The sequence below is a fragment of the Haliotis rufescens genome, unplaced genomic scaffold, assembly GCF_023055435.1.
Source record: "Haliotis rufescens isolate VD_foot unplaced genomic scaffold, xgHalRufe1.0.p SCAF_48, whole genome shotgun sequence".
Lineage (NCBI taxonomy): Eukaryota > Metazoa > Mollusca > Gastropoda > Lepetellida > Haliotidae > Haliotis > Haliotis rufescens.
This window is the reverse complement of record NW_025964201.1, coordinates 796,370-868,458: the sequence shown is the minus strand read 5'-3', so window position 1 is coordinate 868,458 and position 72,089 is coordinate 796,370. Positions and strand designations below refer to the sequence as shown.

General features: G+C 39.4%; 2 protein-coding genes across 2 annotated transcripts in view; both read left to right on the top strand.

Annotated features, from left to right (window-relative positions):
• Positions 1-2,345, top strand: part of LOC124117239 (protein mono-ADP-ribosyltransferase PARP15-like) — a 15,676-nt gene extending 13,331 nt beyond the window's left edge. The window contains exon 13 of the mRNA XM_046479021.2: positions 1,414-2,345. Within this exon, the coding sequence (XP_046334977.2) occupies positions 1,414-1,668 (255 nt within the window). The 3' untranslated portion in view covers positions 1,669-2,345. The remainder of the gene's footprint in view (positions 1-1,413) is intronic.
• A 26,233-nt stretch (positions 2,346-28,578) lies between these two features.
• On the top strand, positions 28,579-71,693 carry LOC124117241 (gamma-aminobutyric acid type B receptor subunit 1-like). Its single transcript, XM_048383418.1, has 18 exons — positions 28,579-28,685; positions 28,993-29,058; positions 31,699-31,991; positions 49,247-49,384; positions 50,068-50,238; positions 51,703-51,801; positions 52,358-52,423; positions 54,643-54,991; positions 56,102-56,263; positions 57,063-57,152; positions 58,403-58,579; positions 58,684-58,834; positions 59,468-59,579; positions 66,836-66,958; positions 67,742-67,864; positions 68,923-69,066; positions 69,813-70,001; positions 71,178-71,693. The coding sequence occupies exons 3-18, from the start codon at positions 31,782-31,784 to the stop codon at positions 71,391-71,393; spliced, it is 2,520 nt and encodes an 839-aa protein (XP_048239375.1). The 5' UTR covers positions 28,579-28,685; positions 28,993-29,058; positions 31,699-31,781; the 3' UTR covers positions 71,394-71,693.
• Positions 71,694-72,089: the final 396 nt, after the last annotated feature.

The window sequence follows — 72,089 nt, the reverse complement described above, 5'->3', positions numbered from 1 at the left end:
GTGGCGAAAAAACCCAGCACAAATTCGAACCTTAGAAATAATACAAAATGTCCTCCAGAAGGAAAATCACAACAATCATGTGTGTTGATATAAGACACAGCTAGAAGTTAACAATTGTTTCATTGCTTGACAAAGCTGCCTTTGTAAATTTTATAATTTCATGCATGTAAAATGACACGAAATTTCAAAATATTGCGTAGAAGATCAAACAGAGATCAAAATCATCGTCAAAGTTGACATTAATTCGAAACTGTTAATTAAGGTGAACCAAAGCATCACATTAATCCGTTAACAAGTGATGATCCAAGAATTACTTGGGCTAAATTTCGGTCTAGACCATGTTCACCTGGGTCATTATCCTCCGCCAAGGAGTGGAGAATATAGGAATGGAGTTCGTCTTTCGTCCGTCCGTCCGCTTCTAAAAGGAAACATATATTCTCAAAAAACTATTTAAGTTAGTGAAATTTTACACGCTTATATTACTGGTCATGATCTTAAATGAGTTCGAAAATTGATACCTTAAATTCATTTCTACAGAGTTATGGCCCTTGCTCCGTGCTTTTCAACTTAGTGCATATTGTATGCAATGGGGACAAGGCTTTCTCAGAAACTATTGAAGTTACATGAATGAAAGTTGCATACTTATCTAAGAGATACTTGTCAAGACAGAGTTCGAAAATTGTTGCCGTAAAGTATTGTGTTACAGAGTTAAAGCCCTTTCTCCATGCTTTTCAACTAAGTGCATAATGTCTGCGAGGGGACAAGTTTTCTCAGAAACTATTCACGTTACATGTTTGAAACTTTGCAGGCTTATCTATGAGGTACTTGTCATGACTGTGTTCGAAAATTGGTCAAGTAAATTATATTTTTCCAGAGTTACTTCCCTTGCTACAAGTTTTAGATTTTGAGCATACACAGTTACAGCCCTTGATCCATGTTATTTAACCAAGTGCATAGTGTCTGCAGTTGGTATAAATTTTCCAAGAAACTAATGAAGTTAGCTTAACTAAGAGATACTTATCAAGATTGAGTTCGAGAATTGGTGCCATAAATTATTTTTTTCCAGATAAGGGGCCTTTTGTGTGTATAAGTTTCACATTTAATCATTTTTTTCTGATGAAATAAAGACCCTAGTGTCTTCTTAATGCTGTATATGACTATTTGTATAGTTTATATCCACTACTCTATTTACAAATAAAATTCTAATGTGCCGCATGGTGGGAGATAGTGATAACGCTGTTTTCTGGCTACCCTCAGACTAATCTTAATATCAGCAACCATGGCAGGTATGTGTTGTTCAAATACATGGGTTTCTATTATGTGCATAAACCAGTCCCACATTCAAGCCACTGTAAAGGAAACGTACTGAGCAAGCATTGTTACATATTCTATTCAACATGCATGGTGTTCCAGATCTTCAAATGTGAGGAAATGAATTTGGGCGCGCCTAAGGAGCCAGGATACGACTCCCACGTTGACCCGTTTGGCAAAGAAATTGTCATCTATGAGGATGACTGCATCCTCCCCTGCTACATTGTGCACTTCGACATCTCAGGGAGGTTTAAGCACTCAGAAGATAGGGCATCGCCACAGGATGATGATCACACTCTTAGTCAGTATATGAAAGAAATGGGCATGCATAAAGGAGAAAAGTTTCCAGGATCCTGAATGCGTATCCATCATATCGATGGAGACTTCCGTGAAGTTGACCACAACCTTGCAAAAGAAGGATAGCATAGCATACTCGTGTCCTCCTTATTTCAAGCTATTCCCATGCGCATTTTGTGGCACATGTTACATACTTATCATAACTCGTTAAAGAATCGAGCTTTCTGATTGGCCAGATGACCATCTCGTTAAAATCCCATACAAGTCAGCTGGCCGGCCTTTACGGACATCATGACGTCATGAGGTTTGATGTGACCACACTCGCTTGTCAATTCACAATTTGATCTTATTTGTTCTTCGAAATTTCATGTTGAGAGTCCTCAGGCGGTATCAAGATAGATTTTATTGTCACTCCAAAAAGATTAATCAAACCTTACCCTTTGGAATGTGTTCGCCATGATAAGCGACGAATTGTCACTGCACTGTATCATTATCATGTGTTTCTGAATCATTATCAGATAGTGATGATATATATATATAGCAAGTGTTCGCGGTTGCTTATACACTGAGTTATGTTTGAGAATGGCTTGTTTATTGTACATGAAATCCCCTTCGATAAATATGGCGTCTGTGGAGGTCAGAGGTCAAAGTTGACCTTGATTACGTCTTACTAGAACATTACGAGGCATTGTTTTATATCTAGGGATTAAGATTACCTTGTGTATTTTCTCGGTATAATAACGGTGAGTTGTGCGATTTTCCGATCGCTTCACACACGATTTCGCCGAAATTAATAAAAACATTATTTTAAGGAATTTTGTCATGAGTTGCATAATTGAAGGGAAGTAACTTTTCCAGTAAGAAGCTGGTTTCAGTTATACGGAAATTCGTTTATACGGACGAATTGTGAAATGTCTCAAGTGTCCGTATAAACGAGGCACGACTGTACACTAAATAATGGTCCGAACTCTCAACTGATTGTGTGGCCTGCCTCCTTTCTCCTTTCTATGAGTACAAATATGAGATTGCGTGTAATACAAACGAAGATGTACATGTGGCAATCCGTTGTTTATTAAACTCATCACCACGTACATTATATACACTTTTTTGTATATTAAACAGAATAGATGATATGTATAAAGATTTCTGAGTCATGAAAAATGAAAAAATATCAAGAAGTATGCTAATGCCTACCACTATATCCCTCTATAGATCAATGGAGTGCATATTATTATAACAGTTACTGTTTACATCGCAATGTTAACTCAACCAAACATCACGAGATATTACATTTGCAATACATAACATTCATTTGTAATAGAAATCATATTTAGCTGAAATAGCTGCTAATTGTTTGGCATGAAGGCAACACAATGTACACTGTTTGATCAGTGCTAAAATTCAATCTACACTTGGTACATTTTAAACAAAAATAACTGTCTCACGAATTATGTTTTATTGTTAAACATCCTTTGTATTTAGAAATGTCAAATGCTAAGCATCAATCTTCATTTGGAACAGTTAACACAAACACTACTGTCTCACGAATTATGTTTTTTATTGTTAAACATCCTTTTAATTTAGAAATGTCAAATGCTAAGTATCAATCTACACCTGGCACATTTTACACAAGAATGACTGTCTCACGATTTATGTTTCATTGTTAAACATCCTTTTTATTTAGAAATGTCAAATGCTAAGTATCAATCTTCATTTGGTATATTTTACACAAGAATGACTGTCTCACGAATTATGTTTTATTGTTAAACATCCTTTTTATTTAGAAATGTCAGGATAGCGTTTAACCAAGATTGTGTTTCCTGGTCTTTTCGTGTTGACATCAGACTGATCTGTATATGTAGATCTTTCTCGCTTTCGTCGCTGTCAAGACTGTTTTGACTAACCACTGGTTCGTATAGATATGGATGGATATGTGTAACATTCAACGTTTTCATCGACGGCATACCGAACGCTAGTAATCTATCAAACTCAATACAGAAACTGCACGTCATCTCTCTTCTATGACGTCATGTCACGTGATGACAACTCTGCTCTTTAACTCTCTGTTGTTTCCGGAATACGAGTAGGTTTCAACGTTTTTTTGTCACAAATATTGCCTTGAGAATTATTTCCTTCAAGGCACTTCTTTTAATAAGCTTAATAAATTATTTAATTCCATATTTATAGTTTACTGTAAATGTCCTTTAAGGTGTAGTTATGTGATAACCATAAATAATTGCGCTTCTGTTCAAGTCAATTCTCAAGGTTTATCAATTCACTACAAACATAAACACATGTGTTTGAACACAAATTATCGGAAATACCCATTGCATGTATGTTCTAATCTATTCAGTAATTTAAAGTAACACTCATGTTGATAAATATGTATATGTATGTCTTTAATCTAGTTAATCTTTTTGTTTGATTAAATGTAAGTGCAAATGCCTTAACTGTTTTTTGGGCTAGCACACTAACTGTCAAAAGTTGTGTTTGTTCTGAAGTCTTTAATGATTCAATTCCAATGACTTTACTTCGATTTCTTTATTATTAATTATTGTGAGAATATATAGTTGTATTACAATGACTGGTGGTGCACTTCTTTTACTATGTACATTATATCTGCCGTAAATAAACATCTAGAAATCTGTCTTTGCCTTGTGTTAATGTCATGATAACTCATCGGCAGTCTTTCCTTATCCAGCTTTTACTTAAACTTGAACATTATGGAAGTGTAACATTATCACCCCCCCACCCCCCCACCCCCCCAAAGCAAGGTCTGGCATCAGTGTGTGTATCACCTTAGTATACACAATTTTGATGATGGTTGTTTGTAATTGCTTTAGAAGAAAATTCAGAAGAAATTTCATTACCTTTGCACTCGACTGCTTTCCTGATTAAAGCAGTTACAGATTCCGTATCAATGGTGCGGCTACTTTCAACAACATTAAAAAGCAATACATGAAACGGACAATTGGGTTCAGCTGGCCTGTAAACTTGCTGCTCCAGGTTGGTTATACACACGAGTAACAACACAACAATGTTGTATTTTCAATACACTGTAGATCAAACTGACGTGATGAACGGTCACACGTAAGCAGATACATTACCATTTAACGTTTATTTTTGTTATGCTAATTTGGGCATTGTGTAGATGGTAGAAGTGGCTATTCCATTTGGATACTTCTCCTGCTTCATTTAAGCAAACTACTAACTGACAATCACACGACTTTGGTATATCAGTATTACGTAGCTACATGTCCGAAAGACAAAATACTTACTGGATATCATAACTGGTGACACTGGAATAATCGATAAAAACATAACAATGTCACACGTTCTCACTGCAAATGAAGAAAATGAGTTATACAAATCAATACAAACATCTACGCTCTTAGGAGATTAATATGCAAAAACGTCATGAAATAGGCCAAAAAATGTTAATTACCATACTTTATCGCTGAAAGGTTTACTTTGACGAGGCATCTGGGAACTTGACAAGGGTAAGTGACACGGACACAAGTCTGTAATATTACAATGTGTTTTTGGAGGTAAAACAATGCAATCATGCTGACAAGTATTGATTTCAAAATATGAAATATGTACCTAGTAGATATTAGAAGTAACGACTCAGTGCTAAATACTACGATAAATAGGAAATAGTTACACCAAATACATAATCATTTTCCAGCTTAAATTTTGTATCATTCATATTTCCTGGAATTCGTTCTTTTGAGGATAGTTTTACGCTCAGTATTAGAGGGTATTGCACTCATTTATGTATTGAAGTACAAAAATATTCTATATATAACACAACCTTTTAGTGAAGCTTTCTGAAGTTAATGTAAGTATATAATATATTATAATGATCACATTTTCCCGTTATAACACTGAAAAAAAAGAATAAAGTCTTAAGTAATTCTTAGTATGAAAGAATTGTGTAACTCAAGACAGATTCTTACAATATCTGTATTTACACCAAAACAACATTTCCATATTCGAACCAGATACACAACTCAGACCTGTGTTTTTTAACATTTACAGACCAGCCGCTATCAAGATAGCATACAGTCATGAAGATAGTGATCGAATTCATGTTTGTCGTTGTTTCCATGGCAATACGTGTTCATTGCACGATCGACATCCATCTTTTCGGACTGTTCCTAATGGAAGTCAGTACACAGGTGGGTTTGCATAGTTGCTGTGAGCCACGATGGCCGTGGACTACATCTACAAACTCCAGGACATTCTACCCGGTAACAGGCTGCATATGAAGTGGAATAACTCCACAGTGGTTAAAGAAACATAAATTAAACACGTTAAATACTCATACAGAGTACATATTTACACCCAAAAAATCCTATTAAGTTTCGTTGTTGTTTAAAAGGCAACAAACAAGTGTCCTGATCCCACGGCTAACGCTCATGCATATTGCAATCCAAGCTCGAGGACTTCGACGTCATAGTGGAGAGACGTCCGCCATTTTGTTTAGTTTACAGACACATGCATGATAAATTTATAGTCGAAATCGTACACTAGACTCTTCTTTCGGCAAATATTTCTTTTGAATATGGAAACGGCTTTGTCGCTTACATTTCCAATTGTTTACGTCACACTTGTTTCAGAACTGTTTGTCAGAACGATGACCGGAGATCTGATGCAGCTTGTGGTAAAACTTCAGCAAGTTCATCCCCAAGTAAAGTGTTCAGCGTATAACTGTTGTCAATTTGTATTGTCATATGCCATACGTTTTATTATATTACTCTATTTTACCCTCAAATTCAAATCTTACACAATTTCTCAAACTATTACAATTCTATTTTCGTAATAATCTTAATACTGTGTATCAGATTTCTCTTGTTGCACCGATTTTTCAAACAAAATAATGTATCTGGTTCAATGTATGTTCAAGCCGAATATTGTTTATTTTAATAACCAAGTAAGAATTTGTAAGTACTTAAGCATATGAAATCAACGAAAGAAGGTCCAAATGAGAATGTTTTTCAACGCCATAACATTCACTAAATGATTAGATAGTGTACATGTGTCAATGAAACATGCCTGCAAATCATATGATACTATATGATACATGTTTCGGTTCGCTCAGGCTTTGTATTCCAACTAAGTCACCATCGTGAATAACATTATGTCTTAAACTTCGATTATTTTACGAATAACATTACATGATAAAAAGATTATTACCTTCGTCTGTTTCTGTTTTGTTAATATAACAATAGAAATTGCCAAAGGCTCGCTTGATACATTTCTTAATATATTTCTTAAATATGATTGTATCAAAATTAGCTCTTCCTGACTATGATCCTTGATTTTATCTGCATCAAGGCCTGAGACCAGCCGCACTCACACTTGTTCTATGCACCAGGTATTAACATGTACAAACTTTGTTCTCACCTTTCTAAATATATTGTTTGATGGATGGAGGACAACTGTGATTGACGTAAACGTAAAAGAAGAAGCAGTTTTACAGAAAACTTTAGCTGCTGTAATCATAATGTCAGCCGACCGACTTCCAGGGAATCTGTGAAAGCCGGGGCGAAGAGCCGGGAAGGCAATGTTCTTGAAGCCTTCCTCAGACGATATTTGCAGACACTTGGTGCCTATATTCTCCAGGATCTTATGAAAAGAGTGATAAGTTCTGTAATGATGAATGAACATGTGGTGCTAAAACTATTGCTCCAACATAAAAGTTTCGTTTTACGCTAGACATAGAGTGCACCTCCTACTCCTTCTCGACATAGAGTTCCCCCTCCTTTCTCCCCCCCCCCCCCCCAAACACACACAGATATCTCTCCTGCTACTCCTCCCTGATACAGTGAGCGTCCCTCCTACCACCCCTCCTCCCCCCCCCCCCCCCCCCCCCGACATAGAGAGCCCCCTCTTAATAGTTAATAGTTGAATAACAGATTATCTGTTTTATAGATCTTTGTACAGTATGTGTAACATATTCCTGAATGCTATCTTATTTATCTCAACAGTTGACACATGACTTGTGGATATGTGGGATATGGTTCAAACCAAACGATATTGTCTAAGCTAGGTTGAAAAATCAGATATATTGGTGATTTTATTAATGTAAAAAAGTAATAACAACCCAACCCCCTCACACACATACCCACACCTTCACCACCACTCCAATCTCCCTCCACTCAAACCCCAACATTCAATGTACTTCAGTGTATTTCCGTGAGGGAGCCGTGTCAGCTATTAGACGTGCAGTAAAAAGAGACATAATAGTTGCCACGTGGTTTCAAACACACAAGTGAAAGACGTTTTATTGTGCACAATTTGGCTGTTTCCGAATTTCGCTTAATGACGCGATCTGTGGTGTATGTGTGTATGTGTGTGTGGTGTTTGTGTATGTGGTGTGTATGTGGTGTATATAAACATAATCGATTCCAACAATCTTCCTATGCTGTATCGATAATCTTTAAGTACGGCACGTACGATTCACTCCTGTGGTGAGTTTGTAATTAATATTTTGAATAACAATAAGGACCTTGTTCCTGAGACTTAACCTCATTGTAGGCCGGTACCCATTCCAGGAAATTTCTTGTCTGGATATCGAAACGAATCCATAGGAATACGTGGTCATATAAGGTACATTCGAAAAAGAAATGGAATGAATTTTCACAAGAGGGTCCGCATTTACAGGAAATAGTATCAGAAAAGTTAACACGAAACAGGTCGGAATTTAGTGTGCTACAATTGTGTCTCAATGTAGTGGGCAATATGTTTGTAGATCTCTTACCGCAAGAATCGTGCAGTACTGTAGGCTGCTCAGATGCGACAGTCTTAAAAGAAGATATTGACGGACTATCCCTTACTTATGATCGTAGAGTATTCCATTGGCATAATGTATGTTTAACATAAGACCTTTTAAACGAAGTTGTTCTTGCAAATGGTACTACAAAATCACGGGAGATTATAATCGACGTTGTGTGACACAGATGGTGGTATAAGATCAGTTACATGTGAAGGACATTATGTATTTATTGTTGTATACATACATGTAGTTACAAGTAGTGGTTGCCGTCCAGTTTCGTGATGTCGTTGGCTGCGACGGGAGGAAAGTTTAGTCAATCCTGGTACTATTCTAGCTTCCTCAAGTTCTAATTTATAAGCATTATAGGACAAACAACTGTCCGAGACAAATGAGGCATATTCTGAAGTCGGTCTGATAAATACTAAATATATTTTAGTCACGTTTGATCTACTTAACCGATATTTAAGTTTTCTCATCGATGAAACCATTATTGAAGCACCTGACAGAATATTATTGATAAGATCGTTACATGTTGCGCCTTGTGATAATGTAACACCAAGGTGCTTGTGACAGTCTACCCTTTCTATACATGTGTCATTGAAAACTATTGATGGTATTTCATCTGGGTTTTTTGCGCGAAGAACATATACTTGGTTTTGCTAAGATTGAATTGTACTAACCACGGTTGTGCCCAGTTATGTAATTTGCATAGATCTTTATTTATGGAATTTCAATATGCTTAATATCTGGAGACGATATGCCAATGCTGGTATTATCTGCGAACAAACGTGTAAAATTTCTCATTTCATAACATATGTCATTAATATAGATCAAACATAAAAATGGACCAAGGACTGACCCCTAGGGGTCTTTTGATAATTATGACAATGTTACAATATAGCAGAAGGAGAGTGCTACGGTGTTTACTGACAAACCTGTTGTTGAATGACTATTAATGGTTACAGATTGAAGGTATTGAATATTTAGTTGACTTAATGACTGCCATACATGTTTACAAATAAAACAATTGAAACGTGCCGTGACTGACTCATCCAAGGTGACAGTGATTATAAAATGTACTGTCGTGGCCTATTCACCCGAGGAGCATTCCGCAAGGGAGAGGTTGGTTCGATTGACTAACACACACCAGTGAGAACACAACAATTTCGTATTTACAACACACTCCAGATAAAACTGATTTTGATTAACGGTCCCAAGTCGTCAAAGACATTATTATTGAACGGGCTTTGTTGATAATATTGAGCTGGTCATTTTGTCTGTGGTAGAAGTGGCGATACTATTTGGATACTACACATACTGCGCTACTCCCTACTTACGAGCAAAATGCTGACTGACAATCACACGACATTGACATATCGGTATCACGTGGATGTATACCCGAAAGACAAAATACTTGTAGCCACGGGAATAATAGATAAAAACAGAACAAATGTCACGATTTCCAACTGCGAATGAAGGATAATGAGATATGCAAATCAATGCAAATATCTACGCTTTAGGCGATGCTTAAGCAAACAATATACAAACAGGTTTTGAAATGGGTTGTCACACACTATCGCTCAGAGGCTGGTGGTGTGACTTTGACAATGGGAACTTGAAAATTGTAAGTGACAGGGCCTCAAATCTGTAATATTACAATGTGTTTCGGAAGGTTAAACAATACGATCATGTACGACTAACAAGACTTGGCATCATATACACTGACACCTGAAGTGAGATATACTTATCACAAACATCATATAATGACAGCTGAAGGGAGATATAATTATCACAAACATCATACACTGACACCTGAAGTGAGATATAATTTCTATCACCATTAGCCACTGGAACTTTGAAGTGAAAAATATAGATGTAAGACGAACAGGGCCAAGCCCTGCAAGAAAAATAACTCCCTCAAATTGTCATGGGGAGATTAAATAGGAGTAGGCTACCATTACAGATCGAGTCATTTCAAACAGGCTACACGTAGGGGCCTGAACCATTACAGATCGAGTCATTTCAAACAGGCTACTCGTAGGGGCCTGACCCATTACAGATCGAGTCATTTCAAACAGGCTACACGTAGGGGCCTGATCCATTACAGATCGAGTCATTTCAAACAGGCTACTCGTAGGGGCCTGACCCATTACAGATCGAGTCATTTCAAACAGGCTACGCGTAGGGGCCTGACCCATTACAGATCGAGTCATTTCAAACAGGCTACGCGTAGGGGCCTGACCCATTACAGATCGAGTCATTTCAAACAGGCAACTCGTAGGGGCCTGACCCATTACAGATCGAGTCATTTCAAACAGGCTACGCGTAGGGGCCTGACCCATTACAGATCGAGTCATTTCAAACAGGCTACTCGTAGGGGCCTGACCCATTACAGATCAAGTCATTTCAAACAGGCTACGCGTAGGGGCCTGACCCATTACAGATCGAGTCATTTCAAACAGGCTACTCGTAGGGGCCTGACCCATTACAGATCGAGTCATTTCAAACAGGCTACGCGTAGGGGCCTGACCCATTACAGATCGAGTCATTTCAAACAGGCTACACGTAGGGGCCTGACCCATTACAGATCTAGTCATTTCAAACGTTCATGTTTTTACTTAGCACTCCTGTCGTTTTTCTTTGTTGTCTGCACCCTTATAATACACCGTTCTCTCGAGTGTCATGTTACGACCAAACCCTTTTTACTTTCACTCGATACCTCTTTGTACTCATCTGTTATATTCCAATACTCTCTACTTCTTTTGAGGAGTAAATGTTACACCATCATGTTGGCTCTACTACACGGGGTGACACTCCTTCCGGGCAGTAACAGATGCTGATGTCCTCATCCAGCCCGTGGTACACCAGTGTAGCTCACCGAACAGCAAGTACTACCTTGGACCCATATTCGGTGTGCTGGGGACGCAGCTGCTGTATGGAGTCTTCCTAGCCTGGGAAACCAGGAAGGTTGTGTGTCTATTAAATTCGAACAAATTTTATTGTCACGAAAGAAAACGGTTAGGCACATGTTCGCTACATACTGGGACCTTATTTTAGATTTGATTCATTTCAAAGAAAAGAGTTTATTTGCATTTGTTGTCGCGAACACCTGGTGTCATCATAGATTTTCAGTAATCCATTCATATAATTTTCACAGCTATTTTGCCGATGACGCCCAAAGGAATATATTTCGTTGGACGATGGCGTTTGAGTTTTATTTTATACCATGGACAGTATTGATTTCCCAACCTATTCTAAAATCTGCTTTTGTATTAAAGAACATGAACTGTTGTTACGTAAACGTAGGTATGCTCTCTGATCCGATTGGTTATAATGTGTTATTGGATGAGTATAATATCACCAACAGTGTTTTCTCATCACCGTGTATGCATACATCCATAAGTGAAACTATGTTTTAAATCATCCACATAGAGGAACAGATGGAATTTCCCCCGACGTCGATGACATATTTAGCATTGGGACGATTCATGTAGGTAAATGAAAAAATTACTTTTGCCATTAATTAAACAATCATAAACATGAATGAAGTAACTTGCTTGGGCTTGACGAAAGCATGAATATCCGCAGAGAATTTTGTTTTTGTTCAAACCTTTACTTTGTCTATAATAGTTACGATTTTCATACACCCAACTAATGTTTTTATTTTTATTACTCGCAACTGCTGCTGAAGCTGAAAAGTGTTCCGAGGCGCCCTCTGAACACGGAAGTGCAGCCAGCACCCGATGTCAAAGCGCCAAATAATGGCTTCCCTCCCTTGAAGCTGTGCAGGATATTGTGGATCGGAACCTCTCAAAATCTACCGAGCGCAATACCACCTGGGGAGTTAAACTTTTTCAATGAATGACAATGAAAAATAAAGAATATACATAAACACAAGTCTGAAGTTCCAACGCAGATTCGATCAACATTAGTGAGAGTTACCTCCCTTACACCATTAACATGACAACACTGTAACGCGTGGCCCTTTGTAAGGTTTGCGCGATGCTGTGCTGAATGGACGTACGGACATTTCATTTGAACACGACGCCATTGTCCAGATCATCAGAGGACAGAAGATGGCAATAGTATCTTGTCAAATAAAACTCATGTCTCTGTGACAATCACGAAACTATCAAATTTTATTGGTCAATCGAGGAGATAAACGAAGAAGAAATGACAAATGTTCTATTTCTTATGTATTTACTTACTCATCTTCATTTTCTTACACTTTACACTAAAAGTCACAATGTTGAGGAAGAGTGAATTAACTCTGGAAGTAATTGCTAATTCACTCGAGCGAAATGACAGGTGATTCACATGAGCGGTATATGGATTTGTACCTTTTTATTACTATATATATAACGTCAATGCAAGTGTAAAACTAATCTCGATTATCGGTTGAAACAGATTTCATTGGTCGTAAAATGTAAAATTCACATTTTAAAACTGCCACACTTATAGGCAGGGATCACTGATGGCACCAGGTGTTCGCGAAAATACACAGATAAAATTGGATGATAGACACACATAAAACACACGTCTCAAACCAACCTCTGAAATACTCTGGGACTCGTGATTAAAGACTACAAGTTGCCTGGTGATTCCAGGTACACGTGGAGGTCTTGAACGACTCTCGCTACATCGGGATGTGCATCTACAACACCGTAGTCCTAGGGTGATGGGGGTCCTTGTGTGCTTCTCTCCCAGTCATGATATTCTGATAGAATACTCCTTCGGGTCAGCCATCTCCATTCTCACAACCATCATCACACAGTCGCTGATATTTGCTCCCAAGGTAAAACGAAATTAAACAGACAACATTCATGTCTTTGTATGTTTACTATATCTGTTCCGCTGAGTTGAAACATTGAACAGCATTTAATTCGTATATAGACATCCTTCTCACCAAATGACAGTTCCCGTAGCTTAATTCGTGTACCAAACAGTTTACTGTCAAATTTAGCATAACATTGAAGACACAACTCGAACGAAATACCAATCCTTTTATAAATTTACCACGTTCTGGTTAATCGTTATTATTCATACCAGACTTCGTAAGACTCGAATTGTCTTAGGCGCCGCGATTCGCTGTGCAGTGTTGCGTCCCTTGGGCACGCAAGAAACCTATGATTATGGGTTCGAATCCCGGTTCGCCCCGATTATGTTTCTAGGTTTGTCAGCACCATACCCGTGCTCGTGGGTTTCACCGAAGTGATAAACGTCTGAGACCTGCATCACTTCGGGTTTTCCTTCCACATTAAGCTGACACGCCGCGACATAACTGGAATAATGTTAAAAGCGGCGTTAAACTCAACTCAATCACTCACTCACTATACTATCTCGGCTACCAGTAAAAGCTCCCCACTGTGATAGGTGGCTACATCCATGCTTGGAGTTGAACTCGCAACCGACTGCAGCTGACCGTTAAGTTTACAAACAAGTGACGACTCGCATGACACCAAATACTCTTACCCCTGCTAAATTGTTTTCTTTGTTTGTAAGTTTGAGTCTCTGTTTCATTACAACTATCATGTAATTGGTATAATAGGAATGAAAGGAAATTGATGTGCTTTGATAGTAACGCCATTGGTGAACAATGTTATGTGAAACTATATAAAGACATTGAAGCGTTCAACAATCGTTGTTTCTACCCCTACGGGGCAGGTGTAAGTGTCCACGACACTTAACATAATAGACAACTCAGAATTACATCTATCCCAATTGCGTGGATCGATGCTCATGATGGCAATCGCTGGAATGTCTGGTCCAGACTTGATTATTTACAAACCGCCGTCACATAGCTGAAGTATATGATATATCCCAAATATTTAACAGCTGTTAAAAGCTTCCAAATGTTGTATGGTGGACATATGGGCAACATTTCCAAATTTGAAGAGTCAGTGACAAAAAGGATGTCTGATCCACTTCTCTATTTTTGACTTGTACCATATTCATATAGTCTATGGTGTTTTTTTCAGGTGAACAGGTTGACTTTCATTTGCATGGGTTTTTAACGACTGCCACCGAAGGGGCAGAGTGCACAAAGGTATTCGCGAACACCTGACATCCACGTGATTTTCGTTTTATATAGTTGCCAAGTGCGGATGGGATGGTATAGCTGTCTGAAAACACAGAAGTCCTGTCAGCTCCCAACACTGTTCCGTAATCAAGAATAGAGACAGGCCTGTTTCAAAACATTGGACAGTGACAAATGTCTGACATTCGTGAGTGCATTTCGCAGGGCCTGTTACGTATTGCCGATGCCATTGTAATTTTGTAATTAACACGTCCCATTTTAATTCTGGAAACCCAAAAGTCCAGAAACTCTACGGTCTTTGCCCAGTATCGGTTAAAGGTATTTACAAAATTAAACATGCTGTTTTTATTGGAACATACCAAGGAAGAAAAAATGAAAAAAAAAATGTTTAAAAACTTAATATTTACACTATGTCGCCCATGGGCAGGCCCGTGGGCGAGAATATATTCCTTTACTTAAAACTCATGTTTTTGTTTCGCAAATACATTAAATGTATTCATTCAAGTATCATGACACAAAATATAACTCATTTTAACTTAATTCAACTATTTTATAGCGATATTGAAATATTTCGCCCACGGGCGAGAAAAAGGTTAGGCCCATGGGCGAGAATATGTTCCTTTACTCAAAACTCATGTTTTTGTTTCGCAAATTATACATTAAATGTATTTATTCAAGTATCATGACACAAAATGTAACAAAATTAAACTCATTTTAACTTAATTCAACGATTTTATAGCGATATTGAAATATTTCGCCCATGGGCGAGAAAAAGGTTTGGCCCATGGGCGAGAATATTTTCCTTTACTCAAAACTTATGTTTTTGTTTCGCAAAAACATGCGGGTGTTCTTACCATTTTCATGGCACATAATGTAACTCAATTTTACTTAATTCAGCTATTTTATAGCGTTATTGAAATATTTAGCCCATGGGCGAGAAAAGGTTTGGCCCATGGGCGAGAATATTTCCCTTTGCTCAAAACTCATGTTTTAGTGTCGCATATACATAAAGGTGTTCTTAGAAGTTTCATGTCACATAAGTTAACAAATTTTAACTTAATTCAACTATTTTACGGCGTTATGGAAATATTTCGCTCTGGACGAGAAAGATTGGCCCATGGGCGAGAATATTTACCTTTGCTCAACAGTTTTAATTTCGCAAATACATAAAGGTGTGTCTACAAGCATGACACATGATTCAACTATTTTACGGCGTTATTAAAATATTTCGCCCATGTTTTCGTCAGTCCCTTTAAAGCATCAACTAACCGTGTGCAAAGTATATTGTATCGTGTTAAATATACTTTATATTATATAATTACATTACTTTTTAAAAAGGGCATTTGATTGGATGTTTCCTTTATAGAAGTTCTACAAATTTCACCTGTTTTACATTTTGTAGCGATCTTTAATGATCCCGGCCTTACCTCTCAAAACGTTTTGACAGTTTATCATACGAATCCATGTGCGTGTACTCCAATTCATTGGAGTTATTTTCCACAACATTAAAGTTTAGTTTCTATTTCATTTATCATTTTATGCCCCGTTGATACATCACACTGGGCAATTACGTGACACTAGGTATGAAATATACAGGTACGCGTGCGCGTATTTTAATGAAAAAAACTATTCGTCTTTTATTGCATAACGTTTGGCTGAATATCTTACATTCTAACGAAATCTCGAAATAATTATTTAATAACATGCGGTGTCGAACTGACCAGTGGAGAATTATGTTTCAATGCGATTGAGGAAAACGTGAGTGAATATTGTGGCACTAAAGCACCTTTTAACTGCATTGCGGCGCGGTCGCGTAGCCTAGTGGTTAAGGCGTTCGCTCGTCACGCCGAACACCCGGGTTCGATTCCCGACATGGGTACAATGTGTGAAGCCCATTTCTGGTGTCCCCCTCCGTGATATTGCTGGAATATTGCTAAAAGCGGCGTAAAACCATACTCACTCACTTTAACTGCATTGCCACTTGGGGTATGAAAATGGTAACAGTTCAGAAAAAAACACAGCCTCCTTATGATAATTCTCATATTCTCATTAGGACGTTGTATCTAATTACAGTGTCGGCGTTATTTACAAGTGATTCTACAATACCTGCTGTCGGTCAATTACGATCTACCACACCACGCGTGAATAAACAGTTATGCAGGTGTTGCTGTGGGCAAACACCTAGCCTGAAAATGTTTTGTTTTTTGTGGATACATGTTTTACAAATGTTCGTTGATATGTGGATATATTAAGCACAAAGACAAACAAATGTTTATGAAAGATGAATAAGTGCCTTGATATATTCATCAAGATGTGTATCATCGTTTAATGGGGTCATTCAATAAAAGTATGTTTGGAGGAGATATCAAAGGAGCCGCCCAATATACACAGTGTCGTCCGGTGAACTACCACCCCACCCTGTCCATAAGAGTTATGTAATCGGTACACAAATATATTTGATGCGATGTCAGTGTGGAAGGAGTTTAAATTACGTCCGCCACTGGCCACAGAAATCCTCAAAGTATAGTAACAATCAACAAGGTCAATGCCGTACTAATTACCTAGTGACGCACGTAACAACGACTGCCAATAGGGAAAATGGTGAAAACAAATTGAAATAGATTTTAATAAAACATTATTGTACTAAATAACTTGCAAAAGCGGTGCCCAAAATTGTTTGACTGTGTTATGTGTGTTGTAGACTGACGAATAGCATGTAATTGTCATGCTGTACGCATGGTTCCATATACAAATTCAGATATACAACCGGAATGAAACTGAGAACTGAGATGCCAAGTGCAACCTACATTCACACATGGAAGCAATATACTTGTTTGTATGCCCTCTCCTCTGAAAAATGTATCACTAAAGTATTTGCATTGTAATAAATATAGTAATGATAAAACTTGGTAATTTGGTAGGTCTCCGACAGATATGATTTTCAGTTATTTTACACATTTGATTGATACGGATTACGTACATGTAGTCTAGTCACTGTCTCTAATGTATCTGCTTGTTAAAAATTTCAAATGTCCTGTTATAGCACTGTTCCTAAAATAAGGCAGTTTCTTTTATCGGGTATAAATAGTTGATTCGTCTTGTCACGCAGTCATTTTTACTTGATCGAATGATTTCCACAAAAAATTCCGGCAGAGAGTTTTGTATTATATTATATACATGTATTGTTAATTGTAGAAGATGCTTACATCACTGTATCTCAGAACGCAAATCTGATAACATTCAAACATGTAATTAGTACACAGTTAATTGTTACATATAATTTCCTGCATATTCCTTTTTGAACAAAAAGCCTACATGTATACTGAAATCAGTGTCCACTGTTAAAAGGGTATTAGTGCAGTCGGTCATGGTAAATAGAGGGACAATAATAAGGTGATTAATTATAGTCTGTTGCAGAATATGCGGTATAAGTGTAGTCATTTATACATATACACATTACACATATACAGATGAAATACACGATATGATACAGTGCAAGAACAAAAAAAGATACGGTTTCTATTAAAAATAATTTTTCGATTATGGATTTAATTAGCATGTTTAAATTTTCAGGCCAACACGGTTGAGATACAGCATCGGCATACTCAACTGGAGTTGTTTCTGCCGGTCGTAAGTTCCTTGTTTGACTGAGCACACTTGTGTCGGTGTTGCGATATTTTCTTCTCTTTGTTGGCAGCCTGCCACCGGCCTGAATTTTGAGAAAGGTCTCAGAATGGGACTGTTAATTTCTTCTTAATGATGTCTACAAGCTTACAAACTTGTAGATGTTAGGGCGGTTAGGACCAAATTTTATTTTAGCTCAGAGTGTTAGTGGTCCTGGAACCCACAGTGTCAAACAGGTTCTGCACAATACGTCCATCAGATTCTACCGTTCAGCAACATTGTCACTGAAGTTCAGAACTCTGGCATGATATAATAATCAAGGATTTCGAAGGTGAACGAGGGGAAAGGCAGACGCACGTGGATTGGCTCTCAGGTTATTATTGTCTGGAGTTCACATTTTTGGGCATTTCATATACTAATTGAACAGAGTTCACCTGCACATGTCCACTTTAGTGATACAGACTGTAACCAAAAAATGCAATGAGCCGTAGCTCCTAATCCCTTATAACAACGGTAACAACAACCAGGGTGAGGATACAGTAAGGTTAAACCGTGTCCAAAAGACAATCTCAGGTGGCTAACGCCATATCTCCCATCAAGTCAGCTCTGTTTTTAAGCGCATAATTATGTTTTTACATACTGAAATAAAAGGAATTTAAAAAAATCATATTTAACAAACCTACACATTACCAAATACAAACTTTATAACCCTTTCTAGACTTCGTTCCAATTAACCTGGATCATTCAACTCGCTCGCGAAGGTCGTATACGACTTTAAAGTGAATACGTCTACAGTGTACAAGTAACTTTTAACTGTATCATATATACTCATGATAAGCAATTATTTTCGTTCCTACTTCGAATGAGCACATTCTGGGGCTAAATCTGCAAAAGGACAGACAAAATATTTCTTTGTACAATGCAAACGATACAAACGTAGCGGCTGATAATAGAGACAATGATTTAAATCTGCAATATCATTTGTTCTCGTTCAATCTATTGTACATATTGAAGTGATTGTAAAGTTTCAAGGAGAACTAAAATGTTGTGTAATAAGAATGTATTTAGAATATGAATAGCGAAAAACAGTCACCATATCGGATGTACATGTATAACTTGTCTTCCAACACCACGCTTATGCCGAGGCACATGGTCATAAAACTAATCGGTCCCATAAAAGGAGCAAATAGTTTCGCAGATACTACTTGCTATGGTTCACTCCCAATTGACACACGACCTAATCATCAGTCAGACCAGTCAGGTGTGACCTGGTTTTACCTCCTAATTACCGAGCTGCCCAATACTGTCATACAGTCGGCAGAGTAAGCGGCTCCAACTCGTTGAGTGATACAGATTAACCAGATTATGATTGTGTTTGTAAGTTGCGTTTAATCTGTGTCCGGTTGCAGTTGTTTTGTTAGGCAAGACCAGGGGTAGTTTTTTCAATTAAACCTTTTAGCCGTTGAGTTTGTTTTGCATTCATTTCATTAAATACATTGTTAGGTAGAATGATAACACGTTATATGGATTAAACATCTCCTTAACCTGAGTATAATCTCACATGTACCCTAAGTACCGTACTATATTACTTTGCGGAGACACTGAGTATAATTTTTGAGTTGGCATTGTATGCTGTCTGAATGACTTTACACAAATCCCTGCGTCAATGGACCCGTGAAGATCTTCAACAACCCATTCTTGGCGTAAAAGGGCGACAGCGCTTGTCGTAAGAGGCGACTACCGGGATCGGGTGGTCAGGCTCGCTGACTTGGTTGACGCATGTCATCGTATCCCAATTTCGTGGATCGATGCACATGATGTCAATCACTGGATTGCCTAGTCCAGACTCGATTATTTACAGACCGCCGTCATACAGCTGAAATATTGCTAAGTGCGGCGTTATACAACTAACAAACAAACAAAACAATCACAACAATCACTATGACGAGGTATGCATATCTTGCAATCAACCTGAATCCAGTTACTGGAATGTCAAACCCGGGCTTGGTTAAAACAAGAATTGCAGTTAGATCCCCTATATGCTGTAGATCTCCTGTAGTCAAGAGATGCAATAGCGAGGCAGAACAATGTCAATTTATGAGGGACAGACGGCTACTCGAACATATATAAACATAGCAGCCAAAGATAAAAATGAAATCATATCATGTACGAAAATAGAAATCATATCAACACAAAAAGAGAAAGTGTATGAGTACTAAAACTGGCAATAGATATGCGTACCCTACGTATACACATGAGTCCCATTCGACTGTCTACAACACACGAATAACTGTCAAACAAGTTTGGGTACCCCTTCTATTCAGGCAACTTATTTAGTTTAATAATTTTGTATTAAAATCCTTTTCAATTTGTTTGCACCATTCTCCCTATTCCATGCATGTTTATGCTGCTACATCTTATTGCTCATGTTTCCAAGTATTGTAAAACACTTCAGTGTTTCTCCTTCTTAATCTAACGTTATAACATTTCAGGTCATTACCATCATCTAATACACAAGAGATGATACCAAGACATATTTTATTCGGTTTTATGGTCTATGCGGTCTTTAAATTGATTTAATTAGTCTTTAAATCTTATGTCTAGTACATATTTTCACAAACAGGGCTGTTAGATGATATAAGGAAGATAACATCCAGTTGAGGACTGAATACGACGTACTTTAGTCTGTTAACGACGTTTCTACAATTAATATTTTGAATAAGCCGTTGATACGCCAGTTGTGACAGGGATGATGGTATGGTAGCTGTAGCAGACATATTGACAGCCGTTGTTACGTGAGTCACTAGGTTTTTTAGTACGGCATTGTCCTTGTTGATTGTTACTCTACTTTGAGGATTTCTGTGGCCAGTGGCGGACGTAATTCAAACTCCTTCCACACTGACATCGCACCAAATATATTTGTGTACCGATTACATAACTCTTACTGACAGGGTAGGGTGGTAGTTCACGCGAAATGGACGACACTGTGTAAATTGAGCGGCTCCTTTAATATCGCCTCACAACCTACTTTTAATGAATGACCCATTAAACGATGATACCCATCAGGATCGCGGAGAAAATACAAGATTCGTTCTCGTTGAATATATATATCAAGGCACCAATTCATCTTTCAAAAACTTTTTGTGCCTTTGTGCTTAATATATCCACATATCAACGAAAATATGTAATACATGTATCCACAAAAAATATACATGTACAGGGCATTGCCTAAACGTCGGGCCGGGCCAAGACGGGCCAAAGTGTTATTGGCTAATGACTTCATTATCGGCGATCATACCTTCATATAATTGATGCAATATAAACACATGACATGAATGAACAATCACCAAACTAAAAAAAGTGCACCATAATTAAGTAATTCGGAGTAAATCGCTTGAAAACCAGAAAGTGGAGCTGTGTGTAAGCGTCGCTGATCTAGCTAACCTGTAAAAGAGCAATCGTTAACCGAAATAAGATTTAAAACGTATCAAATAGTTCTAACTATCGTGATACAAATTTCCATCTGTCGGCATAGCGTTTATATTTATAGGAACGAATTATATCTCAATAAATACCACTTTATAATGTCACTGTTCGTCGTATTTAAAGCAGACACGTTGGTTAAAGTAGACCTCTTCTCCCTATACTCTCAAAAGTCACACAAGTGTTGGGTCCGACTTGGCCAAGGCTGTCAAAATCAACTTAAACCTCACAGATGTATCATCAAATGTCCTTACATCTATGGGTTAGTATTTAATCTACCTATATACCACTTTATAATGTGACGGTACATCGTATTGAAAGAAAACAAGGGGCTCAAAGTGAAGCATTTTTATTGTATTTTCTTAAGAAAATGCAAGTCAGAAGTGTTCGGTCCGACTTGGCCCGTGCTGTCAAAATCAAATTAAACCTCACAGATGTATCATCAAATTGATTTACATCTATAGATTAGTATAATATCTACCTAAATACCACATTATAGTGTCTCAGATCGCGGTATTTAAAGAAAACAAGGGGCTCAAAGTGAAGCCCTTTTCCCTCTACATTCTCAACATAGTCTCTGTCAGAAGTGTTTGGCTTGTGTTTGGTCCGACTTGGCCCGGGCGGTCAAAATCAACTATAAACACACAGATGTATCTTCAAATGTGTTTACATCTATAGAATAGTGTTATATTTACCTATACACCACTTTATAATGTCACGGTACATCGTATTGAAAGAAAACAAGGGGCTCAAAGTGAAGCATTTTTATTGTATTTTGTTAAGAAAATCTATGTCAGAAGTGTTCGGTCCGACTTGGCCCGGGCTGTCAAAATCAACTTAAACCTAACAGATGTATCATCAAATGGATTCACATCTTTAGATTAGTATTATATCTACCTAAATACCACATTATAGTGTCTCAGATCGCGGTATTTAAAGAAAACAAGGGGCTCAAAGTGAAGCCCTTTTCCCTCTACATTCTCAACATAGTCTCTGTCAGAAGTGTTTGGCTTGTGTTGAGTCCGACTTGGCCCGGGCGGTCAAAAACAACTTTAAACACACAGATGTATCTTCAAATGTGTTTACATCTATAGATTAGTATTAAATCTACCTATATACCACTTAATAATGTCACAGATCGCAGTATTTATAGAAAACAAGGGGCTCAACGTTAAGCCCTTTTCCCTCTACACTCTCACTCTCATCATAGTCTCTATCAGAAGTGATTGTGTTGGGTCCAACTTGGACCGGACTGTCAAAATCAACTTCAAACACACAGATGTATCTTCAAATGTCTTGACATCTATAGACTAGTATTATATCTTCGTATATACCACTTTATAATGTCACAGTACATCGTATTTAAAGAAAACAAGGGTCTCAAAGTGAAGCATTTTACTGTATTTTCTTACGAAAATCTATGTCAGAAGTGTTCGTTCCGACTTGGCCCGGGCTGTCAAAATCAAATTAAACCGCACAGATGTATCTTCAGATATGTTTACATCTATAGACTATTGTTATATCTACCTAAATACCACATTATAGTGTGTCAGATCGGGGTATTTAAAGAAAACAAGGGGCTCAAAGTGAAGCCCTTTTCCCTTTACATTCTCAACATAGTCTCTATCAGAAGTGTTTGGCTTGTGTTGGGTCCGACTTGGCCCGGGCGGTCAAAATCAACTTTAAACACACAGATGTATCTTCAAATGTGTTCACATCTATAGATTAGTGTTATATCTACCTATATACCACTTTATAATGTCACAGTGTATGGCATTTAAAGAAAACTGGGCCGTTAAAGTCAAGCTCTTTTACTGTATTTTCTTAAGAAATATTATCAAATAAGAATATGTGATTGATCTCTTACAGACTTTAATGGTTTCACAAAAGGAACGACATTTCTCTTCTGACATGCTTGATTGTATTGCAGTCATTACATTCCCCCAAGACTCTGCACCAGTTTGATATAACGATTGTTACAACAGTGGAATTGCTATAAACGCATTGACGCGCGAAAGGGACGCGGAAACTAAAAAATTAAAACATTAACATAAATACAATTTTTTGGGGATTTTTTTAGATTTTGGGATATTGAGATCCCGCCTTGTGTTATATGGCATAACGTGTTTAGTCAAAACACACACAGCCTCTGTTCCTTTTGGGACTTAAATCTAAATCCTGAGAACCTGTTGTGTTTACCTTGACACACTTTTTCTCTGGAATGAGTAAGATACACATATGAAATGGAACTCGAGTCTGCGGCGTGCTTAGCGATCACTATTACTGTAAGGCCACAATAGCACCCGAATAGGCCTCTGAAAAGCAACGCCACTGATTACGTGACTGATTCTTGTTTGAGACAACCAAACCGGAAATGACAACGTGACAGCAGAGATCACATCAGCAATAGGTATGGGTTTCATATGATTTATTTTGTAAAAATGCACTTAAGTGTAGCGTAATTCACTGTGGTTTGAATTCCAATATCTTCCAGATGAATAAATTATATCGCTAACTGAACAAGGGGATATTATGTTGTGACAACGATAGTCTGCCGTCTGTTTATGTTTGTCACTGTGAATAGCCATGAACACAACGACGGAAATTATCATGAATAATTTGTTGCACGTTATTCTACTGCTTTACTGTCCAGATCATATTACACTGCATCATGAATAACACACCCCAAGTCAAATTAATGACACTTTGCATAATTGAGACGATCGTTGAGTTTTGCCATAGTTGACGGTTGGTGTGAAATTTGATTATATCATCTCCAGGACACGATGCTTGCCCATTGCCCATTGTCTTGCGAACTAAATTATTACGATCTACAATTAATGTTCCCTTTGAATTCCTTATAACCGTAGTTTGCTGTATAAACTTTGATATTCCCAATGGTGCGTGAATGTTACTGAGTCTCTTGTGTGTCGGGGGCACGGGTGGCCCAGTCGTCTAAGGCGCCGCGATTCGCTGTGCAGAGTTGAAGATACAAGCCAAACACTTCTGATAGAGACTATGTTGAGAATGTAGAGGGGAAAGGGCTTCACCTTGAGCACCTTGTTTTGCGATCTGTGACATTATAAAGTGGTACATAGGTAGATTTAATACTAATCTATAGATGTAAACCCATTTGAAGATACATCTGTGTGTTTAAAGTCGATTTTGACAGCACGGGCCAAGTCGGACCCAACACAAGCCAAACACTTCTGACAGAGACTATGTTGAGAATATAGAAGGAAAAGGGCTGTGGTAGATCGTAATTGACCGACAGCAGGTATATCTTTAAATAGTAATGTAATGATATAATATAAAGTATATTTAACACGATACGATATAATTTGGCCACGGTTAGTTGATGCTTTAAAGGGACTGACGAAAACATGGGCGAAATATTTTAATAACGCCGTAAAATAGTTGAATCATGTGTCATGCTTGTAGACACACCTTTATGTATTTGCGAAACAAAACTTTTGAGCAAAGGAAAATATTCTCGCCCATGGGCCAATCTTTTTCATCCAGAGCGAAATATTTCCATAACGCCGTAAAATAGTGTTGAATTAAGTTAAAATTTGTTAACTTATGTGACATGAAACTTCTAAGAACACCTTTATGTATATGCGACACTAAAACATGAGTTTTGAGCAAAGGGAAATATTCTCGCACATGGGCCAAACCTTTTCTCGCCCATGGGCTAAATATTTCAAAAACGCTATAAAATAGCCGAATTAAGTTAAAATGAGTTATATTATGTGTCATGATACTTGAAAAACTACATTTAATGTATTTGCGAAACAAAAACATGAGTTTTGAGTAAAGGAACATATTCTCGCCCATGGGCCTGCCCATTGGCCAAACCTTTTTCTCGCCCATGGGCGAAATATTTCAATATCGCTATAAAATAGTTGAATTAAGTTAATATGAGTTAAATTTTGTGTCATGATACTTGAATAACTACATTTAATGTATTTGCGAAACAAAAACATGAGTTTTGGGTAAAGGAACATATTCTCGCCCATGGGCCTGCCCATGGGCCTACCCATGGGCCACACTTCGCCCATGGGCAGGACATAGTGTAAATATTGGATTTTAAAAAAAAAAAAAAATTCATTTTTTCTTCCTTGGTATGTTCCCATGAAAACAGCATGTTTAATTTTGTAAATACCTTTAACCGAGACTGGGCAAAGACCGTAGAGTTTCTGGACTTTGGGGTTTCCAGAATTAAAATGGGACGTGTTAATTGTAAACCTGAAACCTATTTCTGGATTTCATCGCCGTGAAAGTTTCAGCGGCGTAAAACCATACTCACTCACCCTCTCACAGTAAACCAAAAATTGTGTGTTTCAATATCATTTTTAATTTCTCAATTTCTGATTTAACATTTTCCGGGTTAATCTTTGGGTTCACCTCATGTTACGAACAACAATCGCAGGAGTGAAAACATATACCGCCTTCTACGAGGGGGGAGGAAATGACGGTTCTGTGAGCTGACAAGGGGATGGCTTCGCTTTTCTGGGATTCCAAAGGAATCCTACTGGTGGACCTCCGAAAGATCAGACCATTAAAAACCAATATTATGCTAATCTGCTGAGGCAATTGCGTGAGAATATCGAATGTCGTTTGAACCTTACTAAAGGTGTGCTTTCCACCAATGCATTTCACCTGTGTACAGTCCTGTTGTCACCATGGATATAATGCCTGTCTGTGGATGGGACTTCAGTATTCACCAGATGCAAGAGAAGATTTTCTGCCCAAACAGATTCCACTTGGGATAAATGGCAAATAGCTGTGGAAATTATATGAATGGACCACTGAAAATCAGTGATGACACCAGGTGTTGCCGAAAAGGATCAGTATGTCCTGCCCTACCGGTAGCACCCGCCGTTCGTACAATTTGCATAAAAGAACTGCAAGGCAAGTATTATGCAAATGATGTTGACGTCATTTCTGCTGAGGAGGACTATTTCCAGCGTCAGATGAAATCCCTGAAGGATCGTTGGCAGAAAGGATCGTTGGCAGGAAGGATCGTTGGCAGAAGTGTATGAACTCAACAACGCTGTCCATCATAGTCAGACTCAGAACCTTTCAGTCATCCCTCGTATTACGGTAATGTGTCAAACACTGAAATTATAAAAACCGCGGATGGTGCTCAGGCTATGCAGCTGACTAATATACTCATTCATTCTAAACATCAGTCTGACCGTGACAAAAGCCCTTTGATGATCGGGACCTTATTTGATGTATCGATTTTTTCATTGAGTGTTGTATTACACACGAATCTTTAATGGGTAGGCTGCATATATGCATACAATTTGCTCCCTGTTGGAAAGGTTTTTTCAGTGATACAGGCGCATACAGTGCAGCTGTCTCCCACCAGCGTAATATCAATGTTTGATAGTTGGTAGATAATGTGAACTTTCCGCTCTTTTGCAAATAGATTCACTGATAAATCTTCGATATAAGCTCACAACAAGATTTCGGTCAAGGCTGTCGAAACATACTGAGCGACACTTCCTTACCCGGTATTGCTATCCTCGGTACTTCAATTAAATGACAAAATATGTTTATCGGATTACCATTCTGTTTCCTTCCTCTGCAAATATACTGACCCGCAAAAGAAACGTCACCCCAAGTCACATTCCATGAAAAGTTGTCATATCGTGGTGATTTTCTAAAATTTAACATTACCTTGTCCGGAAAAAAGAAATGTGATGATAAAAAAAAGCAGATGACAAAAAAAACGATCGCCCAAACGCATCACGGGAACGGCCATGGTAACCCGATGCACGTAAGTTCCGTGCAAATTGAAATGCACATGCATTCCCCGAATTCTTGCTCTATAAAAATCCACCCAAATCGGACAACATTTATTCATTATTGAATTGCTACCACATGCCAAGATTGACAAGAAATCGGCGACACCAAGCCTTTGGACGATGCAAACTGGACAAACCGCCCGGCAAGTAGTCAAAGCATTTCAATCCCACGTAAGGACCATATACAGGCTTCAGCAACGGTACCAGACCACCAACACTACAGATGACCGACCGCGTAGAGGGAGACAGCGTCTTCAAGATCGATTTGTTACTGCCGCGGAAACTGCTCGACAGACCATTGGGACACACAAGCGACACATAAGTGCGGACACCATGCGTCGACGAGCAGACACTTCCACTGTCACAGGCCACACCGAGGACCCCTTCTGACACCACGTCATCGCCGGGACCGTCTTCAGTGGGCAACACAGCACCGGCATTGGCGCCACCAGCAGTTGAGAAGAGTCCGCTCCTCAGACGAGGGCCGATACTGAATCTCAATAACAGATGACAGAGAGAGTCTGGCGATGCCGTGGGGAACGTTATTCGGATGCGTGTGTTGTTGCGAGGTGCTCGTGGGGCATCAGAGCATCATGTGTGGGGTGGAATTGGTCTTGCACAGAGGGTCGGCCCTGTGGTCTTCCATGACATCGGTCCTGGGAGAGGCAATGTTGTCACAGCACCTTGGTACATTGATCAAGTCTTGAGACCACACGTCATACCTCATTTGGCACGTCGCCGCAACCACGAGTTTCAGCATAATAACGCCCGTGCCCACACTGCGAGAACCACAAGAGACTTCCTCCAGCAGAATGGCATCAGAACCATGCAGTGCTCTCAGTCCCGATTTAAATCCCATTGAACACCTGTGTGGGCTCAAGTGCCTATTGTCTTCATCAACTGCTTCATCCATTCCATGTATCGACGTTGCACGGCAGCCTTCAATGCACATGGCGAACACACGAGATACTGACTGGTGATGCCATTTTCTCAGAGACGAGTGTTGTGTTTCACTTTAAGAACAGTTGACACTTTAATTTCAATCTTGATGATCAATTTTGCCAAGATTCATCTTTTTAATATGTCTCAAAGTATGTTTACAGTGTTTGGACAAATAAGGTTTCTCATATATCTATCCATGGCGACGTTTCTTTTTGCGGTTCAGTATATAATATGTTAACAAACTTCATTTAGTACGATACAAACATCATAACATTTCCAACGACACAGTGCAGTCGGGTGATTTAATATGTAGCTTTCATACAAGCTGTCGTAAATGCAAGCCTGATGTTCAATATGACAACATCTGGATGATGACATTGTATATATCGACAAGGTATGTATTTCACATCATCATTTATTCGTTTAATTGAAACGCAGTGAAACCCGATTTATGAATCCATGGTGGGTGGTGTCTTAACGAAACCTAAAACCATTGTTCAAAGTTTTAGCCATGTTTGTAATTTGTAGAAGGGATGTAGAAATGCACTGTAAAACCTACTGTTCATAATGCTGCTAGCATAGGGAGATCCATTACAACTGCTGTTTCAAAACAGGTCATGGCGACATGGGAAATAATGCAAATGCATATATGATATCCCTAGACTAAAGCACTGAATATGTTCTATTTCTGTTAAAACCAGTTATCGATCTGACAGCGACCGATCTGTGATACGGGCAGTATGAAGCTTTGAAAATTATTCAACCAGGTAAAAGATTTTGCATAATTTAAGTACTATTAGTTTGTTTGTTGTTTAACAGCGCATTCAGTAATATTCCAGCAATATTATGGTGGCCTGTGTATTATGGAGTCTTGATCAGCGATTCAGTGATTGATATTACAAGCAACTTATCACGCCGTTGGGGTAGGGTAATACGCTGTCAGAGTCGACGAACCTGACCATTCGACCCCCAGCATGTGTTGTTAGGTACCTGTTCTATCCACGGGTCTAAGAACCATGTATGCAGGTGTGTGCGTGTCTGCGTGCATGCGTGCATGCGTGCATTTACTATCCAATAGCAAGGGAAAGATCTGTCGTGTCGAGTGTTTTATTCAGAATGTAGGGAGAAGACTAATGCGTGATGATATATATGTTAAACATATTGCACCACCATCAAACGTGGTTATTGATATCATGCTTTACGAAATGTTCTCCTTGTGCATGCCTTATTTTTTCAAAGAAAAGTCGCAGTGGAGCAAAACTTGAACAAATAAAATATGTTTATGCTTAGATACTTGCTTTTGGCAATATAATTATGTAAATATTTCATTCATAAATTATCATAGAATGAATGAATTAATAAATAAAATTGGTAAATTATAAAGGAAAAGGTATTCACTTTCTATTGTAGAAGCATAACACGGTGGACATAAACTTGGGATACATCAATATCCAACTATCTTAACTTCGTTTTGTTTTGATCTTAATAAGCGAAGCCTTAACCTTATCAACATTGAATAACATTTCCTCTCTGTCATACATGAAAGATATTTTCCTTTTCCAACTTGCTTTTATATTTTATATAAGGACTATATCTTCAACAGTATGTAAGTCCAATGTTGAAAGAACTTTAAATTTCAACTGTCTTATATGAATTGATACATCTCATCTGCTTAAAATATATTCATACATTACTTAAGCCTACAATATATGACGTATATTTGAGGTGTTATTTTGTAGCCACATATCAAAATATAATTGCATATTATTAACTTTCAAGGGCATACGATCTTCAAGCAAGTGTTAGCCAGTATCCAAATGTCTTATACATACCATCAACGTAAGGAGGATATCATACGCATTCCAGACATAAGCATTTGGTGTCCGGGGACAGACCTATAACAAACATATCTTACAGGTGATGAAATGTACACTTTCTAGGTCATCAGTCCTATGCATACAATACTTTCACCACCATGTAACAAAAAAGGTCGTATTTGAGTGTCAGATATTTTGAAGAAAACTGTCAATCATACGGATCTATTAAGATTTGTAAGGTTTTTTTTCCACCATGGCTCTTTTACCTCTTAGTGACAAGTGATAAAACACAATTAATCATTGTGAAATTAGAGGGAAATAAGATTCCTAAATATGTATATGTGTATTCTGGTTCACTGGTCGACGTTGGTGTGTCTTCATAAAACAGTATTTCTTGTCTGCATAAACGCCCTGCCATTCTAAACATAACATTTGTCTTGTCTAATTTACCTGTGTATCCGGTTACCATGTCTGATTCAAAAATGATCTCCAAACATCAATATTAACATTTCTAACAAATAAATTAATATTACAGATGGGACCAAAAGATATATTTCTCCGTTTCCGTCTTCAATACAAAGATGATGATTTTTGGGCACATGACTTTCCCTTGTCATTATCTTTGTTGATGCATTTTTTGGTTACCTACATACTTTTATTATTTTTTTCTATTTGTGGCAGAAAAGGTGTATATTTTCAGCAGATTTTTTTTTCTGTAGTGTCTTGACTCTATCGTCTCCGTATGCAGAATGATAAGTTTAAGTTTAAGCCTTCACTATATTGTTAAATGATGTGTCGTTTTTATTAATTCAGAAGTCTTTATGATAGTGTCAAAGCTCAATAAGATATTGTTTCGAATGTTTGGTGTAGTGGTAGAGCGTCCTCCCGGACAGCGGAAGGTCGGGGGTTAGCAAAGGACTGGTCGTCTCGGAGTCAGTATACTGTATCTGAGTGCGGTTGGGTATCTCAGTGGACTAGCACTATGAAATCGGCATTAGTCCGGACTAGTACAAGCAACCACACACACGTCCATGCACATCGCTATTGAAGTGCAACAATCTTGCCCGCGACGTTAAACCCCACTTCACCTCGACTCACGAGAGGGGACCACACATCATCGGATGGTGAGACTCGGTGGCTTTGCTGATTGCTTGTCATTACGCCCCGATTGCTTGTCATTGTGCCCCGATTGCGTTGTTTTCAGTCATCGGTTTATCTGGTCCAAGCTCGGTCAGTTACAACCCGCTGTGATATAGCTAGAACATTGTTTCAATGATTTTCAGGCAAACAATTTAGAAATATATCACGGAATGTATAATTCCTAACCTCAGTGGTGTTTGCATTTGCATATCAAAACATAACCTCAGTAGGGTGTGGGGGTTTTGATGGTTTTTTTTTTTTTTCCAAAGGTTGGCGTTTCTTAAGGTCAATTTTGCCAAACCGCGAGACAATGCACAACTGTTCACTGTATGATATCAGTACTTCCACAATCAATAATTCCTTCCGCGGAGACAAATGTTTTGCATCCGTTGTTGTTTGCTAAGTTTCCGTGTTGAACCAATAGCTTGACAACAATGTTCGTTGTCACAGAAACAGAGCAAAGCTTCACGATCACCACCAAAGGAGTGGATCATTATTACTCTGGACAATTGAAATCAACGTCAACGTCAGTCATGATGAAGATCATGTTTGTCGTTGTTTCCATGGCAATACACGTTCATTGCACGATCGACATCCATCTTTTCGGACTGTTCCCAATGGAAGGGCAGTACGCAGGCGGGCTGGCCCAACTGCCGGCAGCCATGATGGCCGTTGACGACATCAACAAACGCCAGGACATTCTACCCGGCTACAGGCTGCATATGAAGTGGAATAATTCAAAGGTAGGTAACATTTCATAGATAGAACTGTTGGGGACATGGTGTCGTGCCGGGTTAGCGAAAATCCAATTTTCCCTAGTATCAGTAAAGCGAAAACCCAAGTTGGGGTATTTGTCCTACGAAAGCGAAAAATGAGTAATTGCTATAAAAACACCGGATTACCGTAGTTTAGATTAGCGCCCGACTCCCAAACAACCAATCAATATTCACGGCAGAACTAATGGGCATGGCCTCAGCCCTCCATAATCAAGAATCCAAAAACCACCAAAAAAATCCTAATACTTACCGACTCCCTAAGTGGACTGCAAGCCCTCCAAAACAAAAATACCCAAAACCGACCTAAATTAATAAATCAAATACTTAAAAGCTCCAACGACCTAACTAAGGCAGGCAAACAAAAAACATTCTTGTGGATACCCGCCCACGTAGGAATAAACGGTAATATGAAGCAGCTAAACTATCCCTCAAAATCCCAGAAATAAGCTTAATTCTCATCCCCAACCCAATCGGCATCTATTCAAAATCTCAAAATTCCCAAATTCTATATAAGCAACCCCTAAAGCCCCCTCTTGGGTTGCACACACCACCTTCGCCCCTTTCGGAAACACATTAAATGGCCTGGCCGGGCCCGTGTGCGAAATACGAATCAGTCGGAAAGCGCACGTTAAATCTCCAAAGTAAGTAAGTTATCTATGTCCAAAATGGCTAACGCACAAGTTCGAGTGACCATGGTTGATGCCGTGCGAGGTGGTCAGCACTTGTTCAGGCTCTGAAAGACAATCTCGTCAACAACGTCATCGCGCACAAGAAAAAATACCCATATATACAAAATATACAATTTTGTATATTTGATATTTCCAAAATATACAATTTTGTATAGTTGGTATTTCCAAAATATACAATTTTGTATATATGGTTAGATTTTACCACTGCTTCATTCAATTTCATCACCTCTTATAGAATGTTTCACATAATATGTGGTTGCAAAGTTTACTAATGATACCGAACAGTATAATTATTGCATGTGACAATAATGCTTTAATACTATTTTCATTATGACAACTATATGATGTTATGAAATAATTTGTATTTGGTTATGTTTTACAGATCTTAATAACAGTTTGATCAATATAAAATGCGTACGCCAGCAACAAGTAGTTGAAAGTAGTTTTAAACATTGATGTTTATCGTTCCAAAGCTCTGTTCTCCAGCTCAGTTCATCTTTGTTTACGAGAACGTTTTTAATATGGGCAATTTTCTTCTTTCGGGACATTGGAGCAGTCATAATATTCATAACATCATAAATATTAAGATTACAGGCAATTTTAACAACTTTAGTACTCCATGAACTTTTACATAGTAACCATTTTCTTCATCAAAGCGTTACAAGTACTGTTATTAATCTTGGGGTAGTCTAAAAACATTAGCATGTAATGTAACAAACGGGGAGGAGAGACCCATGTCTCCATTAGTGGCTATACTGGAGGTACCGTTACTAACACCAAGAAATAATTTACCGGCTCTATTGTGGATTAGATTAACGTTTTATCCTCATATACCAGAGCCATAGAACATTACCGGCTCAACAAGACTTTCATACAGTTTCATAAAAAACATCATAAGACATACACCCAACAGAATAAGACAAAGCATGGCTGGCAGAATTGTACAACTCTTTCACAGTTTCACATATCTAGATTCTCGTCAACCCGTAGTCCCAGATAACGATATGGTTCTACATAGACCAGTGTTTGCCCAGCGTAGAGGAATCTGGTTAATCTGTATCACTTAACGAGTGGTGAATAGCTTACTCTGCCCACAGTCGAGAGCAGCACAGTAATTAGTAGTTTAGACCAGGCGAATACACTGGTCACACTTGACTGGTCTGTCTGATGATTCGGTCACCTGCCAAATGGGATGTCTGACAATTGGGTGTGAACCTTACAGAGGAAGTTATTTTATGAATGCGTCACGTGTTTCAAAAGAGATGACCATTATCTAAGTAAAATACTTCTAAGATCATAAAGGACATAACATTTAATAAAGTGAAATTCATTTTCGACAAACTTTAATGAACAATTTTAAAACAGTGCGGGCAAATTCTATTTTCTAAAAGGTTTGGGGGGTTGTAAATCGTCCTGTTTCGATCCAGATCTAAAACTAGCTAAAAAGCGACGGTGGTCCCTGTATTTAAAACATAAGGAGCAACAACGTTACGATCATGAAAGTTCTTAATGTATTGCCCTTAACGTTATGTTTATCGTTCCAAAGCTCTGTTCTCCAGCTCAGTTCATCTTTGTTTACGAGAACGTTTTTAATATGGGCAATTTTCTTCTTTCGGGACATTGGAGCAGTCATAATATTCATAACATCATAAATATTAAGATTACAGGCAATTTTAACAACTTTAGTACTCCATGAACTTTTACATAGTAACCATTTTCTTCATCAAAGCGTTACAAGTACTGTTATTAATCTTGGGGTAGTCTAAAAACATTAGCATGTAATGTAACAAACGGGGAGAAGAGACCCATGTCTCCATTAGTGGCTATACTGGAGGTACCGTTACTAACACCAAGAAATAATTACGGGCTCTATTGTGGATTAGATTAATGTTTTATCCTCATATACCAGAGCCATAGATCATTACCGGCTCAACAAGACTTTCATACAGTTTCATAAAAAACATCATAAGACATACACCCAACAGAATAAGACAAAGCATGGCTGGCAGAATTGTACAACTCTTTCACAGTTTCACATATCTAGATGCTCGTCAACCCGTAGTCCCAGATAACGATATGATTCTACATAGACCAGTGTTTGCCCAGCGTAGAGGAATCTGTTTAATCTGGTTAATCTGACTGTTGGAATATTATCTATGCATTATCCCGTCTATAAATCTAGATATATTTACATTTTAGCGATAATGAAAACTGAGTAGAGATAAGATATATTGATGAACAACGTCTTTATTACAGTTAGGAGCGACGCTTAGGTGTATGTTGTAACACCATTATCAAGCAAGTGATGTTGTTCATCCACAGATCTTATCCTCTCTCAATACTCCAACTTCTAAATTCCTCGCAAAGAAGATAATGATACTTGTTTTGAATCTTTCCATCGTACAAAATATTCTTCGCACAGTATTCAAGAAACAATGTAATATTAATATATTACTACGCCATCAATATATGTTGTGCAATATTTGAGAGGTTGGCGCCTGTCGGGACGGTGTGAGATGCTAAAACTGTTTTTGTATAGTCTAGTATCCTTTGGCTAGTGACAGCTACCACTGTTTATTCCCATTCAAGTTGCTAATGGTGTTTCATCTAAACAGTATTATGGGAACGGAAATTAAAACATTACTTCATTCGTTATGCTACCATTTTTGAATATATGTCCATGAGATTAATCTGTTCATTTTTCCGTATTTTTATTACGGAACTTATAGCTTTGTGTGGCACAAACGATCAAATAGTAAGATGACTACAATTAAAGGGCATTAATAACGAGAGGCTGTTCACATATATGTACATCATATATGTATCACGCGAATCATTTCTGGTTTTACTCGACGTAAGAGCTAGAAACGTTACCTACTTCCGGCGCAGCGGTTCTAGATGTTGGCGCTATCTAGATTGGGTCCCTGACACATGCAGCCCTATTTGATGGGTGTATTGTATTAATAAGCTGAACTTTTATAAATCTATTTTTTGCAAATATATACTGGTCACTCCAACTAATCATTGTTACTAAAATATATAGGATTGTTGTCTATAACGTGTCCATTCGTATGTCTGGTTTACGTCTGTTCTACTAATTATTGACACTAAGAAACTCGTACAATTTTTTAAATCATTACTAAACGTGTTGTACTTGTCTACATCTGAATTGAAAAGTGGGAGAAAAGTTGCTTACTGTATTTTGCCGCCTTTGATGGTTCTGATGATCAAGATGACAACGTCAAAATCTAAGTGTTCAAGTGTTTATGTCCAGGCCCCCGTGACATGCAGTTGTCATGTGACATGTAATTAACTAATTGAATTGCCAAAACAATTCCGACAGCAAATAACCGCATCCACAACAACAATGCGTGGATGCAAAGAAAGAAACCATTTTAAACCCCTTTCTGTATATTTGTATTTGTATTCCTTTCTGAAACTATCATTCTACAAACAGTTGTGTTCACCGCCAATTGTGATACTTCTACTTAAGAAAATAAAAAAGGATGTTTATTTAGTCATTTGACATGCGTTCATTGTAAACAAGGATTAGTGTTAAAGGATTACTAAGTTTGTCATCCAGTATAATGCACTTCCTCGATTAGCATAATTAGAACAGAGTTTGTAATTAGTTATATCCTGACTCAAGTTAACCAAGGCAGCTACATCAGTTGTGATTTATGAATTTGTGGAATCTTAATGAAAATAACGACCGCCTGTCACAAAAATGCAAACGAACATTGAACACGCACAGTTGCAGATTTTCCTTTCGTACATTTGAGGGTGAACGTGAACGAAGCCGTGCAAGATGCTTTACAGCGATTTGTCTTCAGAACACATATTGAGCTCAGGTAAGTTTATTAATGATGATATTTTCATCCATTCATAGATATGGCGATCATGAGCGCTGACACTATATGTATTCGCAATAGAACATTTGGAAGACTAGACACAAATTGAGTCACAATATGACAACATCAAATCAAAGAATTTGTTTAATGCAACAGATTTAAGGCATTGAAATTGTACATTATTATAAAATACATGAGTGTCGCTACGTCTCATGTCAAATACATCAATGAATTCTTTATAAAAAAAATAATTTAATATTACTATGAATTTATAGCTAAAATTATGGAGTCTTGCATGTCGAGCCAACAAACTATAGTACATATTATTCACCTTGGAATTTCTGTTTACTGTGCTTGCGGTGGGGTCAACCCTATTCCCAAAATGGACAGTTCCAAATACTACTGCATAAAATATTAATGCCAATTTGGAGAAAATTACCAAATGATTGAATGCAAGTAAAACTTAATCCAGGGAAAAAGAAAACTGTTCAATATCACGTCAAAGTGTGCCCAAGTGCAAAACCTAATCTTAAAATGAAAGGACTTTGGTATTAATATTTCAGTCAGATTATGATATTGGCGAGTTAACGAGGTAAGCCCTATGATTAATTGTCTTAAATACCTTTCTGGTGTCCACCGCCGTGAACCATACTCAATCACTCAGATAAATAACCCCTTTTACATAAGTCATGAACAAGCATATATATATTGCCAATATTTTGCTCCCATGTTTTGGATAATTGTACCAAAGAAAAAGAATTAATCATAGAATGTCTACACATTAATTCATTACGGACGCTGAAATAATGCCGATGAGACGTTAATTTTTACCTCGCCCACTCACTGATTACGGACTATTTGTGGGCCAATAAGAGGTTCAAGCCACGTGAAAATGTAGAGTGAGACCAACGTAGCCATTACACCTTTTTACAAGATGGAAAACATCTTTGCTGTTAGTGATTACATATAAAGAAATCTAACCAATTCACAGGCTATACGTTGTAGAACTGAATGCAAGTCATTCCTACCTGATACCATTAATAATTGGAATAGTCACCGGAAAAAGAGGATTATTAAACTTAGACAATGTTATATTCAGTTAAGCCATGATACCAGATTTTGTCACTTTAAACTTCCATCGGCTTAAAAAACACATCTCAGATAACACATCATGCATGCTCTTGTGGCTGTCACAATGGTACACTGCATTAATTTTTACACATGCCCCAACTACAATATATTTAGAAACGATTCTATTCTAAAGGTTAAGTGAGTTTCTAATCAGTGGTTTATTGGAAACAATTTGAACAGTGCCTAATTTAGCTATTTTGAAATCGGCCATGTACATCCGACGTTCGGGTGGATTTGCACATATATAATAACTAGTAGTAAGACTTAATACATACTTTGAGACACGTATTAAGTATTAAAGAGTTAAATAACTTTTCTTAGGAAACCCCTTTCCATCAACCGCACTGTTGACCTATCTTTTTTGTTCTGTTTTGATGTATTATTTAATACAATATGTATATCTCCCCTCATCCCAATGTTAATAAAAGGAAGCTTGGTGGGGACTTTTGGGATATAAGAAATGAATACAGACTGCCATATTGTCTGAATGTCTTAACAATCACCGGGTGTGACCACGTAGACAGGATATCATTCGGGTTTCTCATAATTACTCCATGAGCATGCTTGGCATTGTAGCTTGGGGATATTAAATGTAAGTTTGTTATCAGAGGAGATTGATAGTGAACTTTTAGTACCAGTTAGATATGATATCTATATGACTTCTTTCTGTTTGACAAAGGATTAAGGGTATATGTGTGGGTAATCCTTCCATGCTGATGAAAGAAAGTCACTCTACTAGTTCATGTAATCTACGTCAAATAAGATCAGAACACATGCATTATTACAACATACTCAGGATACCAATAACAACGAAATGTACAAATTAACAAACATGATCAATATTATTATTACATGTTAATGCCATGTATGTAAATATAGCTATATAAACATATGTTTAATTTTTCAGCTTGTGTGAAGTCGTCCATAAATACAAGAAAACGTATATTTTCCCAAAATTATATTACCCTCAAAAGGGCAATTATATTCATGTTACATTTTTTCAGTCTCTTTTTTAATTCGAATGACGTAACATTTATGTTACTTTGATTTTATTAGACCCATGTTGTTGTTACAGACCCAGGGATTGACTAGGTTCATTACATGTCATAAAAGTGCCGGGACATAATATGGTGGCAATACATTCTCTAATTAACACCTGTCACAAAGGGACGGGCAATTTGGGTTTGTCCTCAGGGAATGTGTTATGCAATTTGTGTATTCACGAAATAACATTCAACAAATTATGTACATGGTCCTGTGATGTAGGATTGATGCATTCGTACTTTTTATAAATAAATGAATTGCATTTTTTTTTTAACCGTATGCGAAATACGCATAATGTCGGAAAGCGCAAGTTAAATACTGACTTCATCCCAAAATAAATCACAAACCCTCTCTTATAATTTGTATATTATTCTATATTTTAATTATGTAAATCACGTTCCTGTCACTTTTAAAGTAGAATACGTTAGTCACTCAACCAATTCCATTATTATTTTCCCAAAGATCAAAGATTAAAGCAGTTATCAAGATTTATTTTCCATATCTTTAAAAATACTTAATCTTTACATTGAAACTGCCATCATGATGTATTATTATTATTATTATTATTATTTTTACTATTATTATTGATGTACATATGGTTTGCACCCAACCATGCGCGTGCCAAATTATACAGCGTCAAGCTTTTAGAGCGCCAACTAAGTTTTCCAAAGTAGAAATTAAGCCAAATGAATATATATCAAGTTTCCTTTTGCTAGAACATATGCATGCTGTTGTGTTTTTTCAAGGTAATCTTCGTTCTCGCATTGATAACAATATTTAAAGATCAAGTATTATAAAATATAATACGGGAATATATTACACACGTTATTTACGCATCCGGTTGCTCATAATACAATTTTCCCCAAGGACTACCGTTTTACAAAACGCGATTTTCCGCGTTTCCGCCGAGATTTCACATTATAACAATGTATATCTACAATGAAACCGACAGCTCAGAACAAACCAAATTCAACACTTTCAAGTAGTGATAAAATATTTTTCATCCTCTGTGCAATCCACTCTGTTGGCATATGTGCACGAGAGCATGTTACAAAACACATCGCGGCCTCCCCGTAAAACAAATCCAAGCTCAAACACTTTCAATACAGAAGTTACCGCCAAAGCAATCGCCACCGACAGCTAATCCCCTCTGTGCATTTGACCATAAAGTCTACTCACATACCAAGCACCGCGCCAGGAAAAGTACCAGACGCCTCAACCGCCCACCCGTCAATATCATTGCAAGGACAGTATGTACTCCCGCTAACAGTGTGGAGTACTAATTAAACCCTCCAGTAATGTTACCCACCACTAAATCAGTTTTTTGTAACTTGCTGATACTATTTTGCACATACAAAACATTTATAGAGCAATACATAGCAATTATCCTCCTTTACCAACATATACAAAGAAACACAGTGCTCAACTTAAAACACTTCAATTTGCACATATATCATAATTATACACAAATGCATAATAATTATCTCCCTTTACCAATATATACAAACAAAACAAATTTGGATACACCATATATACAAATTTGTATATTTTGTATATGTCATATATACAAACTTGTATATTTTGTATATATCATCTTTCCAATCTTGTATATCCTTTGGAAATATCATCTTTCCAAAGGATATACAAGCTTGTATATATGGATTTTTTTTGCAGTGATCGGCGACGTTGAGTGCACAGATCACGTTGGTGACCTGATCCACTTGGAGTGAATGAAATTATAATGTACATCTATGAAATATTAAAGTATTAGAGTTATTAAATGTGTTAAATGTAAAGTACTTTTGTGCAACTATACTATACTTCAGCATCTAATAAATTACTACTGTAATTACGGTATACGCATTTCTGTGTTTTTCTTGTAATTTGAGAGTCCCGGTACAGCAATATCCCGTGTTTACTGTAGCGTGACCAATCTAACTGTAGCTTCACGAAAGCGAAGAGCTTTTAGAGTTCATTATGGCTAGGTTTCGCTCTCCCGGCCCAGAACCGGGAACATGAGGCCTTCTTGTCACAAAGTTTGTAATGTACTAGATCTAGTCTGAATTTGACCGCCACATTTGCCGCAGCACACTGAACCTTAATCAGTCTATACCTGTCAGAAACTTGCTATACATCCTAATATATATTCTGGAAGAATAGTTTTTTAAATATGATGGGCTACTTTATAGGTGAAGATTTATCAAGGCTGACATCAGTTCGGTTATATATTTGTGTAGATTCGAGCAAACGTCTCGAGTTGGATCAGGTTCTGTTGCTTGTTCTGATTGCTTATCATCTCCCGGCGTCGGTTGGAGATAATCAACAACTGGTTTCCTTGGCCCAGTCTCCAATGTTATATATTCATGTTGGGAAAGGAATGTTTGATGGTGTATCACTAATCTGGGGACATTCAGAAACGTGTTATGGGTTGTTTCTCACTACGTCTTGATGCAAAAGGGGGCACGGGTGGCCCAGTCGTCTAAGGCGCCGCGATTCGCTGTGCAGAGTTGCGTCCCTTGGGCACGCCAGAAACCTATGATTGTGGGTTCGAATCCGGGTTCGCCCTGATTATGTTTCTAGGTCAGCACCATACGCGTGCTCGTGGGTTTCACCGAAGTGGTAAACGTCTGAGACCTGCATCACTTCGGGCTTTCCTCCCACATTAAGCTGACACGCCGTGATATGGAATAATGTTCAAAGCGGCGTTAAACCCAACTCACTCCCTCACTCACTCACTTGATGCAAAAACATTTTTTCTTCTGCAATATTTAGTAAAAATATTTTTTAATATATTTTCTTTATTACTTATAACGCAAATTTTATGAATGGTGTGTGATACCGTAGGGCAGGACTTGTTTATCATGTTCGCGAACACCTGGTGTCATCAATGATTTTTCACAGCTATTGCCCTTAACGCCAAATGATTGGTTATTCTCCTGCATTGACAATTTATATTTAGCTTGGTCGTCTAAGGCGCCGCTATTCGCTTTGCAGAAGCGTTCCCCGGCGGCATCCCAAACATCTTTGATCGTGGGATCAGATCCCGATTCGTCAAGGTTATGTTTTCGTAGTTTTCATGAGTTTAACCTCTGAGACCTGCATTTGGGATTGCCTTCCATATTAAGCGGACACGCTGTTATATATACTGAAATACTGTTCAAACTCACCCACTGATTGTTTCTGAAAAATATTGCTTATTCTGGCTATGAAAACTAGACTATTCACCACTATTCACTACTATTTTTCCTTCTGAGCCCACTGAAAGTTGTTTCGGCAGAATCTCTGCACCTGGACACAGGAAACATAATTCAAAATAATTACTTCAACACAATCAGTCATTTCGGCAGAATCTCTGCACCAGGACACGGGACACGTAATTCAAAATAGACGTTTCAACACAATCAGTCACTCAAACAAACATGCAAATTGCGTGAGTTGCAGGTGCTACGATGTCGGCTAATCGATATGCCTGAAGCTTAAGCTTTTGATTTGCCAATCCGAGCAGAATATCCGATTGATATTCATATAGAAACACAACTGTTGCACATGTGGATGCCTACTTGGCTTAATGTCCTGTCCACAAATTCAACATAGTATTATCGATCAGGAAATCCAGCAATTCATATATTGTTTTCTCAGTAAACTTCAGCGCCCATTTTCTTCCATTTGTGACGAATTGTTCTGAACCTTAGAACGCGTACGTTTAGGGGCAAATGCCCCGTGGAACAGTGAGTGTTTGTCATGTGGGAGAGTGTTGTACAATCAAGCACATCCTTTGATATTTGATTAATCATTATTTTTTTTATTCAGTATAGACATAGGCCATCGGCCCATGGCTTATTATCTTTAACAGTATAAAGCTCAATCCGGTTATGCATTATAACACTGCGTGGAGCTTACAGATCATAACAAATTATCAGTGTTCGAAATACCTGCCTGCCCGACCGTCCGAGACTGGTTGATTTCAACTCGGGCTGCCAGATTTTTAAATCCCCCTGCCCGACGGTCGGGTTATATTTCATATGTGAAAATATTCTAAATATTTCCCGATGATAAGCATTAATTCACATGTAAAGATGAATGATAAAATGTAACAAAAAAGAAACCCCGTTAGCTTATCCTGAGAAACATATGATTATAGTGGGCAGGCAGGTTTTGGTCAGGGCTGGCAAGTATTTCAGCTAGCCAGTCCTGTGGTCTGGCTGAAATTTTTTTGAGTTTCATACCCTGAAATTATGCTTTCTAACATCAATTGCATGGTACATTAAGGCAGCAAAATTTCCTAAACTTTTCACATTTGAAGTAGACATGAGTATATTAAATCTTCCTAGGGATGTGATGACATAATATTCCTGGAGTAAGTACATTTAGCGGGATCTTTCTACACATTACAGATTAACAAAACAGTACTGAGTCTCTACATAGCCAAGATTACAAACCGTTCATCTAGTCTTTGTTCTCTAGGTACGCGTGTCTTTCTACCTCTCAAATAGATGACTGATGACTTTGAGTTACCGCGGAACTGTGCAATAGCACACCTGCATTTACATATTCTTACTGCATTTATATGGCTCAAAGGGAATTTAATTATTGAACATTGAATAATGTAACATGTAATAACCTCACATTTCAGCACGCCTAACATGTTGATTGGTGACATTTGATCTCCAAATATATACTGATAAAAAAAAATATTCACTATCAATTGTTTTTTCCCCAAACGATATTTATAAAGAAGAAACTTTACTTAATGCCCAGTAGTTTGTGTCATTATTACATGCCTGAAATAACATTTCATAACATATTATGAATACCGCGAATCTGGCATTTTAAACATTTCCCCCTATGTTTGATACAACTTTTAAACGCCAATGTAGAAAGTGGATATCTACACCATTTACCTCAAGCGGCATTGAAGTATTTGACCTCTGGGAATCCCATACAAGCAATTGTGTGTTGAGCTGTCATTTATTGTACATTATCCAAACCCCAAATTCCAGTGCTTTGCTTTAAAGATGGTAAATAATAGTGTATAAGGAATTGGTGAATTCACGATGGTCTGGGAACCTGTATTATTACAATATTTTGAGCAAGATAATTCCTTTCAAAACATACATAAATTGGATTAAGACCATACATCAAAAGAAAGAAAATGCACGACATCCGGATGCAACTGCTTACCCAGTCCTGAATTCCCATCTATTTCCCTGGGCGGTCGGGTAGCCTAATATGGCTAATGGCGATTCCCGACAAGGGTACAATGTGAGAAGCCCATTTATGGTGTCCCCCGCCGTGATATTGCTGGAATATTGCTAAACACTGCGTAAAACCATCTCACTCACTCTCATATTTGCCTTGGTAGAGCATCAATAAATAATCCAAAAGGAAACGGGCTTATAATACACCCCTGGCGGACTCAGATCAGATTTCGTAAACCCACATGGTGTTAATAATACTTGTCTCAAATACTATTTTTTCTCTTTGTACATATACTTATGGAACTTTGAAATCCAGAACGAAAGGGTAATGGACATGCATTCAGGTTTTAAGTGCAAGCCATTGTACTGATTCGTGATTTTGTCAGAGTCCCTTCTCCGTTAAGAGAGCTGGTACGTCACTAACACCAACCTTTTTACACAAACAATTAATAGAGTTACCAAAACAATTATCCCCCTAATCTCGCCGATAAAGTCATCTCCTCCGTACTCCATTCTACACCCAGATCTGCGACCCTTAAACCGAATCACCGCCCTTCCGCATCGCCCACCCGTTCATAGGAAAAGCCTCCCACATCATCAGCCGCCGCCTCAAACAACAAGCCAATATTGACACCCACTTCACCAGCTCCAACTCCCTCAACGCCCTGCTAAGAGCCAACGGTAGGAACACAACCAAACCCCCAAGAGCCGAAAGGTGTAGTTTAATAAATTGACTGCAACTGTGGCCAATCTTACGTAGGTGAAACATCCCGCCCCATCAACACCAGAATCAAAGAGCACAAAACACCTCAACCATCAAATCAGTCAGCCAGTCAGCCATCTCGGACCATATCAGCAACTGTCCTAATCACAACATTAACTGGGGCAACCTTCATGATGTCACTAAAAGAGAACCGGCAGAAGCAGTCCACATTCGCCGCCACAAGCCATCAATCAAGAGAGATCAAGGCTATTTCATCCAATCCGCCTACTATGAACTCCTTAAGCAATACTCACTTATCCTGTTCAATTGGCTTCATGTCCCATTGGCTTCCACCGACCATCGTGTTGTGACAGTATTATCCTTCTTTTGTCATCACTTACTCATGTTATACCAATCATATATGCAATTGTTGTTACTGTTAATCCTCCACCTACTATACATATTCTGTACATTGTCCCTCATTGAGTCTTGCTTGACAATGGTATAAGAATCTACACCGAAACGTCGCTTTTTACAGCATAAAATTGTGTCTACCTTAAAGCTTGTTTAATCTTTAACTCAGCGTTTTTGCACGCAATGGAAAACGTGGGTATGTTTGGCTGTAAGATGTTTGGAGCGTGCTCATTCTCTTTGAAAAAAAGAAACGCACAGGTTGTTTTTAGTAAATTTATTGTACCTAATAAAGTCGATATACTTATTTCTGAATCATAGATACAAATATGTAATTTTGGAACTCGTTAGTTAAATGTTGTCGTTGTACAAAGGCATTGAAAACTGTTCATTGTCACGACACATAAGGCCACAAGGTTGCGCTGTACTCAGTATCTCGTGTGACCGCCCGGGCAGCAATCACGGCTCTGCATCTCCTCGGTACTGACTGGATAAGTGTACGAATTCTGTCCTGCGGAATTCTGCGGCACTCTGCTTGTAACGCGTTGGCCAGTTGTGGGAGTGTCTGCGGCGTGTTCTGACGTTGACGTACACGTCGATCGAGTTCTTCCCAGAGGTGTTCGATTGGGTTGTGATCTTGAGATCTTGACGGCCAGGGCAAGGGGTTGATGTTGGCATTATGAAGGTAGTCTACCGTGAAACGAGCTGTGTGCGGTTGAAACAGCTCTCTCTGGCGGTTAATGAATGGAAGAAGGCGAATATGATTCATGTAGCGATTTGCTGTCACATTTTCCTGAAACACAACCAAGTCAGATCTCGTGGTGTAGGATATGGCCCTCCATGACATTTTTGAACAAGTGTTTTGACGCACCGTTTGTCGAATATCAGACCACCAAAATTTTCCAATAACATATATCCAATTTATATACCGGCGTCATGGTCAGTACCTGGTCACACCACCTCTTGCAGCCGTCACTGCTCGACACCTCCTTGGCACAGATTGCACAAGTCTTCGGGTTTTTTCGTGGGGAATTATTCGCCATTCATCCTGTAAGGCGTTGGCGAGATGTGCCAGTGTGTAGGGACGCTGGTGACGTTGACGGACGCGTCGATCAAGTTCGTCTCACAAATGTTCAAACGGGTTGAGATCAGGCGATTTGGACGGCCATAGAAGGACATCGATGTTCTCATTAACAAGGAAATTAACTGTTGCACGTGCTGTGTGGGGCCGAGCGTTGTCATGTTGGAACAGCTCCCTCTGGCGGTCCAAAGTTGGGAGGAGGTGAGGACGCAGAATTTGGTCAATGTATTGGTTTGTTGTAAGATTGCCCTGGACAACAACTTACTGTGACCTACCCGTATAGGATATTGCTCCCCACACCATGACACTCCCTCCACCAAATCGGTCCACCTGTCGAACGCAGTTCGGCGCAAAACGTTCATGTCGACGTCGGAATATACGTTGTCTTCCACCCCTCGTTGAAGAAGAAAACGTGACTCATCGCTGAACCAAACGCGTCGCCAGTTCCTGCGATCTCCTGCCTGTACTCTGTTGCACCACCGGACACGTCGTTGACGGTGTAGACGTCGCAAGACAGGTCCAACTTTTGGTCGTCTCGCTCGAATTCCTACTTCGCTCAGACGATTTCTAAAGGTTTGGTCGGAAATACTTCGCATACCAGGCACTTGTCCTGCAGTGTCCGTTGCTGTAGCAAATGGGTTCCGATGCAACCGGATGTACCGATCCTGAGCAGGGGTGGTCACTCTTGTTCTTCCACTTCTGGGATGATCTTGAGTCGAATTAGTGCGGGTATATCGATCCCATAGTCGAGATATGATGCTTTGGTGAACGTTGAAGTCTCTTCAGGGTTGACTGGGACTCCCCTGCTTCCAAACGTCCAGTGGCGATATTTCTTTCAGCTGCAGTTAATCTTGGCATGTTTCGATCTTCAATCACGTCAGAAAATTCGTAATGAACTCATGAATTTTGTACGGTCTTTTATAGTCATTGTCTCTGCCCTTATTTCAAACACTTTGCACGTGCATTGTGCTGAAAACTTTTTCTGAAAGCAATTTCCGTGCATCATTTGCATTTTTGCTGATAAACGTTTACAAAACCATTTGAGATGTGTTTGCGTGCACTGCACAACAAACATGGCATGATTAACGGGAATCACTATCACAGAATTGTCTTTAAGACGATTGTTGGGGAAAAAATCTAATTGAAATTCTCAAAACACCTATTCGTTTCTTTTTTTGAAGAGTGTATTAAAATTACACTGTTGGTGGCTCCGGAAATATTAAACATTGTAGGACATTTAAGGAAATATATTCATCAAGTTTAAATTCAGGAACATGCGGTAGTTTATTCATTTAGAGTAGTCAGTTTGGCTAAATGTTTCAGATCAACAGGGTGAACGCTCAAAATGTTTTGCCGTGTTTTCTAACATTCCTTCACGTCCTCACATTGAGTGATGTTTAGAGGGCAGCCTGTTCTCTGAGCATTTGATACATTCCCAGTAATATTAGATATGTTTTGTTTCATATTCAAATACTGTTCAAATCGGCGTTACACCAAACTTACTCAAGCCCTCACTCACTCAATCAATCAAAAAATTCCCGATGTTTTATCCCCATTTGAATTTAGCTTCACTTAAAAGTACTCGTTTGGAAGTCTCGAGAGCAGACGACAATAGTGACCACAACATCAGGGGGTCGAAACGGTCTGTTAAGAATTGACTCTCGCTTTGTGTGAGTTCATTGGTTTAGCCCTCACTCCATGAAGCTTCATAGTCCAATGAACTCACACAAAGGTATATATACATAGAGACAGATCGAGTTGATACTACGACAGTTTGGATTTGCATTTCGTCGCTCACTAGGACTAGAATATGCAGTAAAACTCTCTGAGGTCTGAGGTTTCTCAATGTTTGCTAATTATGAGTTAAAGATTAAAGGGTCTAAACGATCGAGACAACGCTTCTATATGTATTCTCGCAAGGGAGATTTTCCAGGGTTTTCCCCAGGAATGTGGAAGTAGTATGTCACTGTTTACGGCATTTCAAGAATACGATCTCGTGAAAATGTCTGAACGTCAAAATTTGTCTTTCGTGCACTTATGAACGTCAATTTCCGGTCATGCGACGACCTCACGTCCAAAGGAAAAGCCGTGTCTTTGTAAACTTCACTTTGAGGAATTATTGAATACTGAATCCGTTATAGAGCAGTTACTTGATGCGACTGTATTTTCTTATGTATGCTTTCTATCATCTTCCCAAGGCAAGCAACATCAAGACCACTTTTCCTGACTCGACCCTGGCGCCACCTCGCGTCGAACACGAGTTCTGCCCCTTGTAATGAAAACGCGATAGCTTCACAAAGATGGCGACAACCAGTAGCGACGACCTAGTCGATCAGAAAACGTAAAACATTCGTGATTCCATCCCGAATATTCAAACATAGTTTGTGGGTGGGTGGGGGGTGATGGGGATGAAAAAGACATGTCGACAAAGACAGCAGCGGTAAATCACTTTTATACGAAGGTGTGAGGTGGGGTGAAATTGGGTTTAACCTCGCGTCCAAGATCATTGCACTTATATAGCGATGTGCATGCACGTGTGTGTGTGGTTCCTAGTACTAGTCCGGACTGATGCCGATTTATAGTGCTAGCTCATGGATCACTGAGATACCATGCCGCAGTTTTACATGAATACCCCACTCAGTATACTGACCCCGAGCCGACCAGTCCTTGTTTTAGCCCCTTAATGCCGAGCGCCAGACAGGGTAACAACAAGTACCATATTTTAACGTATGACGCGGCCGGGGATCGAACCCCGGACCTTCCGCTGTCCGGGCGGATGCTCCACCACAAGACCACGGAGGCGGTCTATACGAAGATGTACCAGTCGTGGATGTTGAGTTTGTGATTGGACTATCTATATGTGCGATGGTCCAATCATATTTAGCACAGGATGGTGAGCTTCATGTGGCAAGGGTAGAAACAAGACTTTGAAAAAAAGTGGGCTTGCTATATGGTGATGTTCAGATTTAAATATATTTCCAACATCAGCTGTAGGAACACGGTTGCTTGTTTTTGAAATGTGGAAAGTTCAGGAAATGCAATTACAGTCTAATCTGAAACCTCTTTATGAATATAGTCACTATTTTTTGTAGTCATGATGATATACTGTTGTAGTGCAACAAAGGTGTGGGCGTGAAGGCGCTGGCCGACAGCTTGTATACCCAAGGCACCAGTTTGATGGTCATAGGTGGTGCATGTTCTGCTGTGTCTGAGGCAACAGCCAGGGTGTCACATCTGTGGAACCTCGTGCAGGTACAGTACACCGTACCCAATTTACTTGGTCAAAGATACAGTACACAGTGCCGTTATTGCCATGCTTTGTTAAAGATCGAGAATACCGGTATAACTGTTTCATTGAAAACCACTGAGTACACCACTACTAGTATAATACATGCGTCGACAGAGATGCAGTACACTGCCACCAGTATCACTTGTGCTTCGCTGAAGAGCGAGTACATCTGTACATATATTACACGTTTCGTTGAAGGGCGAGTAAATCGGTTATATATTACACGTTTCGTTAAAAGCGAGTACATTGGTACATATATTCCATTTCGTTAACGAGCAAGAACATAAATGACCTGAATTAAAATCCCAATGAGTAGGTTATTCTGAAAATCACTTTTCTGTACTTCCAATTCATTTCTATATGTTGTAAGTTGACATTTACCCTCTTATTACGACGTTTGAGCTAACGTTACAAAGATATATGAAAAACGGTGTTTTGGATAATAATGCTCCTGTTGTGAGTATGCAGCTTTTTTGTGGCGGATGCTACTGGTGTCTATTTCGTGACCCCCTGGTGTCATTCACTGTTTTTGAGTGATCCTGTTAGATCAGTTTCACCTCTATTTTCCCTTTTCCCAATGGAGTCTGTCAAGACTGGTTATTCTCTGGCGTTGACGTTTGGGATTTCTTATCTGATGTGTTTTCAGATCTCCTATGGATCTGTGTCTCCCTCACTGTCAAACAAGAAGGTGTTCCCAAAGTTCTTCAGAGTTATCTCCCCTGAGGCCAACACCAACAAAGTCCGTGTAAAACTCTTCAAGCATTTTGGCTGGAATAGGATAGCAATCATCTCTGAGAACATGGACCTATTTTCCTCAGTAGGTTTACACAATAAAATTAAATGTTAACATGGACTTGTTGAAATTTTCAGGTTAATATTATCCTGGGGAAATTTAAAAACAACTTCCGATGCAATTCCCTATTTTAACTTGTGCCATTTATTCCCAATCTTTTCAGGTAAATAACTGATTTGTCTTTGCATGTGTTTGTGACGGGTGCCACCGTTTGGGCAGGATACGCTGACCTTTTCGTGAACGGCTGGTATCATAACTATTTAATAGTGATTTCTTATGATTATACTGAAAATATAATCGAACTCGTATAATCAAATCAGAGATGTCTTATGTATATGGAAAGGGTTTTGTTGCTTTTATTACAAAAAAATGTTCATAATTCGAGATTCCGGGTTAGGATAGAACCCCAGCATCTTATGCTAATCATATGGTTGACAGAATTGGTTGATTGCATGTCATCGTACCTGAGCGGATTGGGGCATTGCTCATAATATCAACCACTGGAGTGACTGGTCCAGATTCGATTTAAAGGCCGATGTCATATAGCTGGAATATTTGACGAAAGGGGTGTCAAACAAACAAACAAACAAACAAAAATTCGGTTAATCCTTATCGACATGTGTCAAGAAGTACACAGGTATATTATGTCATTGAAGATTAGAAAAAGATCATTTCATGCAAACCTCAATGGATTGTCCATAGTCATACTGACTCAGGATATACTCACGCTCTACGATTTCTTGACAATGACACTTTCCGAAATGTACAACAAAACACCTTGCAAATGAACGAGTGAAAACCCTCCACTACTGCTATAGAGTAACGTGCCTGTGTATGGTGGATACCAAACTTGAGAGTATCAAGACATCTGTAATGTAATTTATTCCCTGGACACAACAGTGCTAGAAGCCCCTGTGAAAAAGAGCGACAGAACCATTTCCACAATCAAAGAAATCCCAGGAACCACCAGCAGTTTCATTTTCATACATGCAAATACAAGCAACTAAAAACATTTCCATAATCATTCGAAATCTCTGCCAACCGCAGAGTTCATTGCACGATTCCGACAATATCATGAGCATGTGTTTAGGAAACTCTACCAAGAGTGATTGCACCAGGTATTCGTGAAAGGGTGAGCACCCGTCACAAACACATGCAAGGTCAAGTTAATGTTCACCTGAAAAAGAAGCAAAAACACGAAACATATGGGACAAGACAAAATAGGGAATTGCGTCGACGTTTTGAAAGCTTTGATGGGGCCTTGAATGTTGTAACCTTGATCTAACATTTTTTTAGCCGTCGGACGCTCTTTGACATCTTCATAGAAACAGAATTTTAAAAAAGTGGTAAACGCAGACATCAAATGTTGTATGTGTTGGAAGACGGCTCGACATTAATATTGGAAAGTTAAAGTTGAAGAGAAAACATTGTCTCTGTTTCAACTTGTCCTTAGTTTTTAACTTGGTAAATATCATTGGAATGTTTTAGGCAACGGAGGACCTTATACAGAAACTTAATGCTGAGAATATAACGGTACTATCACATCAGTTCTTCAGCGATCCAACCATTGACGTTAGAGCACTGAAGGTAACCATGACGACCAATAACTGCTCCAGTTCCGGTTTTCGCAGATAAATACTATTTCTAGTGTTATTTATTATCATTTGTTTAACGGAAAGAAAAAAAAACAAGATAAAATTCAATCATATGAGATATGCAGGTATGTAAAGTGTTTTTCAACACTACCATTGTCGGTGAACACAATGAATATTCTCCACACATTGAACCGATATTGGCAATCGATCCCGGTTGTTCGGCGTGACGAACCAAGGCCCATCATCACTTATTAATGTAATCCTCGAATATCCAGTGGATTCTATTTGATTAAATATCCTAGATCCATTTGCAACCATAGCTTCGTTTCGGATGTGACGCCACCACACCCATGGCTCCTATTTCTAGTTTGATTGGACGGCTATTTGAGTCGTGCCGTTCTACATGGACCCAATCTGTGGTAGCGATTGTGTCAAGGAATTTTTATCATAACAGAATAGCGATCCGTTGGTTAATCAAGGATGCACAAAGTGTAATTATATCGTACAATTTAGCATCATCTCTAATGTTGACAATCTACATGTTTCAGAATCAGGATGCAAGAATCATTGTAGGCAACTTCTATCCCCGGCTAGGGCGGGAAGTCATTTGCCAGGTACTTGGGTATTTATACTTGGTGTCTGAAGGAAACAGACAATAGAACATTGTATAATTGAAACATGGTGCATGACATAGTGTGACTGCAATGCATACTTGATTCCTTTGGAGATTGAGAAAAGTTTGAGATCGATGACTGAGTATCTTCGTCGACTGTATAACTGAGCAGGAAAGTTGGTTTGCCAGCCGCCCAGTGGTGCAACATGGGAAATAATGCCTTACTGAGCGCTGAGTGCTCCAACTCCATTATCGAATGATGTTTCCTCTCCACGAATATGTGTATACCTTGACTGTTAGTTTCGTGCTTCCGGTGTTGAACATGAAATGTTGCTATATACATTGACAATTTATATATATTTGCATCTATGCTGTCTGTATATTAGAATTTACATAATAATAGGTAAAGTAAGTTCGAATTGAAATGAAATGAAAGATTTTTTCATCCCGTGTAATGTTTCACTTGTGATTCACGTAACATAAGTCTTGCTCAATAAGGCGTGGGAAGTTTGGCAACTATAGATGGAATATACCAACGAGGAAGGATGAAAGATGAACACATTGAACAAACAAAGGATAACAGAAAATTTATACTGTCATGGTTGACAGAGAAATGTGCCTCATTAGCTGCCCCACCACCCCTGAAAAATGTACCCAAGTCAAAACAATTAATTCCCATAACTAAGTTAAACATATACTCTTCAAAATAAGAAACGCAAGGCCAGATTTGTGTGAGGTAGGAAAATACATTTATTCGAGGAACCGTACAAGGTATTGAGCCAAAATGTTGTGGAGAGAACACTTGGTGATTGAAGTCATCTCAGTTATCGGTACATAGGAAAAGTCCAAATTGAAGGTCAGCTACCATTAATAACGCGTATGTCCCCCTTTGGAATCGATAGCGGCCTGACATCTCCTGCCCATGGAAGAGACGAGAATGCGAATCAGATCCCGGGGAATGGTAGCCCACTCGGCCTGCAACGCAAAAGCCTACTACTGTAACATTTGGAGCTGTGGTTGACGTCGGCGTAGCCGTCTATCCAACCCATCCTACGTTTTTGTTGTGTAGACAGGCTCTTGTGATCCGTGCTGTATGCGGTCGAGCGTTGTCCTTCTGGAACACACCGTTGCCGTTGGCTGCAATTGGGAGGACGTGTGGTAAGAAAATTTCGTCGATGTATCGTTGAGCCGTAAGATTGCCCTGGATATGGACCAAACCTGTGCTGCAGTGATGAGAGATAGCCGCCCACATCATAAGGCTACCATTAACCAAACCTGTCCACTTCCTGTACGCAGTTTCCGGCGTAACGTTCTCTTCGACGTCTGTAGACCCGTGCTCTTCCATCCCCTCGACGGAGGAGAAATCCTAATTCGTCGCTGAACCAGACATCTCTCCATCGCAGTTGAGGCCATACCCTGTATTGACGACACCAATGTAGTCGTTGTTGACAATGTTGTCGACTCAATATGACGCGTCGAACAGGACGTCTTGCTCGTAGACCTGCTGCTCTTAACGGTTTCATACGGTCTGGTCGGAGATTCTGCGCAGTCCGGGTATTTGGGATGTGGTTGAGGTGGCTGTGGTCGTCCTTTCACGTAGGTGGCGCAGTCGGATGTAGCGATCTTGGGCGGAGGTGTTTCTTCTTGGTCGTCCCGACCTTTGCCGATCACTTGTTGACCCATGCAGTTGAAACCTATCCCATAGCCTTGTGATGGTGCTGGGCGCTACACTGAAAACCCTGGCTACAGCCGATTGGGATTCCCTGCCTGCAAGCGGCCTATGACGTTGTTTCTTTGCACTTCTGTTAATCTTGGCATGTTGTTGAACTGTCACTGTTCGATTGACGCAGGTGCCAGGAAATCAAAACCCTGCACTTTAAAACCGTTCATAGTGTTGCTGCATGTGCAGCTCCATGGCCCTATTGTTAAAGCACTGGGTGCGTTTTTTTCCGAATCGTACGTGTTTCCCGACTAATGGTTTGCATGTCCTTGTTGATTTTGATCCGGGAAATTTGTCACTGACACTATACCACATTAAACCTATACCTTCATTTTATACCTCTTGGTCCGCTAATGTTGCTTTCATGGCCAAAAATATCCGTTTTACGTTTATTTTTTTGAAGAGAATATATATATATGTTCGCATCTGTATCTTTGATATACACAATTTAGATATAACGTAAACTGTTTCAAGAATTCTTGTTTTCTCCTTTAACTTAGGCGTTCAGAGTCGGTCTGTACGGAAGGAAGGTGGTTTGGCTACTCCCTGGCTGGTTCTATCCCCATTGGTACACGGAATATAATGACACTGCCAACTGTACCACCCAGGACATTCTTAAAGTGACAGAGAACGCCTTCAGCCTTGACAACGTCTACTACAATCCGAGCGATGACGTGTCAATCTCTAACATGACGTCATCGCAGTTCCGCTCAAGATACACGGATCTCTTAGACCGGACAACAAACAGCACGTTCACATCCGGGTATGAGCGGGCACCTGCTGCTTATGACGTAATATGGGCAGCAGCCATAGCGTTGAATCAAACCAACAACTATCTTATACAAACCAGTAAGTCATATTTTTATACGTTTTGAAATGACTTTTGTAATGTAACATTATAATGGTTGATAGCCCTCAATATGAACAAAGTGAGATCTGAAATCAGAATCTTAAATCGAGCGCTATACTATAAATTATCTGCTTCCCTAATGAGACGACAAAGCTCTCGGAAAGCCGCGAAACGTCCATCTGCATGATGGTCTCATAACATGGATGTGTGTTTCATATATTTGGTCTTTTACTTGGTGACTAAATTCAACAAATATTGCACAAATCTTACATTGCGTGACTGGTCAGTAAGGTTGTGCGACTTTCACCCGTGTTTTAAGTTATGAGTATCATCAATGCCGGAGCAAGGGTGATCCAGCGGTGACATAAAGCGCCACAATTCGCTGTGCAGAGATGCGTCCCTTAATCGTGCCAGAGTCACCTGATCAAAGGTTCAAATCCCACATTCGACTTATGATGCCTGGTTTGTTAGAACCGACCCACTTCTTACTGCGTTGTCAAAGTAGTAAATGACCCGCAGCGGTGTCTTACTGCATTGTCAAAGTAGTAAATGACCCGCAGCGGTGTCTTACTGCGTTGTCAAAGTAGTGAATGACCCGCAGCGGTGTCTTACTGCGTTGTCAAAGTAGTAAATGACCCGCAGCGGTGTCTTACTGCATTTTCAAAGTAGTAAATGACCCGCAGCGGTGTCTTACTGCGTTGTCAAAGTAGTGAATGACCCGCAGCGGTGTCTTACTGCGTTGTCAAAGTAGTAAATGACCCGCAGCGGTGTCTTACTGCATTGTCAAAGTAGTAAATGACCCGCAGCGGTGTCTTACTGCGTTGTCAAAGTAGTAAATGACCCGCAGCGGTGTCTTACTGCATTGTCAAAGTAGTAAATGACCCGCAGCGGTGTCTTACTGCGTTGTCAAAGTAGTGAATGACCCGCAGCGGTGTCTTACTGCGTTGTCAAAGTAGTAAATGACCCGCAGCGGTGTCTCTTTGGACTGTCTCCCACATGACACTGACAAGCCCTAATATGACTGAAAACTATTCAAGGTGGGTCAGCCACCCTTAAACTCCACCATCACATGTATGTTATGCATCTTTTTATCTTACTCTATTCATCAGATGACTCCCTTAAAATCGAAAACTTCACATACACGGACAAACGACTGGGACAGCTGATATTTGACAACGTCCGCAAACTTAATTTCACTGGAATTCCCGGCAATGTACAGTTTGATGACCATGGAGACCCGAGGAGTTTAATCAGCATACGTGTGTTACGAGGTTAGTGAATCCTTGAACGGTGTTTGAATGGATTGGAATTAATGTACAACTCACACTTTATTCGTCAGTATGTCATTGTTGAAATAGCTTGTTTATTTGATTTTAATGCTCAATGACATTCCAGCTATATAACTGAGGCCTGTAAATAACCGAATCTAGTCCTGACAAAGGCTGATCAATCTTATGAGCATGGATTTACGCCGTCAGGTTATAATGACACGCAGTCAACCAAGACATCTGGACTGACATCCCGATCCATTTGGTCACCTATTAGGACCAGGATAGGTTTCTGGGGACCGATTCGAACCCGTTATCCCATTAGGTCGAAATGACTGGGAATTGTTTTTTAGAAATGGAAAGTGATTTGTACAGATCTGAACAGGCGAGGATCGTGTTACAATGTACAACGTATGGATTACTTTTTGATGCAAATTGTGTGAGTGGCGGGTGTTTTCGGTGGGGCAGGACATGCTTCCCCTGATCGAGAACACCTGGTGTCATCACTAATTGTCCATTCATTTCACCTGTTTTGGCTTTTACGCCCAAGTGTATCTGTTTCGGCAGGTTATTCTCTGGTTATGACGTTTTATATTGATAATCCGATGTACTTATTTATGACGATGCTTGTTCATCCGATGCATAGGTTTGTAACGATGTATTAGTTTAAGACGATGCTTTTCCATCTGATTTTTAGTTAATAACGATTTCTGTTTCTCATATGTAATAGTTAATAACGATACTTTTTCCTATGATATTTGAATTTATACGACTCTGTAAACTCTAATTGTCATCCTTGCAGACTCGACACACATCCGAGTGGGAGTAGGAGACACGACTGACCGTGACATACAGTGGCTGATGCCATCCACAGATTTCACTGTGTTCAGAGGTACGTAAACCATGTACAAAAATGTGGAAGATTTGTTTGGATTTAAGTACTTTAGTAGAATTACGTGTATTTATTTTACTAGAAACAATACATGAAGAAAATTTGCATCCGGATACCTTCTGGAAACCTTCCAGATGCCTTCAATAACCTTCAAATTTCATGGTATTTTCAAGATAATTTTTTATGTGTTTCACACTTAAGTGAACAAAATGCAACCCCCAAATTTTGACATTTTTTTGGAAGGTTCCCGGAAGGTATCCGGATGCAAATTTTCTTCATGTATTGTTTCTAGTTATTAAAAAATTAATATAACACGTAATTCTACTAAAGTACTTAAATCCAAACAAATCCGGATCCAAAATGGGAAGGTATTCGGAAGGTTTCCGGGAGACGGAAACCTACACTTTTTTTTGCCGTGTTAAGATTTCTATTTTTTACGTAATATTCTGAACTATTATTTGAACTCTAAACTATCGAAATATCACTGTTCACAGGGACATTATAGGGCAGAGTGTCTGCGCTCAATTGTTGTTGATACTGTGTTACAATGTTAACCTGCGCCTAGTTCCTCATAAGATCTTAGTTTGTCCTATCCCTGTCTGTGTGTTGCTTTGATGCTACATCCAGATAACACTGCCGTCATCCGATGTATAGGTTACGTGGTGATGTCAAGATAATATCAACTGTTTACTGATCTCGATCAGTTTTAGTGTCAATTACCAGTCTGAGACCTAGCCATACATGATCTGATAGCGTTTCGTAAATCTCTCGTGAAGACTCGGCAGCTGCAATTGGGAAAGTTTCAGATAATGTCAAGGTGTCGCCTTTCAAGTCCTAGAAATCTAGAGCAGTATTCCCCGTGTTGTTCAATATAACCATGGATCTAGTTTGGTATGATTAGTAAGTTAGTGATCTTTTTAACATGCCAGATGTATCGCAATAACATCAATATCAATATCTGTTGCATTTGTAGATGGGCGTTTCTCATGTAACCGTGTATAGAGATATGACACATAGGTACCAGAAATATATCATATATATTTATGGCCGTGGTATTTGTAGATGGGCATGTCCCCAAGGACAGCGTAAGGGTAGAGAAGAGGGTCTCTACAGTGCTGATATGACGTCACATATATTTATGGGCGAGGTGTTTTTAGATGGGCGTGTCCCCGTGGACAGCGTGAGGGTGGAGGAGAGGGTCATCAGGCTGCTAGTTGACATCACATATATTTATGGGTGTGTTATTGTAGATGGGCGTGTCCCCGTGGACAGCGTGAGGGTGGAGGAGAGGGTCATCACGCTGCTAGTTGACATCACATATATTTATGGGTGTGTTATTGTAGATGGGCGTGTCCCCGTGGACAGCGTGAGGGTGGAGGAGAGGGTCATCACGCTGCTGGTTGACATCACATATATTTATGGGCGTGGTATTTGCAGATGGGCGTGTCCCCGTGGACAGCGTGAGGGTGGAGGAGAGGGTCATCACGCTGCTAGTTGACATCACGTATATTTATGGGCGTGGTATTTGTAGATGGGCGTGTCCCCGTGGACAGCGTGAGGGTGGAGGAGAGGGTCATCACGCTGCCAGTGCCGGTGTACATCGCCATGTGTTGTCTGGCTGGAGCCGCCATGTTCCTGGCCATTGCTTTCCTTGTGTTCAACGTTGTCTGCAGAAATGAAAGGTAAAGTATATCATGATAAGCTGAATAAACCACAAGTTTGGATATTTGTCCATTACATGGGCGAGAGTACTGATTTGTCACGAAAAGGCTTCATAAGGTGGATAACATATTATAGAATCAATTTCAGTTCTGGTATATTTCCGTGTGAATTGTTTCAGGAGGAACTAAAATTTAAATACATTGTCAGTGAGGTGAACATATCACTTATGATATGTTGCTATGGTCAGCTCGTTGTTGAGATGACTATTTGATAATGATATAACACCAATTATGTCAGTGGATGAAGTATATGATCATATGACAGACGAGAATAACCGATTGCAATTGATAAACATATCGCTGAGGGTGTTATAATTAATAAAAGCAACAAAACTCTATTCATCATCATAAGACATATCTGCTAAAATCGTAGTACATTGTACAATTCCCGCTGTATCATGTGCATGTGTTGATAAATCACTATCTACTAGTGATGATACCAGGTGTTCGCGAAAAGTGATTGTATCCTGCTCCAAAGGCAAGTCAACTGTTCACCTGAAAAAACATGGAGGTCAAAATTGGGAATTCCATCGGACCTCACTGCCTCCGCACATCTACCATAAACAATCGTCGTATGCTTACAATACTTTCCAGGATAATTAAGATGTCCTCCCCCAACCTGAACAACGTCATCCTCAGCGGCTGTGTCATCACCTACACAGGGGTGTTCCTGACCGACCTCAACAGTGGCAACAGACAGTGTCAGGTAATACACATACTGGGATGTACCGTTCACTGCTATACGGTAGACAACGGTTCCTTGTGGCAGCAGTCAGTGTTAGGTAATACACAGACTGTGATGTACCGTTCACTGCTATACGGTAGACTACGGTACCTTGTTACACCAGCCAGTGTCAGGTAATACACATACTGGGATGTACCGTTCACTGCTATACGTTAGACTACGGTACCTTGTGGCAGCAGTCAGTGTCAGGTAATACACAGACTGGGATGTACCGTTCACTGCTATACGGTAGACTACGGTACCTTGTGACACCAGCTAGTGTCAGGTAATACACAGACTGTGATGTACCGTTCACTGCTATGCGGTAGACTACGGTACCTTGTGGCAGCAGCTAGTGTCAGGTAATACACAGACTGTGATGTACCGTTCACTGCTATACGGTAGACTACGGTACCTTGTGGCAGCAGCTAGTGTCAGGTAATACACAGACTGTGATGTACCGTTCACTGCTATACGGTAGACTACGGTACCTTGTGGTAGCAGCTAGTCTCAGGTAATACACAGACTGGGATGTACCGTTCACTGCTATACGGTAGACTACGGTACCTTGTGGCAGCAGTCAGTGTCAGGTAATACACAGACTGGGATGTACCGTTCACTGCTATACGGTAGACTACGGTACCTTGTGACACCAGCTAGTGTCAGGTAATACACAGACTGTGATGTACCGTTCACTGCTATACGGTAGACTACGGTACCTTGTGGCAGCAGCTAGTGTCAGGTAATACACAGACTGTGATGTACCGTTCACTGCTATGCGGTAGGCTACGGTACCTTGTGGCAGCAGTCAGTGTTAGGTAATACCCATACTGGGATCTACCGTTCACTGCTATGCGGTAGACTACGGTACCTTGTGACACCAGCTAGTGTCAGGTAATACACATACTGGGATGTACCGTTCACTGCTATACGGTAGACTACGGTACCTTGTGGCAGCAGTCAGTGTCAGGTAATACACAGACTGGGATGTACCGTTCACTGCTATACGGTAGACTACGGTACCTTGTGACACCAGCTAGTGTCAGGTAATACACAGACTGTGATGTACCGTTCACTGCTATACGGTAGACTACGGTACCTTGTGGCAGCAGCCAGTGTCAGGTAATACACAGACTGTGATGTACCGTTCACTGCTATGCGGTAGACTACGGTACCTTGTGACACCAGCCAGTGTCAGGTAATACACAGACTGGGATCTACCGTTCACTGCTATGCGGTAGACTACGGTACCTTGTGACACCAGCTAGTGTCAGGTAATACACATACTGTGATGTACCGTTCACTGCTATGCGGTAGACTACGGTACCTTGTGGTAGCAGCTGGTCTCAGGTAATACACAGACTGGGATGTACCGTTCACTGCTATGCGGTAGACTACGGTACCTTGTGGCAGCAGCTAGTGTCAGGTAATACACAGACTGTGATGTACCGTTCACTGCTATACGGTAGACTACGGTACCTTGTGGTAGCAGCTAGTGTCAGGTAATACACATACTGGGATGTACCGTTCACTGCTATGCGGTAGACTACGGTACCTTGTGACACCAGCCAGTGTCAGGTAATACACAGACTGTGATGTACCGTTCACTGCTATACGGTAGACTACGGTACCTTGTGACACCAGCTAGTGTCAGGTAATACACAGACTGGGATGTACCGTTCATTGCTATGCGGTAGACTACGGTACCTTGTGGTAGCAGCTAGTCTCAGGTAATACACAGACTGGGATGTACCGTTCACTGCTATACGGTAGACTACGGTACCTTGTGGCAGCAGCTAGTGTCAGGTAATACACATACTGGGATGTACCGTTCACTGCTATGCGGTAGACTACGGTACCTTGTGACACCAGCTAGTGTCAGGTACTACACATACTGGGATGTACCGTTCACTGCTATACGGTAGACTACGGTACCTTTTGGCAGCAGCATGATATCTGGTAATACAAATACTGGTATTTATCACATAATGGGTAGGTATCTCTGCAGGATAAAGCCAACGGATAAAAACGATATCCGCTGGGGTCATATGCGGATAGAGATGTATTAGGAAAAAACAATATGTACCTAGCTTGCCAAGGCTCGCTAAATACAATGTTTATTCCTAATACAGGATATTTACCATTCCAAAACACACAAGCGTGATAACCTCTATGTACCGTTCACTGCTATATGGTAGCAGCATGATATCCGGTAATATACATCCTATATACATTGTACTACAAAGGAATTCATACAGATTGGCGAAAAACAAGGGTTGCTAATTTGCAGTTTGAATTTTTAATTTTAAATATTGAATGGAAAACTTTCTTCGACCTTGAAATGCTCTATTGAGTTAGTCTATGAGTCTATTCGTCACGTTTTACAGAGGAAAATGATTTTTCATTTATGTCTCCCTGGAACTGACTATGTCACGGTCAGCTGATATCAGCTTAAATGTCTGTAGGATTCCTCTCTAAAGTCTCTTATCCAAAAGACTACATTGGCCTATCATGTCATAATAATGCATTCTTGTCCATAATGCAATTTCGAATTGCCGTATAAACCATGCATACCTCAGAGTTCAGTAGATTTATTCGCCATTCTTTTACAAATCCTAAATAAATAGCTGTCATAGTTTATTTCCTTCACAAAAAGTTACGTGCTTTATGGGATTACCTAAAAGTCGGTCCGGGCCGGGCCAAGACGGGCCAAAGTGGTATTGGCTAATTACTCCATTATCGGCGACCATACCTAAATATTACTGATGCAACATACACACGTCATTAATGGACAATCACCAACTAAGAACGTGCAACATAATTAAGTGATTCGGAGTAAATCGCTTGAAAACCAGAAAGTGGAGCTGTGTGTAAGCGTCGCTGATTTAGGTAACATGCAAAAGGGCAATCGTAAAACGAAATAGGATTTGAAACGCATCAAATACTTCTAGCTATCGTGATACAAATTTCCACCTGTCGGCATAGCGTTTACATTTATAGGACAGTACTATATCTAAGTAAACACCACTTAATTATGTCACTGTTCATCGTGTTTAAAGCAGACACGTTGGTTAAAGTAGACCTCTTCTCCCCATACTCTCAACAGTCTCACAAGTGTTCGGTCCGACTTGACCCTGGCTGTCACAATCAACTTTAAACACACAGATGTATCATCAAATGTGTTTACATCTATAGACTATTATTATATTTACCTATATATCACTTTCTAATGTCTCAGATCGCGGTATTTAAAGAAAACAAGGTGCTCAAAGTGAAGCCCTTTTCCCTCTCCATTCTCAACATAGTCTCTATCAAAAGTGTTTGGCTTGTGTTGGGTCCGACTTGGTCCGGGCTGTCAAAATCAACTTTAAACACACAGATGTATCATCAAATGTGTTTACATCTATCGAATAGTATTATATGTACCTATATTCCACTTTATAATGTCACGGTACATCGCATTGAAAGAAAACTGATCCGTTAAAGTCAAACACTTTTACTGTATTTTCTTAAGTAAATCATTGTCAGAAGTGTTCGGTCCGACTTGGCCCGGGCTGTCAAAATCAACTTTAAAAACAAAGATGTATCATCAAATCTATAGATTAGTATTATATCTACCTTTATACTTTTTTATGAAGTAAGGTGCTCAAAGTGAAGCCCTTTTCCCTCTACATTCTGAACATAGAAGTGTTTGGCTCAATTATCATATTGTTTCCACATCAATATAATACATTTGTTTTAATGTGCCTTCTCTGTATGTTGAATGTACTTGTGTGTTTTGCAATTATTGTGCATATATTTTGAAGTTTGTGATAGTGAAATATTGCAACTGTTTCTTCATGGAATGTTACGCAATACATATCTCATCTTCAACATCTTTGTTGCATGATAGTTTGTTACAGTTGTGTACGGGGGAACGGTTGGGCAAAGTCGCCTTGTGCTCTGCAATTCGCAATGCAGAGTTGTGTCCCTTGGGCAAACCAGAAACCTATGACAGTGTGTTCGAATCCCGGTTCGCCCCGATTGTGTTGTCAGCACTATACCCGTGCTCATGGGTTTCACCAAAGTGGTGAACGTCTAAGACCTGCATCACTTCGGGCTTTCCTTCAACATCAAGCTGACACGCCGTGATATAACTGGAATTATACTATTCAAAGCGGCGTTAAACCCATCTCACTCACTCACTACTCTTGTGTACGGTTTCCTTTGGTTAACTGGGTTTATGTTGTGATTACTTCCGGTTTAAATTTGAAGTATGTTCAGAGTGAGTGAGTGAGTATGGCTTTACGCCGCTTTTAGCAATATTCCAGCAATATCACGGCGGGGGACACCAGAAATTGGCTTCACACATTGTACCCATGTCGGGAATCGAACCCGGGTCTTCGGCGTGACGAGTATGTTTAGAAGAATGTTACTTTGTTCAAACCAAACATCGTGCATATATCATGCAACCGAATTATTTTTCAGGAATATAATTGCAAACTACGGGCCGACATGTTCATTTCCAATGCATCCAGAAGCAAAGAAGTTAAAACAACTGTCAATATAATAAACCGCCGTATGAAACGGTATGAATCATACTTTACAAACAGTGAACTACTTGAAACTGTGCTCAAATCTGCAAAGCAAGCACCATACATATGATTGTGAAGACAACTTATTACAAATTTCTGATATCAAACCTGTTGTTTTACATGTGTTGTTTATTGAACAAAGTCATGCTTCATAGAAGCCTGGTATTGAATCGTGTTGAACAATAGCAATAGCAGTGTGAAAGGAGAAAGACTGAGTGCGCGTTACATGCCAGACCTGAATTCCTCCCTGGAACCATTATGGCTGGCTGCCTGAATAACATACGATATATTGCAAAGCTAGTGCGCAATAGAGCTATTCGGGTAAGGGAGATAATCACTCACTCTCAGTGATACAGCTTGAATAAGTTACGATGCACATCATTGCAAGGTCACGCGTGTTAAAGCTCTATACTACGCATACAGCTAGAGGAGATAATCGCTCAATGCGCAATAGTTTATTCTTACAAAATATATACCGGTCAACTTTAGCGAAAGGAGATATACACTTTTCGAAAAGAGAAACGCACAGGTAGATTTGTAGTAAATTTATTGTACCTAATAAAGTCGATGTATTTAATACCATATATAAAAATATGAAATTTTGGAGTCCGATAGTCACATGTTGTCGTTGTACAAAGACATTGAAAATTGTTCATTGTCATGTCACATAAGGCCACAATGTTGCGCTGAACTCCGTATCTCGTGGGGCCGCCCTTGGTAGCAATAACGGCTCTGCATGTCACCAGCTGCCAACATACAAAACACAATAATACATCAAGATGGCAGTTTTCATGTACAGCTTAAGTATTTCTAAGTAAATTAAAGATACATATATATAGATATTGTACATATCTTTAAGTTGCTTGGAAATACTTAATCGTTACATGGAAACTGCCATCTTGATGTATTATAATGTATTGTGTATTGACAGCTTGTGATTAATTGTTACCAGATGGCTCCAGCTGGGGTAGCAGACGACACACTTTCCAACAATGGGGAACAGGGTAAAAATATGAGCAGGCTGGTTATCATCGAACTATAGCTGGGCTAGCAGACGACTCACCAGTCTAAGCTGTATTGAAAAAAAACACTATTAATTCTCAACCTTATCTTATGTTAATTCAACAATTTATCATATACTTATCAGTGGGATATGCTGTTAATAATCACTCATACTTCAATTGAATGGTTCTGTACATTCTATCAATGTTTATTTGTACAAAGCTGTTTTATGTATGTACAGTAGTGAGGCACTAATAAATTATTGTCTGTCTGTCTACAATGTATACCTACAATTAATCACACAGAAGCTTCACTTTGAGCTCCTTGTTTTCTTTAAATACCGCGATCTGAGACACTATAAAGTGGTATTTAGGTATATATGATACTTGTCTATACATGTAAACACATTTGATGATACATCTGTGTGTTCAAAGTTAATTTTGGCAGCCAGGGCCAAGTCGGACCCAACACAAGCCAAACACTTTTGATAGAGACTACGTTGAGAATGTAGAGGGAAAAGGGCTTCACTTTGAGCACCTTGTTTTCTGTAAATATATGAGACACTATGAAGTGGTATACAGTTAGAAATAATACTAATCTATAGATCTGAATCCATGGCATGATACATATATCAGGTTTAAGTTGATGTTGACAGCCCGGGCCGAATCGGGGCAAACACATTTGACAGATTTTCTTGAGAAAATTCAGTAAAAGTGCTTGACTTTAACGGACCTGTTTTCTTTAAATGCGGTGTTCTGTGACATTATAAAGTGATATGTAGGTAGATATAATACTAGTCTATAGATGTAAACACATTTGATCATACATCTGTGAGTTTGAAGTTGATTTTGACAGCCCGGGCCAAGTCGGACCGAGCACAGACCAATAACTTCTAATAAAGAACGTTGAGAATGTAGAGGGAAATGGGCTTCCCTTTGAGCACCGTGTTTTCTTTAACTACTGCAATATGGGACACTAAAGTGATATATAGGTAGATATAATACCAGTCTTTAGGTGTAAAGAATGTTCAGTAACTTTAGAAGTGTCAGGGCAGTTATTAATACGTGTCGTGTCAGCCCAGCACTATCCAATTCCAGAAAACATCCTGTGTTGGTTTAACATGAATTAGTAAAGGTTAATAAGGGATGCCCAACACGTTAATTAATGAAAGAAGAGTAGTCAAAACACTGTCGTTTCCTGCCCAGGACATCACACCCTACACGCTTAAGTCGGTGAGAAACCTTCTCATCAAAGAAAACACACAGTCAAGACACTGATTTTTCTAAGAGGACTCACGGTATGTAGTCATAATTATCAATTTATTACATTGTTGAAGATGCATTTGGATTCAAACTCAATTAAATGAGACAAACTATACGTTTGTGGACATTTGAGATCGGCCGAGATATGTACGTTTCGTTTTATTATTCTGCAATCCATTTTTAGCCTTACCCGCTGGTCCGGCCCGGCCCGACTTTTCTTGGCCCGACTTTTAGGCAATCCCGTGCTTTATTGGCTAAAAATGTCATTCCAAGGACAGACCTGAGTTCTGAAATTCGATACACAGTTTCATCCTGCTGGTACTTCTAAAATCCAGCTCCGTCTGCCTTGCATACACGATGCTGCCAGTATTTACTTCAAGTGGCAGGTTGGCTGTTGCAGGTATTCCAAGCTAGGATCTTTGTCTTGACGATTGGTTTCTCGATGACATTTGGTGCCCTGTTCGCCAAGACCTGGAGGGTGTACGTCATCTTCACCACCAACTTCAAGGTCACCACTAACAAGGTAATCCATTCAGCTTCGTAGGTTAGTAACAGTAACGCCGCAGTACGTACTAACCAAGCTATGTCACGGGGTCGGTATTCCAGCTACATCATCCAAGTCTCAGCGACTGACCACCGAGCCAATGTACTCGCTTCTGACGACCAGCAATGAGTCCCTAGGACCTATTCGAGCCCTGTTTCGACATCGACCAATCTATCTTTGGTGGTACCAGGTTTCGTGTTACATCTTACAAACGTACTCCTTGTAAGGATTGAATGATTACATACTAATAGCTTCTTAAGGTACATAAGACATGTTTAACTTTGGACAATTTTACTTTGATTTATAAGGGCTTACCGAGCCTGGAGCCTGTCTCCGATGGTCATGAGGATGATGTAAGCTGCCACTTTTTCCCTTTGTCAAGCTTTCCAAAATGTCATTTCTGTCAGCTTGAGCTATTAAGGCTTCTGGTAACCTTCTGACTTCTGGTAAATATATGGGCTGACATCAACGTTCAAGACACCCCTTTCCATGAAAGGAAGTCAATTTTACGATCATGAGCATGTGTTTATAAATCAATATAAAATACGATGACACCATCTGTTCGAGAAAGAAATATACTGTCTTACCGGTGGAACCTTCACAAACACATGCAAAGGAATGTAAAGTGTCTACCTTAACAACTACGGGAGCATGTCGTACATATTATCCTCATGAAACGTACGTGCAGCTGTAATCAGTTTGAATCCTCAATCACAGCAGAGACACGATGACATTCAAATATTTTGATAAATCAATTTATAGGTTTACAAGGACTGGAGTCTTTTTCTGATGGTCGGGATACTAGTTCTGGTGAACTCTGGGATCCTGCTTGCCTGGATACTCATGGACTCTATCTCCATCACCCATCACACACTGACACCTGAAGTGAGATGTAGTTATAATCACCCATCACACACTGACACCTGAAGAGATATATAGTTATTATCACCCACCAGACACTGACACCTGAAGTGAGATGTAGTTATAATCACCCATCACACACTGACACCTGAAGTGAGATCTTGATAGTTATTATCACCCATCACACACTGACACCTGAAGTGAGATAAAGTTATTATCACCCGCCAGACACTTACACATGAAGTGAGATATAGTTATCATCACCCATCACCCACTGACACCTGAAGTGAGATATAGTTATAATCATCCATCACACACTGACACCTGAAGTGAAATATAGTTATTATCACCCACCAGACACTGACACCTGAAGTGAGATATAGTTATTATCACCCATCACACACTGACACATGAAGTGAGATATAGTTATTATCACCCACCAGACACTGACACCTGAAGTGAGATATAGTTATTATCACCCATCACACACTAACACCTGAAGTGAGATATAGTTATAATCATCCATCACACACTGACACCTGAAGTGAGATATAGTTATAATCATCCATCACACACTGACACCTGAAGTGAGATATAGTTATAATCATCCATCACACACTGACACCTGAAGTGAGATATAGTTATTATCACCCACCAGACACGGACACCTGAAGTGAGATATAGTTATTACCACCCATCACACACTGACACCTGAAGTGAGATATAGTTATAATCATCCATCACACACTGACACCTGAAGTGAGATATAGTTATTATCACCCACCAGACACTAACACCTGAAGTGAGATATAGTTATTATCACCCACCAGACACTGACACCTGAAGTGAGATATAGTTATACTAATCCATCACACCGCTGATTTGATACATCTAAACAATCTAATACCAACATGGTGGAAGATGCCTTTTTAACATTAAAAGTAACCCAAAGACAAACACAACTAGTCAATTTCCAGCAGTGCTCAATCATTTATTGTGCAACGTAGTTTGATATACATTTAACAATCCCACACCCACATTTCGAAAATCGCTATCTTAACACTTGATTCTAATATTTCCAGACAGTAACAGATGCTGATGTCTTAATCCAGCCCGTGGTACACCTGTGTAGCTCACCGAACAGCAAGTTCTACCTTGGACCCATCCTCGGTGTGCTGGGGACACTGCTGCTGTATGGAGTCTTCTTAGCCTGGGAAACCAGGAAGGTAGAGCAGAGGCTGAAACGTTGACAAGCTAAATTTTGTATCAGTCACTTGACTTAACAAGATGTACTTTTAAAGCATTAACGTGAACTATTCTTATTTAATATACCCAACTCAGACACAGTCTACTGATTCCGAGCCGACCAGTCCTTGTTTTAGCCCCTTAATGCCGAGCGCCAGACAGGGTAACAACAAGTATAATCTTTTCACGTCTTTTGGTATGACGTGATCGGGGATCGAATCCCGGACCTTCCGCTCTCCGGGTGGACGCTCTACAACTAGACCACGGAGGCGGTCGCATGAGCTACGTGCTCTGGGAACATCAACTCATAAATCATGTATTCTTCAACTTTGTACAAATACTTACCGATGAACTACACGTTCCTCTTCGACTCCCTCTCTCGTTCGCATATACAGTCGCATCCTCCTTCGGTCTCCTAAAATCGTTAAAATGTTCTCACAAGTCGATATAGTACATACGTACATTTCTAAACAATTAGGGGCGGTAAGGTAGCCTAGTGATTAATGCGTTCGCTCGTCACCTTGAAGACTCGGGTTCGATTCCGCACATGGGTACAATGTGTGAAACCCATTCTGGTGTCCCCCGGCGTGATATTGCTGGAATATTGCTAAAAGCGGCGTAAAACCATACTCACTGATTCACTCTAAACAATTGCCACTTTGTATCATAACACATGTCAAATGTCTAGCGACTACGTCAATTAACTTGCAACTCGAATGCATTTTAGGTACACGTTGAGGTCTTGAACGACTCTCGCTACATCGGGATGTGCATCTACAACACCGTAGTCCTGGGGGTGATGGGGGTCTTCGCGTTTCTCGCCCTCAGGAAGGAGGTCCTCATACACTATTCAGTGGAATCGACTGTCACCATCCTCGCAACCGCAGTCACCCAGACGCTCATCTTTGTCCCCAAGGTAACAGTGAGCTATCTAGGTATAACATACAAAACTCTTGTAGGCACTAGAGGAGAGATGTAATAAAAATGGCAATGCACGTTGTTGTAAATACATGACCAATAATTACACGTTAAATTTTTCAAGAATCATAACCAATTGACATTTTTTTATTTAAAGCCCCGTATAGACAGAAAGATCAATGTCGGAATCTCTACATCCAAACTCCAAATGGTGCATACGACGGCTGGTCAAAAAGTTTTAAGCCTAACAAACAAAACCAACAAATGTTTTTAATTGTATTTTTCAACCAAATCTCCGTGCTTTTCAAATCACTTCTCATATCGATAGTGAAACCCATTCACAGAATCTTTGAGCCTTCAAGTCGAGAGGTGTGAGAAGAGGCATTGTCACGAAGTAGTAAAACTCCAGCAGTCAGCATTCCTTGACACTTTTCTTTGATAGACTCTCTCAGGCGATGTAGCAAATCAGCATATTGGTGGACCAATTTTCCATCACCCCTTACTATTCTCTTTTTTATTCTCCTCCTAAATAATCTTTTAATTTTTCTCTGGCAATGTCAGTTCTGTTTTCCTTAAGATCAGAATTTAAAATCGTTGGCACCCAACGAGCAGATATCTTATCTATCTGTAAATGTTCATGAATAGTAGTTTCAATGGATCCATGGGTTAGACCTGTGTCTCAAGTTCTATCTGACAGCATAAGTTTTTTCTATCGCCTTGATTGAATCGTCATCGATGGAAGTTTAGGGTCGTCAAGACCTAGGATCATCATCAAGGCTTGTTGTCCCACCCTTAAACAAAGCTGCCAAACAAAACAGTGGAATAGCTAGGGCACTCATCCCCCTAACACTTGTGACATGCGGTCATGAATATTTTTGTCAGTACTTTTCTCTAAAGTCAAAAACTTGATGACTTCTTGGCACTCGTTCTTTTCCATTTTGTGTCCATTTGGACCCTTATCACGTTCATCCGGCTGTCACCAATACACAAATACACTTGCAATGAACTACTCACACAATGTACTACACTGACTAGTTTACTTTGTTATGGCCCATAGGTGACAGTTCGTGAGGCTTATAACCTTTTGACCAGCCCCCGTATTATCAAGGTTTTTTTTCTGTTTCTACGACAACGCATATGTTATTAAAATCCTGATCACCATGTGTACTTGTAGATCAGTGCCTACAGGAATGAGAATCGTCTTCAGAAGGGAACAGCTCCATCGGTTGTGAAGACCATGCAGGATCTCTCTCAGGATTCATTTGAAGGAACACCAACCCCTCATGGGAGCTATGGAGATTCATCCGAATTCATACACACAATTCAGGGGACTTATCCCGATTCAACTGAAGCCACCCAAGCAATGCAGTGCCGCGAACAGCATATTTGATGCCCGTTACGATCATGTGTGACGTTACCATTTTTGGCACAGTGCATTGTACACGGTGGAGAGACCTCATTGTTCAGGAGACTTCGTTTTAATCTCTAAACAACATTCATCACTGATTATCATTTGATTCAAAGACGATATTCGAACTCCATTAAAACAGGTTTGGTTTCTATCTCCCACATATCCACAGACATACATCCCACAACATGTTTTTTTCCGAAACTATGAAAGCTATGTACATCTTCATATGTGGATTTATATCGTGGGGTTAGGAAGCTTTATAATTTCTCAAATTCAAGATTACTTTAATATTGTTGTTTGTTTGTTTGTCTGTTTGTTATTTCACGCAACACTCAGCAATATTCCAGCTATATGACGGCGGTCTGTTAATAATCAAGTGATTGACATCATGAGCATCTATCCACGCAATTGGGAACCGATGGCATGCATCAACCAAGTCAGCGAGCCTGAGCAACCGTTCCCGTTAGTCGCCTCCTATGACAAGCATAGTCGCCTTTCACAACAAGCATGGTTTGCTGAAGATCTATTCTACCCCGGGTCTTCACGGGTCTACTTTAATATTGTGAGGAATTTGTAAATATAACAATACCCGGTATTCCCTGATAACGCTTCTGTATGTAAACATAAGTACTATGTATATGATTCGTTCATCATATGATTTATTCATCACCTTTG

Excerpts from the sequence above, each read along its gene's own strand:
- LOC124117241 (XM_048383418.1), top strand. The coding sequence starts at position 31,782 with ATGATGAAGATCATGTTTGTCGTTGTTTCCATGGCAATACACGTTCAT. Across the intron at positions 31,992-49,246 it reads TGAAGTGGAATAATTCAAAG|TGCAACAAAGGTGTGGGCGT; the intron begins GTAGGTAACATT and ends ATACTGTTGTAG. Across the intron at positions 57,153-58,402 it reads AGATTTCACTGTGTTCAGAG|ATGGGCGTGTCCCCGTGGAC; the intron begins GTACGTAAACCA and ends GTGTTATTGTAG.